This window comes from Zea mays, chromosome 2 (genome assembly GCF_902167145.1).
Source record: "Zea mays cultivar B73 chromosome 2, Zm-B73-REFERENCE-NAM-5.0, whole genome shotgun sequence".
NCBI lineage: Eukaryota > Viridiplantae > Streptophyta > Magnoliopsida > Poales > Poaceae > Zea > Zea mays.
The window spans coordinates 195,897,184-195,967,722 of record NC_050097.1 but is presented as its reverse complement, the minus strand read 5'-3'; the positions used below and the strand labels follow the sequence as shown (position 1 = coordinate 195,967,722).

The 70,539-nt window shown below is 45.1% G+C and overlaps 1 pseudogene; it reads right to left on the bottom strand.

The window, feature by feature from the left end:
- Window positions 1-45,143: 45,143 nt before the first annotated feature.
- Window positions 45,144-68,504, bottom strand: LOC103649190 (translation initiation factor IF-2-like; annotated as a pseudogene).
- Window positions 68,505-70,539: the final 2,035 nt, after the last annotated feature.

The following is a 70,539-nucleotide window of genomic DNA, read 5'->3' as shown; positions in this document are numbered from 1 at the left end:
TAGTAGTAGTAGTAGTAGTAGTAGTAGTAGTAGTAGTAGTAGTAGTAGTAGTAGTAGTAGTAGTAGTAGTAGTAGTAGTAGTAGTAGTAGTAGTAGTAGTAGTAGTAGTAGTAGTAGTAGTAGTAGTAGTAGTAGTAGTAGTAGTAGTAGTAGTAGTAGTAGTAGTAGTAGTAGTAGTAGTAGTAGTAGTAGTAGTAGTAGTAGTAGTAGTAGTAGTAGTAGTAGTAGTAGTAGTAGTAGTAGTAGTAGTAGTAGTAGTAGTAGTAGTAGTAGTAGTAGTAGTAGTAGTAGTAGTAGTAGTAGTAGTAGTAGTAGTAGTAGTAGTAGTAGTAGTAGTAGTAGTAGTAGTAGTAGTAGTAGTAGTAGTAGTAGTAGTAGTAGTAGTAGTAGTAGTAGTAGTAGTAGTAGTAGTAGTAGTAGTAGTAGTAGTAGTAGTAGTAGTAGTAGTAGTAGTAGTAGTAGTAGTAGTAGTAGTAGTAGTAGTAGTAGTAGTAGTAGTAGTAGTAGTAGTAGTAGTAGTAGTAGTAGTAGTAGTAGTAGTAGTAGTAGTAGTAGTAGTAGTAGTAGTAGTAGTAGTAGTAGTAGTAGTAGTAGTAGTAGTAGTAGTAGTAGTAGTAGTAGTAGTAGTAGTAGTAGTAGTAGTAGTAGTAGTAGTAGTAGTAGTAGTAGTAGTAGTAGTAGTAGTAGTAGTAGTAGTAGTAGTAGTAGTAGTAGTAGTAGTAGTAGTAGTAGTAGTAGTAGTAGTAGTAGTAGTAGTAGTAGTAGTAGTAGTAGTAGTAGTAGTAGTAGTAGTAGTAGTAGTAGTAGTAGTAGTAGTAGTAGTAGTAGTAGTAGTAGTAGTAGTAGTAGTAGTAGTAGTAGTAGTAGTAGTAGTAGTAGTAGTAGTAGTAGTAGTAGTAGTAGTAGTAGTAGTAGTAGTAGTAGTAGTAGTAGTAGTAGTAGTAGTAGTAGTAGTAGTAGTAGTAGTAGTAGTAGTAGTAGTAGTAGTAGTAGTAGTAGTAGTAGTAGTAGTAGTAGTAGTAGTAGTAGTAGTAGTAGTAGTAGTAGTAGTAGTAGTAGTAGTAGTAGTAGTAGTAGTAGTAGTAGTAGTAGTAGTAGTAGTAGTAGTAGTAGTAGTAGTAGTAGTAGTAGTAGTAGTAGTAGTAGTAGTAGTAGTAGTAGTAGTAGTAGTAGTAGTAGTAGTAGTAGTAGTAGTAGTAGTAGTAGTAGTAGTAGTAGTAGTAGTAGTAGTAGTAGTAGTAGTAGTAGTAGTAGTAGTAGTAGTAGTAGTAGTAGTAGTAGTAGTAGTAGTAGTAGTAGTAGTAGTAGTAGTAGTAGTAGTAGTAGTAGTAGTAGTAGTAGTAGTAGTAGTAGTAGTAGTAGTAGTAGTAGTAGTAGTAGTAGTAGTAGTAGTAGTAGTAGTAGTAGTAGTAGTAGTAGTAGTAGTAGTAGTAGTAGTAGTAGTAGTAGTAGTAGTAGTAGTAGTAGTAGTAGTAGTAGTAGTAGTAGTAGTAGTAGTAGTAGTAGTAGTAGTAGTAGTAGTAGTAGTAGTAGTAGTAGTAGTAGTAGTAGTAGTAGTAGTAGTAGTAGTAGTAGTAGTAGTAGTAGTAGTAGTAGTAGTAGTAGTAGTAGTAGTAGTAGTAGTAGTAGTAGTAGTAGTAGTAGTAGTAGTAGTAGTAGTAGTAGTAGTAGTAGTAGTAGTAGTAGTAGTAGTAGTAGTAGTAGTAGTAGTAGTAGTAGTAGTAGTAGTAGTAGTAGTAGTAGTAGTAGTAGTAGTAGTAGTAGTAGTAGTAGTAGTAGTAGTAGTAGTAGTAGTAGTAGTAGTAGTAGTAGTAGTAGTAGTAGTAGTAGTAGTAGTAGTAGTAGTAGTAGTAGTAGTAGTAGTAGTAGTAGTAGTAGTAGTAGTAGTAGTAGTAGTAGTAGTAGTAGTAGTAGTAGTAGTAGTAGTAGTAGTAGTAGTAGTAGTAGTAGTAGTAGTAGTAGTAGTAGTAGTAGTAGTAGTAGTAGTAGTAGTAGTAGTAGTAGTAGTAGTAGTAGTAGTAGTAGTAGTAGTAGTAGTAGTAGTAGTAGTAGTAGTAGTAGTAGTAGTAGTAGTAGTAGTAGTAGTAGTAGTAGTAGTAGTAGTAGTAGTAGTAGTAGTAGTAGTAGTAGTAGTAGTAGTAGTAGTAGTAGTAGTAGTAGTAGTAGTAGTAGTAGTAGTAGTAGTAGTAGTAGTAGTAGTAGTAGTAGTAGTAGTAGTAGTAGTAGTAGTAGTAGTAGTAGTAGTAGTAGTAGTAGTAGTAGTAGTAGTAGTAGTAGTAGTAGTAGTAGTAGTAGTAGTAGTAGTAGTAGTAGTAGTAGTAGTAGTAGTAGTAGTAGTAGTAGTAGTAGTAGTAGTAGTAGTAGTAGTAGTAGTAGTAGTAGTAGTAGTAGTAGTAGTAGTAGTAGTAGTAGTAGTAGTAGTAGTAGTAGTAGTAGTAGTAGTAGTAGTAGTAGTAGTAGTAGTAGTAGTAGTAGTAGTAGTAGTAGTAGTAGTAGTAGTAGTAGTAGTAGTAGTAGTAGTAGTAGTAGTAGTAGTAGTAGTAGTAGTAGTAGTAGTAGTAGTAGTAGTAGTAGTAGTAGTAGTAGTAGTAGTAGTAGTAGTAGTAGTAGTAGTAGTAGTAGTAGTAGTAGTAGTAGTAGTAGTAGTAGTAGTAGTAGTAGTAGTAGTAGTAGTAGTAGTAGTAGTAGTAGTAGTAGTAGTAGTAGTAGTAGTAGTAGTAGTAGTAGTAGTAGTAGTAGTAGTAGTAGTAGTAGTAGTAGTAGTAGTAGTAGTAGTAGTAGTAGTAGTAGTAGTAGTAGTAGTAGTAGTAGTAGTAGTAGTAGTAGTAGTAGTAGTAGTAGTAGTAGTAGTAGTAGTAGTAGTAGTAGTAGTAGTAGTAGTAGTAGTAGTAGTAGTAGTAGTAGTAGTAGTAGTAGTAGTAGTAGTAGTAGTAGTAGTAGTAGTAGTAGTAGTAGTAGTAGTAGTAGTAGTAGTAGTAGTAGTAGTAGTAGTAGTAGTAGTAGTAGTAGTAGTAGTAGTAGTAGTAGTAGTAGTAGTAGTAGTAGTAGTAGTAGTAGTAGTAGTAGTAGTAGTAGTAGTAGTAGTAGTAGTAGTAGTAGTAGTAGTAGTAGTAGTAGTAGTAGTAGTAGTAGTAGTAGTAGTAGTAGTAGTAGTAGTAGTAGTAGTAGTAGTAGTAGTAGTAGTAGTAGTAGTAGTAGTAGTAGTAGTAGTAGTAGTAGTAGTAGTAGTAGTAGTAGTAGTAGTAGTAGTAGTAGTAGTAGTAGTAGTAGTAGTAGTAGTAGTAGTAGTAGTAGTAGTAGTAGTAGTAGTAGTAGTAGTAGTAGTAGTAGTAGTAGTAGTAGTAGTAGTAGTAGTAGTAGTAGTAGTAGTAGTAGTAGTAGTAGTAGTAGTAGTAGTAGTAGTAGTAGTAGTAGTAGTAGTAGTAGTAGTAGTAGTAGTAGTAGTAGTAGTAGTAGTAGTAGTAGTAGTAGTAGTAGTAGTAGTAGTAGTAGTAGTAGTAGTAGTAGTAGTAGTAGTAGTAGTAGTAGTAGTAGTAGTAGTAGTAGTAGTAGTAGTAGTAGTAGTAGTAGTAGTAGTAGTAGTAGTAGTAGTAGTAGTAGTAGTAGTAGTAGTAGTAGTAGTAGTAGTAGTAGTAGTAGTAGTAGTAGTAGTAGTAGTAGTAGTAGTAGTAGTAGTAGTAGTAGTAGTAGTAGTAGTAGTAGTAGTAGTAGTAGTAGTAGTAGTAGTAGTAGTAGTAGTAGTAGTAGTAGTAGTAGTAGTAGTAGTAGTAGTAGTAGTAGTAGTAGTAGTAGTAGTAGTAGTAGTAGTAGTAGTAGTAGTAGTAGTAGTAGTAGTAGTAGTAGTAGTAGTAGTAGTAGTAGTAGTAGTAGTAGTAGTAGTAGTAGTAGTAGTAGTAGTAGTAGTAGTAGTAGTAGTAGTAGTAGTAGTAGTAGTAGTAGTAGTAGTAGTAGTAGTAGTAGTAGTAGTAGTAGTAGTAGTAGTAGTAGTAGTAGTAGTAGTAGTAGTAGTAGTAGTAGTAGTAGTAGTAGTAGTAGTAGTAGTAGTAGTAGTAGTAGTAGTAGTAGTAGTAGTAGTAGTAGTAGTAGTAGTAGTAGTAGTAGTAGTAGTAGTAGTAGTAGTAGTAGTAGTAGTAGTAGTAGTAGTAGTAGTAGTAGTAGTAGTAGTAGTAGTAGTAGTAGTAGTAGTAGTAGTAGTAGTAGTAGTAGTAGTAGTAGTAGTAGTAGTAGTAGTAGTAGTAGTAGTAGTAGTAGTAGTAGTAGTAGTAGTAGTAGTAGTAGTAGTAGTAGTAGTAGTAGTAGTAGTAGTAGTAGTAGTAGTAGTAGTAGTAGTAGTAGTAGTAGTAGTAGTAGTAGTAGTAGTAGTAGTAGTAGTAGTAGTAGTAGTAGTAGTAGTAGTAGTAGTAGTAGTAGTAGTAGTAGTAGTAGTAGTAGTAGTAGTAGTAGTAGTAGTAGTAGTAGTAGTAGTAGTAGTAGTAGTAGTAGTAGTAGTAGTAGTAGTAGTAGTAGTAGTAGTAGTAGTAGTAGTAGTAGTAGTAGTAGTAGTAGTAGTAGTAGTAGTAGTAGTAGTAGTAGTAGTAGTAGTAGTAGTAGTAGTAGTAGTAGTAGTAGTAGTAGTAGTAGTAGTAGTAGTAGTAGTAGTAGTAGTAGTAGTAGTAGTAGTAGTAGTAGTAGTAGTAGTAGTAGTAGTAGTAGTAGTAGTAGTAGTAGTAGTAGTAGTAGTAGTAGTAGTAGTAGTAGTAGTAGTAGTAGTAGTAGTAGTAGTAGTAGTAGTAGTAGTAGTAGTAGTAGTAGTAGTAGTAGTAGTAGTAGTAGTAGTAGTAGTAGTAGTAGTAGTAGTAGTAGTAGTAGTAGTAGTAGTAGTAGTAGTAGTAGTAGTAGTAGTAGTAGTAGTAGTAGTAGTAGTAGTAGTAGTAGTAGTAGTAGTAGTAGTAGTAGTAGTAGTAGTAGTAGTAGTAGTAGTAGTAGTAGTAGTAGTAGTAGTAGTAGTAGTAGTAGTAGTAGTAGTAGTAGTAGTAGTAGTAGTAGTAGTAGTAGTAGTAGTAGTAGTAGTAGTAGTAGTAGTAGTAGTAGTAGTAGTAGTAGTAGTAGTAGTAGTAGTAGTAGTAGTAGTAGTAGTAGTAGTAGTAGTAGTAGTAGTAGTAGTAGTAGTAGTAGTAGTAGTAGTAGTAGTAGTAGTAGTAGTAGTAGTAGTAGTAGTAGTAGTAGTAGTAGTAGTAGTAGTAGTAGTAGTAGTAGTAGTAGTAGTAGTAGTAGTAGTAGTAGTAGTAGTAGTAGTAGTAGTAGTAGTAGTAGTAGTAGTAGTAGTAGTAGTAGTAGTAGTAGTAGTAGTAGTAGTAGTAGTAGTAGTAGTAGTAGTAGTAGTAGTAGTAGTAGTAGTAGTAGTAGTAGTAGTAGTAGTAGTAGTAGTAGTAGTAGTAGTAGTAGTAGTAGTAGTAGTAGTAGTAGTAGTAGTAGTAGTAGTAGTAGTAGTAGTAGTAGTAGTAGTAGTAGTAGTAGTAGTAGTAGTAGTAGTAGTAGTAGTAGTAGTAGTAGTAGTAGTAGTAGTAGTAGTAGTAGTAGTAGTAGTAGTAGTAGTAGTAGTAGTAGTAGTAGTAGTAGTAGTAGTAGTAGTAGTAGTAGTAGTAGTAGTAGTAGTAGTAGTAGTAGTAGTAGTAGTAGTAGTAGTAGTAGTAGTAGTAGTAGTAGTAGTAGTAGTAGTAGTAGTAGTAGTAGTAGTAGTAGTAGTAGTAGTAGTAGTAGTAGTAGTAGTAGTAGTAGTAGTAGTAGTAGTAGTAGTAGTAGTAGTAGTAGTAGTAGTAGTAGTAGTAGTAGTAGTAGTAGTAGTAGTAGTAGTAGTAGTAGTAGTAGTAGTAGTAGTAGTAGTAGTAGTAGTAGTAGTAGTAGTAGTAGTAGTAGTAGTAGTAGTAGTAGTAGTAGTAGTAGTAGTAGTAGTAGTAGTAGTAGTAGTAGTAGTAGTAGTAGTAGTAGTAGTAGTAGTAGTAGTAGTAGTAGTAGTAGTAGTAGTAGTAGTAGTAGTAGTAGTAGTAGTAGTAGTAGTAGTAGTAGTAGTAGTAGTAGTAGTAGTAGTAGTAGTAGTAGTAGTAGTAGTAGTAGTAGTAGTAGTAGTAGTAGTAGTAGTAGTAGTAGTAGTAGTAGTAGTAGTAGTAGTAGTAGTAGTAGTAGTAGTAGTAGTAGTAGTAGTAGTAGTAGTAGTAGTAGTAGTAGTAGTAGTAGTAGTAGTAGTAGTAGTAGTAGTAGTAGTAGTAGTAGTAGTAGTAGTAGTAGTAGTAGTAGTAGTAGTAGTAGTAGTAGTAGTAGTAGTAGTAGTAGTAGTAGTAGTAGTAGTAGTAGTAGTAGTAGTAGTAGTAGTAGTAGTAGTAGTAGTAGTAGTAGTAGTAGTAGTAGTAGTAGTAGTAGTAGTAGTAGTAGTAGTAGTAGTAGTAGTAGTAGTAGTAGTAGTAGTAGTAGTAGTAGTAGTAGTAGTAGTAGTAGTAGTAGTAGTAGTAGTAGTAGTAGTAGTAGTAGTAGTAGTAGTAGTAGTAGTAGTAGTAGTAGTAGTAGTAGTAGTAGTAGTAGTAGTAGTAGTAGTAGTAGTAGTAGTAGTAGTAGTAGTAGTAGTAGTAGTAGTAGTAGTAGTAGTAGTAGTAGTAGTAGTAGTAGTAGTAGTAGTAGTAGTAGTAGTAGTAGTAGTAGTAGTAGTAGTAGTAGTAGTAGTAGTAGTAGTAGTAGTAGTAGTAGTAGTAGTAGTAGTAGTAGTAGTAGTAGTAGTAGTAGTAGTAGTAGTAGTAGTAGTAGTAGTAGTAGTAGTAGTAGTAGTAGTAGTAGTAGTAGTAGTAGTAGTAGTAGTAGTAGTAGTAGTAGTAGTAGTAGTAGTAGTAGTAGTAGTAGTAGTAGTAGTAGTAGTAGTAGTAGTAGTAGTAGTAGTAGTAGTAGTAGTAGTAGTAGTAGTAGTAGTAGTAGTAGTAGTAGTAGTAGTAGTAGTAGTAGTAGTAGTAGTAGTAGTAGTAGTAGTAGTAGTAGTAGTAGTAGTAGTAGTAGTAGTAGTAGTAGTAGTAGTAGTAGTAGTAGTAGTAGTAGTAGTAGTAGTAGTAGTAGTAGTAGTAGTAGTAGTAGTAGTAGTAGTAGTAGTAGTAGTAGTAGTAGTAGTAGTAGTAGTAGTAGTAGTAGTAGTAGTAGTAGTAGTAGTAGTAGTAGTAGTAGTAGTAGTAGTAGTAGTAGTAGTAGTAGTAGTAGTAGTAGTAGTAGTAGTAGTAGTAGTAGTAGTAGTAGTAGTAGTAGTAGTAGTAGTAGTAGTAGTAGTAGTAGTAGTAGTAGTAGTAGTAGTAGTAGTAGTAGTAGTAGTAGTAGTAGTAGTAGTAGTAGTAGTAGTAGTAGTAGTAGTAGTAGTAGTAGTAGTAGTAGTAGTAGTAGTAGTAGTAGTAGTAGTAGTAGTAGTAGTAGTAGTAGTAGTAGTAGTAGTAGTAGTAGTAGTAGTAGTAGTAGTAGTAGTAGTAGTAGTAGTAGTAGTAGTAGTAGTAGTAGTAGTAGTAGTAGTAGTAGTAGTAGTAGTAGTAGTAGTAGTAGTAGTAGTAGTAGTAGTAGTAGTAGTAGTAGTAGTAGTAGTAGTAGTAGTAGTAGTAGTAGTAGTAGTAGTAGTAGTAGTAGTAGTAGTAGTAGTAGTAGTAGTAGTAGTAGTAGTAGTAGTAGTAGTAGTAGTAGTAGTAGTAGTAGTAGTAGTAGTAGTAGTAGTAGTAGTAGTAGTAGTAGTAGTAGTAGTAGTAGTAGTAGTAGTAGTAGTAGTAGTAGTAGTAGTAGTAGTAGTAGTAGTAGTAGTAGTAGTAGTAGTAGTAGTAGTAGTAGTAGTAGTAGTAGTAGTAGTAGTAGTAGTAGTAGTAGTAGTAGTAGTAGTAGTAGTAGTAGTAGTAGTAGTAGTAGTAGTAGTAGTAGTAGTAGTAGTAGTAGTAGTAGTAGTAGTAGTAGTAGTAGTAGTAGTAGTAGTAGTAGTAGTAGTAGTAGTAGTAGTAGTAGTAGTAGTAGTAGTAGTAGTAGTAGTAGTAGTAGTAGTAGTAGTAGTAGTAGTAGTAGTAGTAGTAGTAGTAGTAGTAGTAGTAGTAGTAGTAGTAGTAGTAGTAGTAGTAGTAGTAGTAGTAGTAGTAGTAGTAGTAGTAGTAGTAGTAGTAGTAGTAGTAGTAGTAGTAGTAGTAGTAGTAGTAGTAGTAGTAGTAGTAGTAGTAGTAGTAGTAGTAGTAGTAGTAGTAGTAGTAGTAGTAGTAGTAGTAGTAGTAGTAGTAGTAGTAGTAGTAGTAGTAGTAGTAGTAGTAGTAGTAGTAGTAGTAGTAGTAGTAGTAGTAGTAGTAGTAGTAGTAGTAGTAGTAGTAGTAGTAGTAGTAGTAGTAGTAGTAGTAGTAGTAGTAGTAGTAGTAGTAGTAGTAGTAGTAGTAGTAGTAGTAGTAGTAGTAGTAGTAGTAGTAGTAGTAGTAGTAGTAGTAGTAGTAGTAGTAGTAGTAGTAGTAGTAGTAGTAGTAGTAGTAGTAGTAGTAGTAGTAGTAGTAGTAGTAGTAGTAGTAGTAGTAGTAGTAGTAGTAGTAGTAGTAGTAGTAGTAGTAGTAGTAGTAGTAGTAGTAGTAGTAGTAGTAGTAGTAGTAGTAGTAGTAGTAGTAGTAGTAGTAGTAGTAGTAGTAGTAGTAGTAGTAGTAGTAGTAGTAGTAGTAGTAGTAGTAGTAGTAGTAGTAGTAGTAGTAGTAGTAGTAGTAGTAGTAGTAGTAGTAGTAGTAGTAGTAGTAGTAGTAGTAGTAGTAGTAGTAGTAGTAGTAGTAGTAGTAGTAGTAGTAGTAGTAGTAGTAGTAGTAGTAGTAGTAGTAGTAGTAGTAGTAGTAGTAGTAGTAGTAGTAGTAGTAGTAGTAGTAGTAGTAGTAGTAGTAGTAGTAGTAGTAGTAGTAGTAGTAGTAGTAGTAGTAGTAGTAGTAGTAGTAGTAGTAGTAGTAGTAGTAGTAGTAGTAGTAGTAGTAGTAGTAGTAGTAGTAGTAGTAGTAGTAGTAGTAGTAGTAGTAGTAGTAGTAGTAGTAGTAGTAGTAGTAGTAGTAGTAGTAGTAGTAGTAGTAGTAGTAGTAGTAGTAGTAGTAGTAGTAGTAGTAGTAGTAGTAGTAGTAGTAGTAGTAGTAGTAGTAGTAGTAGTAGTAGTAGTAGTAGTAGTAGTAGTAGTAGTAGTAGTAGTAGTAGTAGTAGTAGTAGTAGTAGTAGTAGTAGTAGTAGTAGTAGTAGTAGTAGTAGTAGTAGTAGTAGTAGTAGTAGTAGTAGTAGTAGTAGTAGTAGTAGTAGTAGTAGTAGTAGTAGTAGTAGTAGTAGTAGTAGTAGTAGTAGTAGTAGTAGTAGTAGTAGTAGTAGTAGTAGTAGTAGTAGTAGTAGTAGTAGTAGTAGTAGTAGTAGTAGTAGTAGTAGTAGTAGTAGTAGTAGTAGTAGTAGTAGTAGTAGTAGTAGTAGTAGTAGTAGTAGTAGTAGTAGTAGTAGTAGTAGTAGTAGTAGTAGTAGTAGTAGTAGTAGTAGTAGTAGTAGTAGTAGTAGTAGTAGTAGTAGTAGTAGTAGTAGTAGTAGTAGTAGTAGTAGTAGTAGTAGTAGTAGTAGTAGTAGTAGTAGTAGTAGTAGTAGTAGTAGTAGTAGTAGTAGTAGTAGTAGTAGTAGTAGTAGTAGTAGTAGTAGTAGTAGTAGTAGTAGTAGTAGTAGTAGTAGTAGTAGTAGTAGTAGTAGTAGTAGTAGTAGTAGTAGTAGTAGTAGTAGTAGTAGTAGTAGTAGTAGTAGTAGTAGTAGTAGTAGTAGTAGTAGTAGTAGTAGTAGTAGTAGTAGTAGTAGTAGTAGTAGTAGTAGTAGTAGTAGTAGTAGTAGTAGTAGTAGTAGTAGTAGTAGTAGTAGTAGTAGTAGTAGTAGTAGTAGTAGTAGTAGTAGTAGTAGTAGTAGTAGTAGTAGTAGTAGTAGTAGTAGTAGTAGTAGTAGTAGTAGTAGTAGTAGTAGTAGTAGTAGTAGTAGTAGTAGTAGTAGTAGTAGTAGTAGTAGTAGTAGTAGTAGTAGTAGTAGTAGTAGTAGTAGTAGTAGTAGTAGTAGTAGTAGTAGTAGTAGTAGTAGTAGTAGTAGTAGTAGTAGTAGTAGTAGTAGTAGTAGTAGTAGTAGTAGTAGTAGTAGTAGTAGTAGTAGTAGTAGTAGTAGTAGTAGTAGTAGTAGTAGTAGTAGTAGTAGTAGTAGTAGTAGTAGTAGTAGTAGTAGTAGTAGTAGTAGTAGTAGTAGTAGTAGTAGTAGTAGTAGTAGTAGTAGTAGTAGTAGTAGTAGTAGTAGTAGTAGTAGTAGTAGTAGTAGTAGTAGTAGTAGTAGTAGTAGTAGTAGTAGTAGTAGTAGTAGTAGTAGTAGTAGTAGTAGTAGTAGTAGTAGTAGTAGTAGTAGTAGTAGTAGTAGTAGTAGTAGTAGTAGTAGTAGTAGTAGTAGTAGTAGTAGTAGTAGTAGTAGTAGTAGTAGTAGTAGTAGTAGTAGTAGTAGTAGTAGTAGTAGTAGTAGTAGTAGTAGTAGTAGTAGTAGTAGTAGTAGTAGTAGTAGTAGTAGTAGTAGTAGTAGTAGTAGTAGTAGTAGTAGTAGTAGTAGTAGTAGTAGTAGTAGTAGTAGTAGTAGTAGTAGTAGTAGTAGTAGTAGTAGTAGTAGTAGTAGTAGTAGTAGTAGTAGTAGTAGTAGTAGTAGTAGTAGTAGTAGTAGTAGTAGTAGTAGTAGTAGTAGTAGTAGTAGTAGTAGTAGTAGTAGTAGTAGTAGTAGTAGTAGTAGTAGTAGTAGTAGTAGTAGTAGTAGTAGTAGTAGTAGTAGTAGTAGTAGTAGTAGTAGTAGTAGTAGTAGTAGTAGTAGTAGTAGTAGTAGTAGTAGTAGTAGTAGTAGTAGTAGTAGTAGTAGTAGTAGTAGTAGTAGTAGTAGTAGTAGTAGTAGTAGTAGTAGTAGTAGTAGTAGTAGTAGTAGTAGTAGTAGTAGTAGTAGTAGTAGTAGTAGTAGTAGTAGTAGTAGTAGTAGTAGTAGTAGTAGTAGTAGTAGTAGTAGTAGTAGTAGTAGTAGTAGTAGTAGTAGTAGTAGTAGTAGTAGTAGTAGTAGTAGTAGTAGTAGTAGTAGTAGTAGTAGTAGTAGTAGTAGTAGTAGTAGTAGTAGTAGTAGTAGTAGTAGTAGTAGTAGTAGTAGTAGTAGTAGTAGTAGTAGTAGTAGTAGTAGTAGTAGTAGTAGTAGTAGTAGTAGTAGTAGTAGTAGTAGTAGTAGTAGTAGTAGTAGTAGTAGTAGTAGTAGTAGTAGTAGTAGTAGTAGTAGTAGTAGTAGTAGTAGTAGTAGTAGTAGTAGTAGTAGTAGTAGTAGTAGTAGTAGTAGTAGTAGTAGTAGTAGTAGTAGTAGTAGTAGTAGTAGTAGTAGTAGTAGTAGTAGTAGTAGTAGTAGTAGTAGTAGTAGTAGTAGTAGTAGTAGTAGTAGTAGTAGTAGTAGTAGTAGTAGTAGTAGTAGTAGTAGTAGTAGTAGTAGTAGTAGTAGTAGTAGTAGTAGTAGTAGTAGTAGTAGTAGTAGTAGTAGTAGTAGTAGTAGTAGTAGTAGTAGTAGTAGTAGTAGTAGTAGTAGTAGTAGTAGTAGTAGTAGTAGTAGTAGTAGTAGTAGTAGTAGTAGTAGTAGTAGTAGTAGTAGTAGTAGTAGTAGTAGTAGTAGTAGTAGTAGTAGTAGTAGTAGTAGTAGTAGTAGTAGTAGTAGTAGTAGTAGTAGTAGTAGTAGTAGTAGTAGTAGTAGTAGTAGTAGTAGTAGTAGTAGTAGTAGTAGTAGTAGTAGTAGTAGTAGTAGTAGTAGTAGTAGTAGTAGTAGTAGTAGTAGTAGTAGTAGTAGTAGTAGTAGTAGTAGTAGTAGTAGTAGTAGTAGTAGTAGTAGTAGTAGTAGTAGTAGTAGTAGTAGTAGTAGTAGTAGTAGTAGTAGTAGTAGTAGTAGTAGTAGTAGTAGTAGTAGTAGTAGTAGTAGTAGTAGTAGTAGTAGTAGTAGTAGTAGTAGTAGTAGTAGTAGTAGTAGTAGTAGTAGTAGTAGTAGTAGTAGTAGTAGTAGTAGTAGTAGTAGTAGTAGTAGTAGTAGTAGTAGTAGTAGTAGTAGTAGTAGTAGTAGTAGTAGTAGTAGTAGTAGTAGTAGTAGTAGTAGTAGTAGTAGTAGTAGTAGTAGTAGTAGTAGTAGTAGTAGTAGTAGTAGTAGTAGTAGTAGTAGTAGTAGTAGTAGTAGTAGTAGTAGTAGTAGTAGTAGTAGTAGTAGTAGTAGTAGTAGTAGTAGTAGTAGTAGTAGTAGTAGTAGTAGTAGTAGTAGTAGTAGTAGTAGTAGTAGTAGTAGTAGTAGTAGTAGTAGTAGTAGTAGTAGTAGTAGTAGTAGTAGTAGTAGTAGTAGTAGTAGTAGTAGTAGTAGTAGTAGTAGTAGTAGTAGTAGTAGTAGTAGTAGTAGTAGTAGTAGTAGTAGTAGTAGTAGTAGTAGTAGTAGTAGTAGTAGTAGTAGTAGTAGTAGTAGTAGTAGTAGTAGTAGTAGTAGTAGTAGTAGTAGTAGTAGTAGTAGTAGTAGTAGTAGTAGTAGTAGTAGTAGTAGTAGTAGTAGTAGTAGTAGTAGTAGTAGTAGTAGTAGTAGTAGTAGTAGTAGTAGTAGTAGTAGTAGTAGTAGTAGTAGTAGTAGTAGTAGTAGTAGTAGTAGTAGTAGTAGTAGTAGTAGTAGTAGTAGTAGTAGTAGTAGTAGTAGTAGTAGTAGTAGTAGTAGTAGTAGTAGTAGTAGTAGTAGTAGTAGTAGTAGTAGTAGTAGTAGTAGTAGTAGTAGTAGTAGTAGTAGTAGTAGTAGTAGTAGTAGTAGTAGTAGTAGTAGTAGTAGTAGTAGTAGTAGTAGTAGTAGTAGTAGTAGTAGTAGTAGTAGTAGTAGTAGTAGTAGTAGTAGTAGTAGTAGTAGTAGTAGTAGTAGTAGTAGTAGTAGTAGTAGTAGTAGTAGTAGTAGTAGTAGTAGTAGTAGTAGTAGTAGTAGTAGTAGTAGTAGTAGTATAGTAGTAGTAGTAGTAGTAGTAGTAGTAGTATAGTAGTAGTAGTAGTAGTAGTAGTAGTAGTATATGTTGGGGACTTGTTCTCAAATGCTATGAATTAAGAACAAGGCAACATAAAATGTTAAATGTTAACGTCCTTCGTCCATGAAACATTATTCTCTTGAGGATAATGAGCCTTGGACGAAGGTTGATGAGAACATAATTACGAAGCTCAAGTCTTCGTAATAAAATTTCAATAGACTGTATGAGATAACATAAAATGAAGGGTATAAAAAGGTAAATAAATCATAGACGAATTATATTATATTTACTTAATATATATTGAATTATTGAATACAATAATACCTATGCCTTGGCAAAGATTGGTTCCTCAAAGATGCGATTGCAACTACCAGAAATGCGTGAACAGTAAAGGAATACTGTTCACTATTTATAGGCACAGGACACAGCCTGTGAGGAATTACAATTATGCCCCTCATAAAAGTTTACAACATTGACTCAGACCTTTATGGACTAAAAGGTCATTCTATCTTTAAGTCGGTTTGTAATACCGAAGCTTCATGAAAAGGAACCTTCGGCCATCTCATACAAACAGCTTCAGCCGAAAGCCGCTTCTTCCTAGAAGACCTTCGGCGACGAAGCATAGACCCAACAGTAGCCCCTTTTGCGGTGCTAGATCGTTTTTCGTAATGAGCTTGATCCGTGAAAAAAGTCTCTTAAGCTTCGGGGAGCCGAAGGTCCAAAAAACACCTTCCCTGAGCTCGTTGTCGAGAAACGATTCAGTTTCCCAGCGCGTAGTGGTCCCACCTTGCAGAGTTACTGTTTGTCCCTGCGGTCCACCGCGCAGCGAGTGCGAGCGGGTGTTCGCCTGGTGTAAAAATCCTGGCGCTTCGCCTTCTTACCTGCAGTACTATATAAACAGACGAGTAGGTGTGAAGTTACCACAACATTCATTGCTATTTGCACTGTTTTGCTGCTAAAATTCTTAGCCATCGCCGAAGCTTAACTCTCGGTATCGAACGAAGCTCCAGCTTGAAGCCTGCTTCGTCAGAAGAAAAAACTTCAGAAGAAAAAAGTATTAAATTTCCACAAATTCATAATTAAATGGCCAGAATGCGTTCTACCGCCAGGGTTGAACGTGAGGGGGGCGAAACTGAAGCTTCGGAGACTGTTCCCATCTCCGAAGCTATGCAACGATCCGGGCTGGTGACTTCGGAAAAGATCCCTAGTGATGATGCAGAACAAGCAGAACAAGCAATTGCCGAAGCAGAAGAAGAAGATATTGAGGAAACTGATCCCGAAGATGATTATCGCATTGCCATGCCAAGCAAACCCAGCCACTTGGACTTCGGGAAATCTACTGTTTCGAAGGCTGATCTCTCCAAGATGGTAAAATCGGGCTTTTTTAATGAAAATTAGAAGAAGCTATTACGCTTCGGGGGAGAAGAGACTACCCCAAAGCCGGAGAAGGATGAAATTGTTATTTTCAAAAGCTTTCTAAAGGCTGGATTAAGATTCCCCCTACATGGGATTATTGCAGAGGTACTGAAGAGGTTCGGTATCTATTTTCACCAGCTGACCCCTAACGCTATCGTTAGGCTTAATGTTTATATCTGGGCACTCCGAAGCCAAGCAGTGGAGCCATTTGCGGACAGCTTTTGCCGGGTTCACGAGTTGCATTATGTGACGAAGGCTAGAAAGGATGGATTGCACGACAATTTTGGCTGCTATAATTTCGCCTATCGGAAAACCACAAAGTTTCCTGTAATCAATTACCGGAGCAAATGGGCAGCAGGCTGGAAGTCGGAGTGGTTCTATGTCAAGGTTGATGACGACAAGGAGAAGCTTGTGCAAAGTCCACTCGAACTAATCTTCGGAGAAACCCGACCTCGTTGCAACATGACACCCGAAGGTCCAACACAACAAGCAATGAATGAATTCAGAATTATTGCAGAGCATATCAGTACAAGGGACCTGGTTCAGGAGTTTTTGGCTTTCAAAGTTTTTCCCAGTTTGAAAGAATGGGAAATGCCGAAGCTGAAGGGGGAGAAGAAAGAAGGTGAACTTGTACGTTTACCTTACTATTTCAAATTTAAGAAATACTTTAAAACGCCTTGCCAAGAGTGGCTAGACATAATTGAAGTAATGTGCAATGAAATACTTGGCAATTATTCCAAAAAGGAAGATCAATTGATGACCGCAGCCTTCGGCACCCGTCCAAAGCGAAGACTAAATCGGGTGCTGGACGCCCTGGGTTTTGAATACCCTGACTATGAAAATCTGAACAAAGGTGCCGGAGGCCAGAAAAGGAAAAGGATAACTGAAGCCTTGAATGAAGATGAAAAAGAACCACCAAAGAAGAAAATTCCGAAGAGGAGGAAAGCATCTTCTCCGAAGCAAAAAATTTCTGACGAAGAAGAAACCCCCGCATCACCCTCTGCTACAGATGTGGATGAAATTTTGAAGGTAATGACTGAATCCCTGCCTGCGAAGCTAAGTCCATTGGGGCCTCAACTGACAAAGTTTTTTCAGAAAGAAAAGGAGGCCGAGAAAATGAAGAAAACGACTAAAGTAAAGAGGCAGAGAATCATCGGTGTGACAGAGGTCATTGACAAGACACCGCCAAGAGCTTCAGCTCAGAAGACACCAGCAGCTGAGGAAGGGACAGATATTGAAATCATACCTTCGGAGGTTGCGGCTGCCGAAGCTGCCTCAGCTGAAGATTTGAACCTGGAGAGCACAATCGGACACATTGACAAAATATTGCTAGACATGGCTGCAGAAGAAGCTACCACCGCCGCCGAAGAAGCCGCGACCGCAGCGTCGGGGAAAGGGAAGGAAATTGCTGATGAAGCTTCAGAAAACGAAGCCTTCATGTTCCAGAATTTAGTTGGAGAAAAACTATCAAAAGCTGAAATAGAAGAGCTTAGAGAGTATGCCAAATCCTGCGGATACAAACCTGGAGCTCTCCTCTTCGGAGGCATTGATGATGAAAAATTAGATTGTATTCGAGATCAAACTGGAGCCAAAGTTATCGGTACTCTGTCAAAGAGTATCGGTTTTCCGAAGCTAGAAACAGACATCAGCCGCTACCGACGACAACATATCGTTAGTAGTTTATTTTATTCCAATTTCAAGGTGAACTACTTTTCCCTTGACTTTTATTGTTTCTAATAATGAAAACATATCTGACGAAGGTTGTTTTCGTGTAGAGTATGCTGTTGAGCAAAGCCTTGAAAATGCAGCAAGATTTTGAAGACAAGAAGCACGAAGTTATAATTGAAAATTTGGAAAGCAAAATAAAGGACCAATCAGATGCTATCGAGAAAAAGAACTTTGAGCTCCAGGCAACCGAAGGTTTACTGGCGGAAGCCGAAGCAAAAATAATAGAACTGAACACGAAGCTTCTCCGTCAATCTGAGCAGTTCGAACGAGAAAAGCAAGATCTTAATGCAAAACTTGAAGCCGAAGCTCAACAAAATTCAGATTTGAGAAAACTATTGACAAGCCTTCAAGAAAAATGTTTGGAATTTAGCAACAAATGCATTCAACGATTAAGAAAAATTTTCCACTCAGTTGGAGCCAGCAGTGAGAAATTCACCCCCTCAGCTGAAGATCTACCGAAGACCTTCGAACATATTGAGGGTGAGATTGACGAGCTCGACGAAGTCATAGCTGGGCACGGTGACTTCTGCGCCTGGGTAGCTTCTCGGGGCACTGCTGCAGCTTTCCTAAAAGCTGGCTGCGATCATGGAAAGATTGTCAATAGGCCAAATTTCACTTTATCACCATCAATCCTAGATGACATTCCTGATCTCGCCCGAAGTATCTCTAATAGATTTGTAAAAATGATATGGACAAAAGGTGGGCGAGAAAAGGCTGGAGACGAAGCTCGGAGTCATCTTGAACCAGTAAGAAATCATACCTTGTGCTTACCTCTTCCTTCAAGCTCGATTTTGACTTACAACAACCTTATTCATGTAGGATGACGAAGCCGAAGCCGATGATTAAAAAATGACGCCGAAGCTGAAGCTCCTTGGAGATTAAATAGTAGACTTGTAATATATTCTTATCCTTCCATTGATGTATGAGAAGTGCTTTGATGTGGACGAAATTTTCTTTTTTGAGCCGAAGGCGAAAAAAAACACCTTCCCTTCTTTTCGTACGCAGCGAAGCATAGAAAACAACATTTCCCTTCTTTCCGAGGTTCTCCTTTTTGTACACGAAGCTCTTTCTTTCTTTTTTTTTCTTTTTTCCGAAGCAACCACTTATGCCATGATGATGATTATCCTACATATGCCTGGACGAATGTTTATGAATGCAAATGCTATGATGTAATGTGATGTGCAAATGAATGTCCAAACGCGTATCCGAAGCCATACTCATAGCCATTATTTCCTTAAAAACAATCACACCTCAGCTCTGCATTCCCTTAGGAACGACTTTGGAGCTTCTTCGCCTTTACTTTTGGCGGAATCAGCGTTGACTTTTCGCTGTAAGCTCTGCATTCCCTTAGGAACGACTTTGGAGCTTCTTCGCCTTTACTTTTGGCGGAATCAGCGTTGACTTTTCGCTGTAAGCTCTGCATTCCCTTAGGAACGACTTTGGAGCTTCTTCGCCTTTACTTTTGGCGGAATCAGCATTGACTTTTCGCTGTAAGCTCTGCATTCCCTTAGGAACGACTTTGGAGCTTCTTCGCCTTTACTTTTTGGCACTCGATGGTGCGTTCTCAGCTTTTACATTTACAACCTTGGGGGATTTTGCTCTTATAGAACTAAAAAGGAAATTACATGTGATGGCCCCATTAAAAACCTTTCTCCCCCTTCAGAAAGGAAAAGGGTGCCATGAAAGAAAAATAAAAAATATGAAAAATTACATCGAGTTATACATAATATCGCCGAAGCTCATCCGCATTCCAAGATCTAGGAATGTCGTTGCCGTCCATATCCTTCAATCTGTGTGAACCGGGTCTTGACGAAGATGCTACTAAGAAAGGTCCATCCCATTTCAACTGCAACTTGCCCACTGTTTCTGGGTTGGCCACTCTCCGAAGCACCAAGTGTCCTGGCTCAATATTCTTTAGCCGAACCTTTCTATCTCGCCATTTGATTGTTTCGGCTTGATATTTATTGATGTTCTCCACGGCTTGCAGCCTGATCTCTTCTAAAGCATCTTTTTCCACAGAATAAGCAGCTTCGGAACCTGATTCTGCCGAAGCTACTACTCTTATTGATCCGGTTTTAGCTTCCTCCGGAGTTATTGCTTCGTCACCGAATAATAACTTGAATGGAGTAAAGCCTGTAGACCTTGATGTTGTTGTATTGTGGCTCCACACCACTTTGCTTAACTGATCTGGCCACTTTCCCCTGGGTTGATTGAAGATTAACTTCATTATTCCTGTCATTATAATGCCATTGGCTCTTTCAACGAGTCCGTTTGACTCCGGATGCCTAACTGATGCAAAATGGATCTTCGTACCAATTTGATCACAGAAATCCCTGAAAGCTTCGGAGTCAAACTGTGTTCCATTATCCACAGTGATAGCCTTTGGTACCCCGAAACGACAAACAATATTCTGCCAGAAAAACTTTTGGACGGTGGCCGAAGTTATTGTGGCTAAAGGCTTTGCCTCAATCCATTTAGAAAAATATTCCACCGCCACTACAACATATCTTAGGTTCCCTTGGGCCGGTGGTAACGGACCTAACAAGTCAAGGCCCCACCTTTGCAATGGCCAGATGGGTTGTATGAGCTGTGTTAAGGACGAAGGTTGTTTTTGATCTCTTGCACATTTCTGACAACCTTCGCACTTTTGAACTAATTCCGCCGCATCCGAAGCTGCCTTCGGCCAATAAAACCCCTGACGGAAAACTTTTCTAAGTAACGGCCTAGATCCAATGTGAGATCCACACAGGCCTGCATGTATTTCTTTCATCAACTCTATGCCTTCGGTTCTAGATAAACACTTGAGTAGCGGAGCACAAACTCCATGCTTGTACAACTCCCCTTCTATCATGACATATGGACGAGCTCTTGCCTCTATCCTCCTGTTATAAGCTTCGTCATCTGAAAGGAATTTACCCTGTAGGTAAGAGATGATCTCAGTTCTCCAATCTTTGCTATAAACAGGAGATATACTGAGGACTGCTCTTTCAAGAAGTTCCACTGAAGGTGCTTTTATTGTTTCGAAGAACACATCCGAAGGTAAGGGCAGCCCCTGTGCTGCTGACTTAGCTAGCAAATCAGCATGCTCATTTTGTCCTCGAGGGATATTTTTGACAGAAAATCCTTCGAAGGAAGCTTCAACTCTTCGAACCATATCTAGATATTTTTCAAGCTTCGGATCTTTAGCCTTGCAACTCTTGTCAATATGACCCGAAACAACCTAGGAATCAGTTTTAAGTATGGCCCTTCTGATTCCCATTGCTTTTAGCTTCCGAAGACCCAGAAGCAGGGCTTCGTACTCGGCAATGTTATTTGTGCAACTGAAATCAAGTTTTGCCGCATAGCAAGTTTTAACTTTGGAAGGTGAAACCAACACAGCAGCCGCCCCCGCTCCGAAGGTTCCCCAAGACCCATCGCAAAACACTGTCCATGCTTCGGCGTCTTTATTTGTTTCTTCCTCCTGAGCCCCTGGCGTCCAGTCAGCAATGAAGTCTGCTAACGTCTGGGACTAAATCGAAGATCTATGAACATATTCAATACAAAATTCGTTGAGCTCTGCAGCCCATTTTCCAATCCTTCCAGTAGCTTCTCGGTTCCTCATAATATCCTTCAGAGGTTGTGAAGAAGGAACAATTATGTTGTAAGCTTGAAAATAGTGCCGAAGCTTCCTGGATGCCATCAAAACAGCATATAACACCTTCTCTAATTCTGTATAGTTTTTCTTTGATATACTAAGAACTTCAGATACAAAATATACTGGGACCTGCTTCTTGACTTGATCATCAAGCTTCTCCTGGACAAGTGCTGCACTTACCGCTGAGTGCGAAGCTGCCACATATAATAACAAAGGAGCCCATGGCGTTGGTGGAGTTAGTGTTGTTAAATCTATCAGATATTGCTTCAACTCCTCGAAGGCTTTTTGTTGGCTTGGTCCCCATTGAAAGACTTCGGCTGATTTCAGCACTTCGAAGAATGGTAGATTCCTTTCTGCTGATCTAGATATAAATCTATTAAGAGATGCCAATCTCCCTGTTAATCTTTGGGCCCCCTTTTTTGTAGTTGGTGGCTCCATCCGAAGTATAGCTTCTATTTTACTTGGATTAGCTTCAATTCCCTTTGTTGAAACCAAGCATCCAAGAAATTTCCCCTTCTTTACTCCGAAGACACATTTTTCTGGATTCAACTTTAAACCAGCTTGTCTGAAACTGGCGAAGGTCTCCTGCAAATCAGCAATATGATTTTCCTGTTTCGTACTTTTTACAATGATGTCATCAACATAAGTTAGCACATTTCTGCCTATCTGAGACTGGAGAACCCTCGCAGTCATTCTGCTGAAACTTCCTCCGGCGTTTTTGAGCCCCTCAGGCATCCGAAGATAGCAATATGTGCCACTTGGGGTTATGAAGCTAGTCTTCGACTCATCCTCCTTCTTCATCCAGATTTGGTGATAGCCTGAGTAACAGTCTAACAGACTCATAAGCTCTGAAGAAGCTGCCGCATCAACTAAAGAGTCTATTCTTGGCAATGGGAATTCATCCTTCGGACAAGCCTTGTTGAGATCTGTAAAATCAATACACATTCGCCACTTGCCATTGGCCTTTTTTACCATAACGGTGTTAGCTAACCATTCTGGGTACTTTACTTCTCTGATAACCCCTGCACTGAGGAGTCTTTTGACTTCATTACGAGCACCTTCGGCCTTATCATCAGACATTTTCCGAAGCCTCTGCTTTCTAGGTCTGAAGGATGGATCAACATTGAGCGAGTGTTCAATAACATCCCTATTAACTCCGCATAGATCATTGGCTGACCATGCAAAAACATCTTTATTGTTGAACAAAAACCTTATCAAGGTTTTCTCCTGCTCTTCGGATAGTTGAGAGCCCAACAGCACCTTCTGCTCTGCTATGTCTTCACATAAGAGCATGGGCTTCGGCTGATCTGCTGAAGCTGCTTTCTCCCTTCTGAATTTGTATTGTTCACAGGCTTCAGCTCCATCTATGTTATGGATTGCTTTTGAGTCAGTCCAGTTTCCTTCGGCCCTTCTAGCAGCTTCCTGACTTCCATGAATAGCAATGGGTCCTTGATCCGAAGGTATCTTCATGCAAAGATAAGCAGGATGAAGAATTGCTTCGAAAGCATTGAGAGTACCACGACCAATAATTGCATTGTAAGGGTATTCCATGTCAACAATGTCAAACACAACTTGCTCAGTTCTAGTGTTGTTGATGAACCCGAAGGTCACCGACATGGTGATCTTGCCCAGTGCTACAATCTGTCTTCCTCCGAAGCCACAGAGAGGATGTGTAGCATCATGAATCTTATCTTCTGGCTCTTGCATTTGTCTGAAGGCCTTAGCAAATATGATATCAGCTGCACTGTCTGTGTCAACCAAGACATTGTGGACCAGAAATCCTTTGATAACACAAGAGATAGCCATGGCATCGTTGTGTGGGTAATCCTTGAGCTGAAGGTCCTCTTGGGAGAAGGTAATAGGAATGTGAGACCATCTTGACTTGATGAAGGGTCCTTGCACCCCAACATGTTGTACCCTTCTCTGTGCTTCCTTTTTCTGTTTCTTGTTGGCTGGCTCTGAGGACGAACCACCTGTAATCGGGAGCACCAGCTTCGGGTCCGAAGCAGCTCCAGCTTGATCGTTGAACGAAGCCATCAGCTCAAAAAGTGGAAGTGAGTTCACCGGAGGTGGGCGCCAATGTTGGGGACTTGTTCTCAAATGCTATGAATTAAGAACAAGGCAACATAAAATGTTAAATGTTAACGTCCTTCGTCCATGAAACATTATTCTCTTGAGGATAATGAGCCTTGGACGAAGGTTGATGAGAACATAATTACGAAGCTCAAGTCTTCGTAATAAAAATTTCAATAGACTGTATGAGATAACATAAAATGAAGGGTATAAAAAGGTAAATAAATCATAGACGAATTATATTATATTTACTTAATATATATTGAATTATTGAATACAATAATACCTATGCCTTGGCAAAGATTGGTTCCTGAAAGATGCGATTGCAACTAACAGAAATGCGTGAACAGTAAAGGAATACTGTTCACTATTTATAGGCACAGGACACAGCCTGTGAGGAATTACAATTATGCCCCTCATAAAAGTTTACAACATTGACTCAGACCTTTATGGACTATTAGGTCATTCTATCTTTAAGTCGGTTTGTAATACCGAAGCTTCATGAAAAGGAACCTTCGGCCATCTCATACAAACAGCTTCAGCCGAAAGTCGCTTCTTCCTAGAAGACCTTCGGCGACGAAGCATAGACCCAACAGTATACAACAACCTTATCCATGTAGGATGACGAAGCCGAAGCTAATGATTAGAAAACGACGCCGAAGCTGAAGCTCCTTGGAGATTAAATAATAGACTGTAGACAGTACTTGAGAAACTTTTGAGATAACTTTTGTAAATGTAACTGAAACTTGTCATTCTGTTCATACCTTGTAATATATCCTTGTCCTTCCATTGATGTATGAGAAATGCTTTGATGTGGACGAAATTTTCTTTTTTGAGCTGAAGGCGAAAAAAAACACCTTCCCTTCTTTTCGTACGCAGCGAAGCATAGAAAACAACATTTCCCTTCTTTCCGAAGCTCTCCTTTTTGTACACGAAGCTCTTTCTTTCCCCCCTTTTTTTTCTTTTTTTTGCCGAAGCAACCACTTATGCCATGATGATGATTATCCTATATATGCTTGGATGAATGTTTATGAAAGCAAATGCTATGATGTAATGTGATGTGCAAATGAATGGCCAAACACGTATCCGAAGCCATACTCATAGCCATTATTTCCTTAAAAACAAACACACCTTAGCTCTGCATTCCCTTAGGAACGACTTTGGAGCTTCTTCGCCTTTACTTTTGGCGGAATCAGCGTTGACTTTTCGCTGTAAGCTCTGCATTCCCTTAGGAACGACTTTGGAGCTTCTTCTCCTTTACTTTTGGCGGTATCAGCGTTGACTTTTCGCTGTAAGCTCTGCATTCCCTTAGGAACGACTTTGGAGCTTCTTCGCCTTTACTTTTCGGCACTCGATGGTGCGTTCTCAGCTTTTACATTTACATTCCTTGGGGGATTTTGCTCTTATAGAACTAAAAAAGGAAATTACATGTGATGGCCCCATTAAAAACCTTTCTCCCCCTTCGGAAAGGAAAAGGGTGCCATGAAAGAAAAATAAAAAATGTGAAAAATTACATCGAGTTATACATAATATCGCCAAAGCTCATCCGCATTCCAAGATCTAGGAATGTCGTTGCCGTCCATATCCTTCAATCTGTATGAACCGGGTCTTGACGAAGATGCTACTAAGAAAGGTCCATCCCATTTCAACTGCAACTTGCCCACTGTTTCTGGGTTGGCAACTCTCCGAACCAAGTGTCCTGGCTCAATATTCTTTAGCCGAACCTTTCTATCTCGCCATTTGATTGTTTCGGCTTGATATTTATTGATGTTCTCCACGGCTTGCAGCCTGATCCCTTCTAGAGCATCTTTTTCCACAGAATAAGCAGCTTCGGAACCTGATTCTGCCGAAGCTACTACTCTTATTGATCCAGTTTTAGCTTCCTCCGGAGTTATTGCTTCGTCACTGAATAATAACTTGAATGGGGTAAAGCCTGTAGACCTTGATGTTGTTGTATTGTGGCTCCACACCACTTTAGTTAATTGATCTGGCCACTTTCCCCTAGGTTGATTGAAGATTAACTTCATCATTCCTGTCATTATAATGCCATTGGCTCTTTCAACGAGTCCATTTGACTCCGGATGTCTGACTGATGCAAAATGGATCTTCGTACCAATTTGATCACAGAAATCCCTGAAAGCTTCGGAATCAAACTGTGTTCCATTATCCACAGTAATAGCCTTTGGTACCCCGAAACGACAAACAATATTCTGCCAGAAAAACTTTTGGACGGTGGCCGAAGTTATTGTGGCTAAAGGCTTTGCCTCAATCCATTTAGAAAAATATTCCACCGCCACTACAACATATCTTAGGTTCCCTTGGGCCGGTGGTAACGGACCTAATAAGTCAAGGCCCCACCTTTGTAATGGCCAAATGGGTTGTATGAGTTGTGTTAAGGACGAAGGTTGTTTTTGATCTCTTGCACATTTCTGACAACCTTCGCACTTTTGGACTAATTCCGCTGCATCCGAAGCTGCCTTCGGCCAGTAAAATCCTTGGCGGAAAATTTTTCCAAGTAACGGCCTAGATCCAATGTGAGATCCACACAGGCCTGCATGTATTTCTTTCATCAACTCTATACCTTTGGTTCTGGATAAACACTTGAGTAGCGGAGCACAAACTCCATGCTTGTACAACTCCCCTTCTATCATGACATATGGACGAGCTCTTGCCTCTATCCTCCTGTTATAAGCTTCGTCGTCTGAAAGGAATTTTCCCTGAAGGTAAGGGATGATCTCAGTTCTCCAATCTTCACTATAAACAGGAGATATATTGAGGACTGCTCTCTCAAGAAGTTCCACCGAAGGTGCTTTTATTGTTTCGAAGAACACATCCGAAGGTAAAGGCAGCCCCTGTGCTGCTGACTTAGCTAGCAAATCAGCATGCTCATTTTGTCCTCGAGGGATATTTTTGACAGAAAATCCTTCGAAGGAAGCTTCAACTCTTCGAACCATATCCAGATACTTTTCAAGCTTCGGATCTTTAGCCTTGCAACTTTTGTCAATATGACCCGAAACAACTTGGGAATCAGTTTTTAGAATGGCCCTTCTGATCCCCATTGCTTTTAGCTTCCGAAGACCCAGAAGCAGGGCTTCGTACTCGGCAATGTTATTTGTGCAACTAAAATCAAGTTTCGCCGCATAGCAAGTTTTAACTTTGGAAGGTGAAACCAACACAGCAGCCGCTCCAGCTCCGAAGGTTCCCTAAGACCCATCGCAAAACACTGTCCATGCTTCGGCGTCTTTATTTGTTTCTTCCTCCTGAGCCCCTGGCGTCCAGTCAACAATGAAGTCTGCTAACGTCTGGGACTGAATCGAAGATCTATGAACATATTCAATACAAAATTCATTGAGCTCTGCAGCCCATTTTCCAATCCTTCCAGTAGCTTCTCGGTTCCTCATAATATCCTTCAGAGGTTGTGAAGAAGTAACAATTATGTTGTAAGCTTGAAAATAGTGTCGAAGCTTCCTGGAGGCCATCAAGACAGCATACAGTACCTTCTCCAACTCTGTATAATTTTTCTTTGATAAACTAAGAACCTCGGATACAAAATATACTGGGGCCTGCCTTTTGACTTGACCATCAAGCTTCTCCTGGACAAGCGCTGCACTTACCGCTGAGTGCGAAGCTGCCACATATAATAACAAAGGAGCCCCTGGCGTCGGTGGAGTTAATGTTGTTAGATCTATTAAATACTGTTTCAGCTCTTCAAAAGCCTTCTGCTGGATTGGTCCCCATTGAAAGACTTCGGCTGACTTCAGCACTTCGAAGAATGGTAAGTTTCTCTCTCCTGATCTGGATATGAATCTATTGAGAGATGCCAACCTTCCTGTCAATCTTTGAGCCCCCTTCTTTATAGTTGGTGGCTCCATCCGAAGTATAGCTTCAATTTTGCTTGGATTAGCTTCAATTCCCTTTGTTGAAACCAAGCATCCAAGAAATTTCCCCTTCTTTACTCCGAAGACGCATTTTTCTGGATTCAACTTTAGACCAGCTTGTCTGAAACTGGCGAAGGTCTCCTGCAAATCAGCAATATGATTCTCCTGTTTCGTGCTTTTTACAATGATGTCATCAACATAAGTTAGCACATTTCTGCCTAGTTGAGACTGGAGAACCTTCGCAGTCATTCTGCTGAAACTTCCTCCAGCGTTTTTGAGCCCCTCAGGCATCCGAAGGTAGCAGTATGTGCCACTTGGAGTTATGAAGCTAGTCTTCGGCTCATCTTCCTTCTTCATCCAGATTTGATTATAGCCTGAATAACAGTCTAACAGACTCATGAGCTCTGAAGAAGCTGCTGCATCAACTAAAGAGTCTATCCTTGGCAATGGGAATTCATCCTTCGGACAAGCCTTGTTAAGATCTGTAAAATCGATACACATTCACCACTTGCCATTGGCCTTTTTTACCATAACAGTGTTAGCTAACCATTCTGGGTATTTTACTTCTCTGATAACTCCTGCACTGAGGAGTCTTTTAACTTCGTTACGAGCACCTTCGGCCTTATCATCTGACATTTTCCGGAGCCTCTGCTTTCTGGGTCTGAAGGATGGATCGACATTGAGCCAGTGCTCAATAACATCCCTGTTAACTCCACAGAGATCATTGGCTGACCATGCAAAAACATCTTTGTTGTTGAACAAAAACCTTATCAAGGTTTTCTCTTGTTTTTTGGATAACTGAGAGCCCAACAGCACCTTCTGCTCTGCTATATTCTCACATAAGAGCATGGGCTTCGGCTGATCTGCTGAAGCTACTTTCTCCCTTCTGAATTTGTATTGTTCACAAGCTTCAGCTCCATCTATGTTATGGATTGCTTTTGAGTCAGTCCAATTTCCTTCGGCCCGTCTGGCAGCTTCCTGACTTCCATGAATAGCGATGGGTCCTTGATCCGAAGGTATCTTCATACAAAGATAAGCAGGGTGAAGAATTGCTTCAAAAGCATTGAGGGTGCCACGACCAATAATTGCATTGTAGGGGTATTCCATGTCAACAATGTCAAACACAACTTGCTCAGTTCTAGTGTTGTTGATGAACCCGAAGGTCACTGACATGGTGATCTTGCCCAGTGCTACAATTTGTCTTCCTCCGAAGCCACAGAGAGGATGTGTAGCATCATGAATCTTATCTTCTAGCTCTTGCATTTGTCTGAAGGCCTTAGCAAATATGATATCAGCTGCACTTCCTGTGTCAACCAAGACATTATGGACCAGAAATCCTTTAATAACACAAGAGATAACCATGGCATCGTTGTGTGGGTAATCCTTGAGCTGAAGGTCCTCTTGGGAGAAGGTAATAGGAATGTGAGACCATCTTGACTTGATGAAGGGTCCTTGCACCCCAACATGCTGTACCCTTCTCTGTGCTTCCTTCTTTTGTTTCTTGTTAGCTGGCTCTGAGGACGAACCACCTGTGATCGGGAGCACCAGCTTCGGGTCCGAAGCAGCTCTAGCTTGGTCGTTGAACGAAGCCATCAGCTCAAAAAGTGGTAGTGAGTTCACCGGAGGTGGGCGCCAATGTTGGGGACTTGTTCTCAAATGTTATGAATTAAGAACAAGGCAACATAAAGTATTAAATGTTAATGTCCTTCGTCCATGAAACATTATTCCCTTGAAGATAATGGGCCTTGAACGAAGGTTGATGAGAGTATAACTACGAAGCTTGAGTCTTCGTAATAAAATTTCAATAGATATCGTAAAACAACATAAAATAAAAGGTATAAAAGAGGTAAATAAATCATAGACGGATTATATTATATTTACTTAATATATTGAATTATTGGATACAATAATACCTCTGCCTTGGCAAAAGGTTGAATTCCAGAATATGCGATTGCAATTTCCAGAATGCGTGAACAGTAAAGGAATACTGTTCACTATTTATAGGCTCAGGACGCAGCCTGTGAGGAATTACAAGTATGCCCCTTATAAAAGCTTACAACATTGACTCAGACCTTTATGGACTAAATGGTCATTCTATCTTTAAGTCGGTTTGTTATACCGAAGCTTCACGAAGAGGAACCTTCGGCCATCTTATACAAACAGCTTCAGCCGAAAACCGTTTCTTCTTATAAGACCTTCGGCGACGAAGCATAGGCCCAACAGTAATGGTGAAATAGCTAGATTAAAATAACAAAATTTTTGTATGGGTAGGATCACAAATGGATTCCGAAACATTTTCTCATAACAATATAACACACATATGTAGATAAGTTATCGTGTTATTATACGGTTCCGTTGCAACGCACGCGCACACACCTAATGTCTTCTAGATATTTACAACTCTAACTCCACGATTTCATGAAGCATATAATGATCTGCTCTGCCAACTACACTAAATTTTTTAGAGCTGGAGGTGTCCCAAACAATATCTAAGTATATAAACACACAACACTTCCAAATCAATCTGTCTCCAACCACAATCCTTCATCCCGTCATCTACGCATTTTTCCTAAACGCTATAATTGTGTTGGTTTGCTATTTTAAAAAAACTATGGTCTATTAGGTTAGGAATCGGAACCGAATAAAAAAACGAGAATTTTTCTGTTTCGCATGTCCTGAATACATATTTCAATTCAAGTTTCATGGGAACCGAATTTCCTGAAAAACCCGAGGAACTGAACGTAACCGAAGAACCGAATGCCTAGGTCTACCCATCTCCATACTCTGATACTCATATTCAAACTCTACTCTACAAACATTATAGTATATAGTCCAAACAGTGTTTCGGGTGTCCATATGGGTAAATTGTTGGACATGGTCTAATATCGATGGGCCGAGGCTGAGGAGAGTAAGGATGAAAATGGTCAAAAATCCGTTAATTTTCTAATACGTCTACCAGTTATTTTTCACCCATTTTTAGATTTATCGAGAACGGTAGGGAAACATGATAATAGGTTCCGAAACAGTACGACAAACGGTGAGATTGTGGGAAACGGGTGACGCCTAAGAGGGGGTTGAATTAGGGCTTCTAAAACTTTTACTAAACTAGGCCATAATTAAATCCCTAGAGCAAAACCTATGCAAATAATCAAACTAGAATATGCAAACTAGGTTTTGTCTAAGTGTTGCTATCTCTACCGCAAAGGTTAAGTTTCAATCTACACTAGATAAGTATGAATACAAGATTGAAACTTAAATGCTTAATATAAATGCGGAAACTTAAAGAGCAAAGTAGAGAAGCAAACTCTCGTGGATGACGCCGGTATTTTTACCGAGGTATCCGGAACCGTGCAAGGTCCCGACTAATCCTCGTTGGTGCCCCTACGCAAAGGGAAGCCCACGCGAGGGCCAAGCACCTTGGTCGAGTAACTCCGTAGAGAGCCGCGGGCCTTCTCCACGCGCAAGTGGTGCTCCGCTTCCGGCTCCTCTCGGACGCTCCCCGCCGCCTCCACTATCGAGCTTCCGGCTGAAACGCCGCGGGTCTCGTTCCCTTCGGTACACGGTGGTGGCCGTGACACAAACGCGGTTGTCACGGTCTCGCAAGACTCTCGCCCCACTCGGTACAATTACAACGACTCACGCAAGAGCCGAGGGGTTGTGAGGTTTGTCTAAACTCACTCAACAATCTAGGGTTCACCTAGAGCAAGCGCTAAAGCGGTCTAACTAACCCAAGCACTTCGCAAAGCACCTACGCTAATCACCGAGTTATTCTATTAAGCACTTGGATGTTTGAGCTCTTGGAAATATGCACTATGTGTCTTGGTATGTTGCTTGGGCTCTCACACTAGAGAATGGCCGGTTGGGGTGGTATTTATAGCCTCCAATCCCCAAACTAGCCGTTGGACAGAAAGCAACAGCTTTCTATCGTCGGGTGCACCGGACAGTCTGGTGCACCACCTGACAGGCACTATGCAGTGTCCGGTGCACGCCACGTCAGCCGACCGTTGGCGTCTATAGCAGTCGATCGTTGGATCCGACCGTTACCGTCTGTCCAGTGCACACCAGACAGTTCGGTGCACCCCCGGACAGTCCGGTGCTACAGCCCGAGGGTGCCTGTCTGCGGCCCCTCTGCACAGACTATCCGGTTGTCCCACCGAACAGTCCGGTGCGCATCGGACATGTACTGTTCACTGTCCGGTGCGCCACCAGGCGCTGGCTGACAGCCCTCTTCTAGGATTTCTTCGTTGATTCCTTCGGGCTTCTTTTGTTCTTGAGTCTTGGACTTCTATGCATCTTTTTATGTCTTCTTTTGAGGTGTTGCATCCTCATTGCCTAGGTCCAATCCTCATCGCATTCTGTGAACACTAGCAAACACATTAGTCCACAGATTGTGTTAATCATCAAACACCAAAACTCAATTAGCCAAATGGCCTGGGGTCCATTTTCCTTACAATCTCCCCCTTTTTGGTGATTGATGACAACACAACAAAAGCAAGCAAAAAATACAATTATTTGAATGACAATATGCAATCTACTTGCTATGATGCATGTTTGTCCCCACAATGTGATATTATGGACTTAAGCCTCTCCCAAACTCCATAATTCACTTACTTCCTATTTTTGGACCAAATAACCAAAACCACTTGAAAAACCATTTGGGGAATTAAAATTTTAAATTGGTGGTGTTTGGTGTTTGATACATTTTTCATTGCTTTGGTCCCTAAACTTCTCCCCCTTTGGCATCAACCACCGAAAAGGAAGACATTAAAAGCATGTAGGAAGTAAAAAATTGCCCTCAGATGATTACTCCCCCTAAAAGAGTGTTCTCCTTTAGAAGGAATTTTCTCTCCTTTTAGAGACGAAGAAAAAACTCCCCCTGACAGAGATCTTCTACTTAGGAAAAAGCATGTGAGAAATAGATGTGCAAAACATAATTTGAAAAGACTAACTTCCCTTATGCATAGGTAACAGAATATGAGTTAACTACTTATGCATTTTTAGCAACATGGAAGTATATGATATGAAATATAGTCTAATCAAATTTTGGAGAAGACATGTAAATGATACTAGATGTAGTCTCAAAAGATACCGATTGAAATTCAATGGCGAGCTTGAGAGACATGAGAGTTCTTGGAGATTTTACAGTGGAAGATTGTTGTCTTTCTCCGGGGACTTCATTTTCCTTACAATGAGACTATCACATAAAAATAGACTTGAAAAGGTGTTAGTCTCAAAGTCTTAGATTATAGTGTAATCTCCCCCTGAAAGTGTGCATACAAGTTTTGAATACTTGTAGGAGACATGCACTTTGATTTGATATCAAGAGGGGCAAATCATCTATAATCTGATCTTTGGCACATATAAGTTAAATGATACACATTGTAGGATATGAGTGTTTTACCACTTGTAATATTAACAATATCAATTGATGCATCATTTATTATGGGGTGATTAAGGAGCTATGTGTCGTGCTCAAATGAACATTTTAAATCATGTAGGCTTGCTTAAGTGTATGAATTTAAAACAAGCAGACCTACCATGTGATTTTCCTAGTGTGCATGCATTTAAGCTAAAGTAAGCATAAAATGTAATACTAGGCATGAAAGGTACAACTAGATACATAAAAGATATATACTCATATCTAAAAATAAGAAATACAGTAAATCTAGTTACCTTAGTCATGGGTGGGAAATTTGGGTCCAAGATTTTCACTGACTCACTTGGCAATAAACTTGATCCAATATGATGTATCCCATGATATACATCCTAACTTTGCCAAGTCTCCAAATTTCCCGATGACCTTTGGTCCACTCACTTCCCTTTCGGGATCCAAACCTTCTTGGTGCTTTTTATGGTTGAAATTATTTCCTTTGGCACCCAGATGCATTTGGCCCCCTTTCCTTTGTTGGCTTGCTTGTTGGCCTTGATTACTATCACCTTTCCATTCTTTTTCTTCTTGATCAAATATGGTGTAGCAGCCTTTTTGTTCACCTTTTTTATGTAGGTGTTGGAGATTTTGCTTGATGGTTTTTGCTTGAGCTTTTGCCTTTGTTTGTCCCCGGTCATCGCCTTGCATTGAAAAGACTTATGGCCTTCCATGTGGCATAGCCTACAAATCACAGTTTCTCCCTCCATAGGCTTGTTCACTCCCACAGTGGTGTTATCCTGTGGAGGTCGGATTTGTTTGGCTTTGCCTTTCTTGTCATACAAAGTCTTGCCAAGGCGAGCCACTTCTTGCCTTAATTGTTCATTTTCCTTTGCAACCTCGTCCGAACATGTTTCTACACCAATATTCTCAACAAGAACTTGGTTGCAGGGGTTAGAATCATCAATTAAATCAAAGCAAGAAGTAGAAGCATCTTTCTTAATAATTTTAGGTATTTTAACTAAAGATGTTGCTGGGGTGCTACTAATGTTTTCTAGCTTAGTAGTTAGCTCATTATTGTGTATGCTAAGAATTTCCATTTTCTCTAGCAAATTTTCAATAGCTTCTTGGGAGCTAGCTAACTTAGCCTTAAGTTTTTCATTCTTTTTAATAACACCATCATCAGTAGCAGTGGATGGAGCACTAGACTCTAGTAGCTCAATTTTAGTTGACAGCTCACAATTTAAGTTTGCAAAACTTTCAAATTTTTCTAGCAAACCTTTATAATCATTTTGGGAGCTAATCAACTTATTTTTCAAAGTTTTAAGTTGAGCTTTTTGCTTAGTGCAAACATCCTAGAAAAATTTAATGGCTTCCGCAAGTTCATCTATGGAGGGTTTTCCCTCACCATCATCATCACTACTACTTTCATTACTAGAGGATGGAATGCTCATTTTACCTCTTGCCATAAGGCATTTGTGTGATGATCGTGATGAGCGTGATGAGGACCGGTGGCTGAGCGTCCTTGGAGGTTCATCTTCACTTGAAGAATCATCCCAAGTTCTAACACTTGTCAGCGCCTTGCCTTTGCTCCTCTCCTTTTTGGGTTCGGCCATAGTTGGACAGTTGTCCCTGAAGTGGCCCTTCTCCCCGCATGCAAAGCATCCTCTCTTTCTTTGCTTTTTCCTGTCAGTGTTAAAGAGAAGATCCTCTAACTGCAGGGGCACACCCATTAGATTAATCTTGCGGATCATCCCCATTACCTTTCCGACGCGTCGGATTGTTTCTTCGTCCTCGGAGGATGATGTGCATGGTTGATTATCTTCATCATCATCACTTTCTTCTTCTTCCTCTTCTTCACTTGAGGAACTTGGAGTGGGAGCCTTCTTTTTGCCCTTCCTTTCATCACATGCAAAGCATATGGCCTTGAGGAAGTTGGCTCCTCTCCCCGACACATTTTTCGCGACATCTCAAAAGCCGCGATTTTCCCAATCACAATGGTTGGGGTCATGTTGCTCAAATCCTCCATGTTGTGAAGGATGGTGATGATGCTCCCATATCTTTGTTGTGGTAGCAGGGAGATAATCTTCCTCACAATGTCCGCATCACCTAGCTTATTTATGCCAATAGAGTTGAGCTCATTTATGATTAGATTTAACCGAGAATACATGTCTCTAACAAGCTCATCATCTCTCATAGCAAAAGTATTATACTCATTTAAGACTAGGCAATGTTTTTGCTCACGGACATTTGTTGTGTCGTCATGGAGCTCATGCAATTTTAGCCAAATCTCATTAGCAGTTTTCAAGATAAATACTTGATTAAAAATATCCATGCTAAGAGATTCATACAAGCAATTTTTGGCTCTAGCATTTAAATGAATTTCTTTTTCCTCACTCATAATGGGTTTCTCGGGATTCTTGAGGGGTTTCATCCCGTCACGAGTGACTCTCCAAACACCTAGATCAACAGCTTCTAGGTAACAAGCCATTCTAGCACTATAATATGGGAAGTTAGTGCCGTCGAAGTGTGGTGGCCTATGGGTATCCATCCCTTCCTCTAAAAAGCGTCGGCTCTTTTAGCGGTGAAGCTAAAGCGTTTCAAATGAGCCAAAATCAGGCTCCGATACCACTTGTAGGAAACGGGTGACGCCTAAGAGGGGGTGAATTAGGACTTCTAAAAGTTTTACTAAACTAGGCCACAATTAAATCCCTAGAGCAAAACCTATGCAAATAATCAAACTAGAATATGCAAACTAGGTTTTGTCTAAGTGTTGCTATCTCTACCGCAAAGGCTAAGTTCCAATCTACACTAGATAAGTATGAATACAAGATTGAAACTTAAATGCTTAATATAAATGCGAAAACTTAAAGAGCAAAGTAGAGAAGCAAACTCTCGTGGATGACGTCGGTATTTTTACCGAGGTATCTGGAACCGCGCAAGGTCCCGACTAATCCTCGTTGGTGCCCCTACGCAAAGGGAAGCCCACGCGAGGGCCAAGCACCTTGGTCGAGTAACTCCGTAGAGAGTCGCGGGCCTTCTCCACGCGTAAGTGGTGCTCCGCTTCCGGCTCCTCTTGGACGCTCCCCGCCATCTCCACTATCGAGCTTCCGGCCGAAACGCCGTGGGTCTCGTTTCCTTCGGTACACGGTGGCGGTCGTGACACAAACGCGGTTGTCACGGTCTCGCAAGACTCTCGCCCCACTCGGTACAATTACAACGACTCACGCAAGAGCCGAGGGGTTGTGAGGTTTGTCTAAACTCACTCAACAATCTAGGGTTCACCTAGAGCAAGCGCTAAAGCGGTCTAACTAACCTAAGCACTTCGCAAAGCACCAATGATAATCACCGAGTGATTCTATTAAGCACTTGGGTGTTTGAGCTCTTGGAAATATGCACTATGTGCCTTGGTATGTTGCTTGGGCTCTCACACTAGAGAAGGGTCGGTTGGGGTGGTATTTGTTGGATTACGGGGAGGCTACGCTAGCGCAAAACAAAATTTTCAACCCCATAATACCAAGAACTACTGCGGTTATAGGTCATGGAATTACCACTAGACGCGTAGAGCAGCGGAAGACGTCTCGATGTAGACGAACGCGTCGAGTAGTGCCGTGCAGTCGTCGGCGTCGTTCACGTCCTCGCACGGTTCATCCTAGTGCTCGAGATGCAGCACCTCCGAGGTATCCACACGTACAGGGAGGAACCACCGTGTACCGAACTGCTAGGTTCGCGACGGCGGCTTGGCGAGGGTGAGAGGCGAGCGGCTACTCGTTTGCTGGTGGCGAATTAGGTTAAGCCTAACCGCGCCCCCGCCCCTCATTATATAGGCGTTATGGTGGACTTCTGACACTGAGGCCCATCAGTAACCCTAAAGCCCAGTCTAATCTCGGATCTAATCTGAGTTAGGCTTCCTTCCCCTTAAGTGTGTGACCCTATAGGTTCACGTACAAATAGACATAGCCCGAGTACTATTACTTGGTCCAATAATTGACAGCGGCCTCTAGCAAGACATGTCAACTCCTATGCGCACGTAAAGATCATATCAGACGAACCATTGCAACATTACGTACATGTTGTTCCCTTTGTCTCACGATATTTGGTCTGGCTCTAAGCTGACCTCTCTTTCTCGATACTGTGAATTGGAATCCTTTCAATGGTTAACTCTTAACCCTAGCACGGCCATGCATTTCTTGATCCAATCACTCGAGGGGCCCAGAGATATCTCTCTCACAAAGAGAGGGACAAATTCCATCTTGGCTGACCATGCCTCACAGCATGCTTCCTGACAAACCCAAAACTACCTTTATAACTACCCAGTTACGGAATAGCGTTTGATAATCCCTAAGTAAGTCAATTCACATCTTGAGAACATGCGACAATCTCAGGTCTAAGGATACAGTATTCATGTTGCAAAAATAGAACTATATTACAATATCTTACGTTGGGTCGGTCTAGCCTCATGTCATACATGCGCCCACATTATTAGTTTAACATCTCCATGTTCATGACTTGTGAAATGTAGTCATCAACTAATACATGTGCTAGTCATCGACTCTGACTAGGGACATCATTTAGAATAACCATATAAGTAAAGAATCTCACAAACAATTCACATAATTGCTAATCAATACAAGGTGCCTTCCATGGATATTCAATTAAGCAATATATATATATCATGGATACAAAGAAATATGCTCATCTCTATGATTATCTCTAGTGCATATTTCTAACAGTATTTATAGCCTCCAATCCCCAAACTAGCCGTTGGACAGAAAGCAGCAGCTTCCTGTCGTCGGGTGCACCGGATAGTCTGGTGCACCACCGGACAGGCACTGTGCAGTGTCCGGTGCACGCCATGTCAGCCGACCGTTAGCGTCTGTAGCAGTCGACAGTTGGATCCGACCGTTACCGTCTGTCCGGTGCACACCGGACAGTCCGGTGCCGACTGTCCGGTGCACCCCCGGACAGTCCGGTGCTACAGCCCGAGGGCGCCTGTCTGCGGCCCCTCTGCGCAGACTGTCCGGTTGTCCCACCGGACAGTCCGGTGCGCACCGGACAGGTACTGTTCACTGTCCGGTGCGCCACTAGGCGCTGGCTGACAGCCCTCTTCTAGGATTTCTTCGTTGATTCCTTTGGGCTTCTTTTGTTCTTGAGTCTTGGACTTCTATACATCTTTTTATGTCTTCTTTTGAGGTGTTGCATCCTCATTGCCTAGGTCCAATCCTCATCGCATTCTATGAACACTAGCAAACACATTAGTCCACAGATTGTGTTAATCATCAAACACCAAAACTCAATTAGCCAAATGGCCTGGGGTCCATTTTCCTTACAGAGATGTCTATACCGATCGTTTTCAGATTTTTCAGAAAACGGTAATTTATCATATTTTCCATGTTTGAATAAATCTAGAAATTTATTATATTTGGGGAAATTATCTAATTGTTCATAAGTAAATATTTAATGATAGTATAATCATCTAATTACTTATCGATAGTAGTCATTTCTTAAGCCAAACTGAAAGGCTTGTGTCATTTCTATAATGTTTTGGTGATTAATTGCCCAACACGATTGATTAAGTTCTTACGTGCTAAACAAAGAGAGAAATACAAATCATATTACAAGGTATGGTTCTAGACTTAATACATTGTTTTTTAATACTAATGTGGTTGTATAAGTGTTAGAAACAGTGACAAAAGAAGGAGAAAAGAAATGAGAATGTGCAGCCAACTCTAGCTCGACCTGGCACACCGGACTGTCCGGTGGCGCACCAGACAGTGTCTGGTGCCCCAGGCTGGCCGACGTTGAACCGACTGCTCTCGGGAATCGACGAAGTTGTACGGCTATAAATCTCCAGACTGTCCGGTGAGTCATCCGCGACGAACTCGTCGGTCTCGGGAAATGAAAAGGCGACGTGGCTAAAATTCATCGGACTGTCTGGTGGTGCACCGGACTGTCCGGTGAGCCATCTGCGCCAGCGGCCAACGATCGTCCGTGCGATCAACGTGCGACACGTGGCCAGCTCCAATGGTCGGCTGGGTGCACCGGACAGTGTCCGGTGCACCAACCAGCCCCGAGGAACAATAGTCGGATGCACCCAATATGGAAGGAGATCGCGCACCGGACATGAACACTAGTTGTCCGGTGGTGGACCGGACTGTCCGGTGCACCACTCGACAGAAGTCAGGAATTGCCTTCCAAGTTGGTCTCCAATGGCTCCTAGCTGCCTTGGGGCTATAAAAGAGACCCCTAGACGCATGGAGGAGAACACCAAGCATTCTCTAAGCATACTAAGGCATCCAGACTCCGCTCCCACGCATTTGATTTGTTGTGTTAGTGATTTGAGCTCCATTCGAGTTGTGAACTCCTCGTGTTGTCCTTTGAGCTCAAGTCCTCACTTGTGTGCGTGGTTGTGCTGCGTATTTGAGTATTGTGTGTGTTGCTCTCCTCCCTTACTTTTGTGTTTCTTTTGTGATCATCATTGTAAGGGCAAGAGGCTCCAAATTTTGGAGATTCCTCGCAAATGGGAGAAAGACTATAAGGAAGAAAGTTGTGGTATTCAAGTTGATCATTGGATCACTTGAAAGGGGTTGAGTGCAACCCTCGTCCATTGGGACGCCACAACATGGAAGTAGGCAAGTGTTACTTGGCCGAACCACGGGATAAAAATCGCGTGTCTCGTGTGTTGCTTCTTGTGATTATTTTGTTCGCACGAGCGTGTTTCATAGCCACTTGATTTAACTAACACTTTAATAATCAAGTCTGTGACTATCTAGTGTTTGATTTATCAAGATCACCTATTCACCCCCCCCCCCCTCTAGGTACTCTCAATTGGTATTAGAGTCGTACTCTTCACTAAGGGACTAACCGCCCGAAGAGATGGATCCTAAGGGAAAGGGGATGGTGGTCAACGACAAGGAGAGGGAGTCCCTCTTCAACGAGCCAAGAGATGACAAGCCCACTGACTCAGGCTCGAGTCACAAAAAGAGGGATGGGAAGAAGAAGAGACGCATCAAGAAGATCATCTATTACTACAGCGATGCATCTTCTTCTTCACCAAGGGACGACGATGATGACTCCTCGTCCAAGAAAAAGACGGTTAATTAAAACTATTCTTTTGATTACTCTCGCATTCCCTATAATTCAAATGCGCATCTACTTTCAATTCCCCTCGGAAAACCTCCACAGTTTGATGGAGAGGACTATTCATTTTGGAGTCATAAAATGCGTAGTCATTTATTTTCTCTCCATCCTAGCATATGGGAGATTGTAGAAAATTGGATGCATTTCGATAGCATTGATAATCCTGTGATCATTAATGAACAAATTCATAAGAATGCCCAAGCCACTACTATCTTGCTAGCTTCACTTTGCAGGGATGAATATAATAAAGTGAGTGGCTTGGACAACGCTAAGCAAATCTAGGATACCCTCAAGATATCTCATGAGGGAAACGACGCCACTATGATCACAAAGATGGAACTAGTGGAAGGCGAGCTGGGGAGGTTCGCAATGATCAGGGGAGAGGAGCCAACTCAGACCTACAACAGGCTCAAGACTCTGGTCAACAAGATCCGAAGCTATGGAAGCACAAGATGGACGGATCATGATGTCGTCCGACTCATGCTAAGGTCATTCACTGTAATTGACCCCCATCTTGTCAATCTTATTCGTGAAAACCACAGGTACACCAAGATGACGTCCGAGGAGATCCTTGGAAAATTTGTGAGCGGGCGCATGATGGTGAAGGAGGTGCGATACGTGGACGATGCGCTAAATGGTCCATTGCCCATCTACAAGTCGCAGCCCGTTGCTCTCAAAGCAACGAGCAGCAGGGAGACACTACCGAGCAAGGTAGCACAAGTGGAGGCTGCCGGGCTCAACGAGGACGAAATGGCGCTCATCATCAAGCGCTTCAAAACCGCCTTGAAAGGACGCAAGGAATACCCCAACAAGAATAAAAAAAAGGGGAAAGCGCTCCTGCTTCAAATGCGGCAAGACTGGTCATTTCATAGCACAGTGCCCCGATAATGATAATGACCAGGGACAAGAAAAGCACGGGAAGAGGGAGAAGAAGAAGAACTACAAGAAGGCGAAGGGCAAGGCGCACCTTGGAAAGGAATGGGGTTCTGACTGCTCTTCATCCGACTCCAACGATGAAGGATTGGTTGCCTCGGCCTTCGACAAGTCTTCGCTCTTCCCCAATGAACGCCATACTTGCCTCATGGCTAAGGAGAAGAAGGTACGTATTCGAGATTCCCCTAAGTACTCTTCTTCTAGTGATGAGGATTCTTCCGATGATGAAATAGATTACACTGACTTGTTTAAAGAACTAGATAGAGCAAAGGTAGACAAAATTAATAAATTAATTGATGCTCTAAATGAAAAGGATAGATTGCTAGAAAAGCAAGAGGATATATTATATGAGGAACATGACAAGTTTGTTAGTGTTAAAAAATCTCTTGCTTTAGAAATTAAGAGAAATGAAATACTATCTTCTGAGTTATCTGTTTACCATGAATCTGTATCTAGTTTAAATAAGTTAAATGATGAATTAAAAGTTAATCTAGAGGAAGTTAACAAAACTAGTTCATGTGTAGAGCATGTTGTTATTTGTAATAGATGTAAGGATTTTGATGTTGATGCATGTGATGAACATCTTGCTTCTATTACTAAATTAAATAATGAGGTGGCAAGTCTTAATGCTCAACTTAAGACTTGCAAGGGTGATTTTGATAAATTGAAATTTGCTAGGGATGCCTACACTATTGGTAGACACCCTTCAATTAAGGATGGACTTGGTTTTCGAAAGGAAACCAAGAACTTAACAAGCCAAAGGACTCCCATTCTCAACAAGGAGAAAGGGAAGGCCCCTATGGCTAGTAGCCCTCAAAGGAACTCGTGCGCATTATAATAGGAGTTATGATCATGCTGCTTATAATACACATGCTATGTTTGCCTTTAGTTCTACTTTTGCTCATGGTAGAAGTAGGCCTAGGAGAAATCATGTTGTGCCTCATGTGACTAGGAGAATGTGCAATGGACCCTCTACTGTTTATCATGCTTGCAATACTTCTTTTGTACTTCCATGTAAAAATGCAAAAGTAGTTGCTAAGAAGTTGGGATCCAAATGCAAGGGAGAAAAGACTTGTATTTGGGTTCCAAAAACTATTGTGACTAACCTTGTAGGACCCAACAAGAGTTGGGTACCTAAAACCCAAGCTTAAATTCCTTGGAGGTTTATGCATCTGGGGGCTCTAGCTAGATAATCGACAGCGGATGCACAAACCACATGACGGGGGAGAAGAAAATGTTCACCTCCTACGTCAAGAACAAGGATTCCTAGGATACGATCATCTTTGGAGATGGGAACCAAGGCAAGGTCAAAGGCTTTGGCAAGATAGCCATCACTAACGAGCACTCAATATCGAATGTATTTCTAGTAGAGTCACTTGGATACAACCTTCTGTCTGTAAGCCAATTGTGCCACATGGGTTACAATTGTCTGTTTACAAATGTTGATGTATATGTTTTTAGAAGGAGTGATGGTTCATTAGCATTTAAGGGTGTATTAGACAACAAGCTCTATTTAGTTGACTTTTTGAAAGAGAATGCCGGTCTGGATGAATGCTTAATTGCTAAGACTAATATGGGCTGGTTGTGGCATCGCCGTCTAGCACATGTTGGGATGAAGAACCTTCATAAGTTTCTAAAGGGAGATCATGTGTTAGGACTAACCGATGTCTGTTTTGAGAAAGACAGACCCTGTGTAGCATGTCAGGTAGAAAAACAGGTGGGAAGCACTCATCACAACAAGAATGTGATGACAACATCAAGACCACTGGAGCTCCTTCACATGGATCTCTTTGGACCCGTTGCCTATCTAAGCATCGGGGGAAGTAAGTATGGTCTTGTAATTGTTGATGATTTTTCCCGCTTCACTTGGGTGTTCTTTTTACAGGATAAGTTAGAAACCCAAGGGACCCTAAAGCGCTTCTTGAAGAGAGCTCAAAATGAGTTTGAGCTTAAGGTGAAGAAAATAAGGAGCGACAATGGGTCCAAGTTCAAGAATCTACAAGTTGAAGAATTTCTTGAGGATTAAGGCATCAAGCACGAGTTCTCCACCCTCTACACACCACAGCAAAACGGTGTGGTAGAGAGGAAGAACAGGACGCTTATCAACATGGCGAGAACGATGCTTGGAGAGTTCAAGACGTCCGAGCGGTTTTGGTCGGAAGCTGTGAACACAGCCTGCCACACCATAAACCGGCTCTATCTGCATCGCCTCCTCAAGAAGACCTCCTACGAACTTCTTACTGGTAACAAACCTAATGTCTCTTACTTTCGTGTATTTGGGAGCAAATGCTACATTCTGGTGAAGAAATGTAGACACTCTAAATTTGCTCCCAAGGTTGTAGAAGAGTTTTTACTAGGATATGACTCAAATACAAAGGCATATAGGGTCTTCAACAAATCATCAGGATTAGTTGAAGTCTCTAGCGACATTGTTTTTTATGAGACTAATGGCTCTCCAAGAGAGCAAGTTGATCTTGATGACATAGATGAGGATGAAGTTCCGACGGCCGCAATGCGCACGATGGCGATAGGTGATGTGCGACCACAGGAACAACAAGAGCAAGATCAACCATCTTCCTCTACAATGGTGCATCCCCCAAATCATGACGATGACCAGGTACTTCAAGAAGAAGGGAAGGATCAAGGGGGAGCACAGGAAGATCAAGTGATGGAGGAAGAAGCACCACGGGCCCCTCCAACCCAAGTCCGAGAAACGATCCAAAGAAATCACCCCGTCAATCAGATTCTGGGAGACATGAAAGTCGCCTAGAGGGGGGTGAATAGGCAAATCTAAAATTTATAAACTGTTGGGGACTTGTTCTCAAATGCTATGAATTAAGAACAAGGCAACATAGAATGTTAAATGTTAATGCCCTTCGTCCGTTGAAGCATTATTTCCTCAAGGATATAATGAGCTTCGGACGAAGGTTAAAAACGGTACAATTACGAAGGTTAAATCTCCGTAATTAAACTCTCAAAGATTATATAAAGTAATGTGAGATGTAAAGCATTAAAGACAAGTAAATTATAAGTAAACAACATCATTTTTATATATATATTAAATAAACTTGATGTATTCAAATATTAGATACATTTATACCTCTGCCTTGGCAAAGAATAATTTCCGAGTGATGCGATTGCAATTACAGGAATGCGTGAACAGTAAAGGAATACTGTTCACTATTTATAAGCACAGGACACAGCCTGTGAGGAATTACAATCATGCCCCTCATAAAAGTTTACAACATTGACTCAGACCTTTATGGACTAAAGGGTCATTCTATCTTTAAGTCGGTTCGACCCTTCATCTTCGGATATGTTGTAATGCCGAAGCTTCATGAATGGTACCTTCGACGTCACGTGCGAGCAGCTTCAGCCGAAGCTGTCTCTTTCTGCAGGACCTTCGGCGACGAAGCATGGTCCCAACAGTAGCCCCTTCGCGGTGCTAGATCGTTTTTCGTAACGAGCTTGATCCGTGAAAAAAGTCTCTTAGGCTTCAGGAAGCCGAAGGTCCGAAAAACACCTTCCCTGAGCTCGTTGTCGAGAAACGATACAGCTTCCGAGCTCGTAGCGGTCCCACCCTGCAGGTTTACTATTTGGTCTTCAGCGGCCCACCGTGCAGCGGGTGTGAGCAGCTGTTTGCCTGGTGTAAAATTCTTGACGATTCACCTTCTTACCTGCAGTACTATATAAACAGACGGGTAGGTGTGAAGTTACAACAGCATTCATTGCTATTGCACTGTTTTGCTGCCAAAAATTTTAACCATAGCCGAAGCTTGACTCTCGCAATCAGACGAAGCTCCAGCTTAGAGCCTACTTCGTCAGAAGAAAAAGCTTCGGGAGAAGAAGTTATTTAGTTCCCAAGAAATCTTTCAAAGAAATTCAGAATTAAATGGCCAGAGTGCGCTCTACCGCTAGAGTTGAGCGTGAGGGAGGCAAAGCCGAAGGAGCGGAGACTGTTCCTATCTCTGAAGCAATGCGACGATCCGGACTGGTGACCTCGGAAGGAATCCCCGCTGCCGAGACAGAACAGACTGTTGCCGATACAGAACAAGTTGCTGCCGAAGCGGAGGAAGGAGATATTGAGGAAGCTGCTTCCGATGATGATTACCATATCGCCGTACCGAGCAAGCCCAGCCATTTGGACTTCGGAAAGTCGACTGTTTCCAAGGCTGATTTCTCCAAAATGGTGAAGTCGGGCTATTTCAGTGAAAATGAGAAGAAGCTGCTTCGCTTCGGGGGGAGGAAACTACCCCGAAGCCAGAAAAGGATGAAATTGTTATTTTCAAGAGTTTTCTGAAAGCTGGGTTGAGATTTCCTTTGAATAGAATGATTTCTGATGTGCCGCAAAGGTTTGGGATCTATTTTCATCAGCTGACACCTAACACCATTGTCAGGCTTAGTGTTTATATCTGGGCTCTCCGAAGCCAGGCGGTGGAGCCGTTCGCCGACAGCTTCTGTCGAGTTCATGAGCTGCATTACCAGACTAAGGCCAGAAAAGATGGACTGCATGAAAATTTTGGTTGCTATAATTTTGCCTATCGGAAAACCACAAAATTTCCCGTGATCAGCTACCGAAGCAAATGGCCGACAGGCTGGAAGTCAGAATGGTTTTATGTCAAAGTTGATGAGGACAAAGAGAAGCTGGTACAGAGTCCTCTTGAACTAATCTTCGGAGAGACAAGGCCCCGATGCAAAATGGCAGTAGAAGGTCCAACTTGGGCTGCATTGGCTGAATTCAAAATTATTGCAGAACATATTGGCACTAGAGATTTAGTGCAGGAATTTCTGGCCTTCAGAGTATTTCCAACTATGAAGGAGTGGACTATGCCGAAGCTTAAAGGAGAAAAGAAAGAAGGGGAGCTTGTCAGACTGCCTTATTATTATAAGTTTAAAAAATATTTTAAAGCACACTGCCAAGAATGGCTCGATACAATTGAAACAATGAGTAATGAAATTCTTGGAAATTACTCCAAAAAAGAGGAGCAGCTGATGACAGCAGCCTTCGGCACTCGGCCGAAGCGAAGGCTGAACAAGGTGCTTGACGCTATAGGATTTGAATATGCTGACTATGGTCGAGTGGGCGGGGATGTTGGAGGCCCGAAGCGAAAAAGAATTGCCAGCGCTACTGACGAAGAGGTCGGCAAGGTAGCCAAAAAGAAAAAGAAAGATTCTGAAAAACTTAGCCCTGGAGAGTTAAATCCTGAGCCGAAGGTGGCCACTACAAGAAAGAGAAAAAGTGCCTCTCCAGAGCCGGAAACGCTGGTTCGAGAAGAAGATACTCCTGCTACTCCTTCTGCTGTTGAAGTAGAAGAGATTATGAAGGTAATGACTGAACCCTTGCCTATCAGGCTAAGTCCGCTGGCACTGGAACTGACGAAGTTTTTTCAGAAGGACAAGGCAGCTTCGGCAGCAGAAAGTCCTGCGAAGCCGAGAAAACGGAGAATTATTCAAGTGACAGATGTGATCCATCAGACGCCGCCAGCGGCGACGGTGTCAAAAATTGTCTTTGCCGAGACAGCCGAAGTCAAAGGCGCCGCAGCCGAAGCTACCGGAGTGGAAACCACTGAAGCTGAAACCGGCGAAGCCGAAACTACCGGGGCCGAAGCCGGGACCGCCGAAGAGTCGAACCTAGAAACCACACTTGAGGTTATTGACAATATACTCCTGAAAATGGCTGAAGAAGAAGCTGTTGTGGCTGCGGTGAACACGGCAACTGAAAAGGGGAAAGAGCAGATTGATGAAATTTCAGAAGAAGGAGATTTTAACTTTCAAGATTTGCTTGGACAAGAGTTAACAGACGCCGAAAAAGAAGAGTTGAAAAAATATGCCATATCTTGCGGATATAAATCAGGGGCTATGCTATTTGGTGGGGTCAACGAAGGGAAATTAAGATGCCTTCGGAACCGCACCGAGACCAAAATTGTTAGAATCCTCTCCAAAAGCATTGGCCTGTCGAAGCTAGAAGCGGACCTGTGCCGTTATCAACGACACCATATCGCCGGAAGCTTGCTTTATGCTAACTTCAAGGTAACAAATATTTTTGTTATTTTATTACTATTATTATTATCTTTTAGGTCGTGTTCTAACGAAGATCATTTCGACAGAGCATATTATTAAGCAAGGTTCTAAAAATGCAACAAGATCTGGAAGAAGAGAAAAACAAAGCCGTCATTCAAGATTTGGCTGAAAAAGTTGAGAATTACGAAGCTAATCTGAAAAAGAAGGACTTCACAATCCAGGACCTTGAAATCATGGTCAAAGAGCACGAAGGTGCATTAGAAAAGAAAGATTTTGTCATTCAGACCATGGAGGGTTCTTTGGCTGAGGTCAAACTGAGAATAACAAGTTAAAGAATGAATTGCTCCGACAGTCAGAAAAATTCGAGCAAGAAAAGAAATATCTTGAAGCAAGCCTGAAAACTGAAGTGGATAAAAATTCAAATTTGCAGAAATCCTTTAGAGAACTTCAGGAGAAATGCTTAAGCTTCGGCAGCCGATGCGTGCAGCGGCTGAAGGATGTGTTTCACTCTGTTGGAGCTAGCTCTGCGAAATTTACACCTTCAGCTGAAAATCTGCCCAGAACATTAGAATATATTGAAGGCGAAGTTGATGCCCTTGACGAAGTTATTGGTGGGCACGCCGACTTCTGCGCCCTGGTAGCTTCTCGGGGTACAGCTACTGCTTTTTTGAAGGCTGGCTGCACGCATGGAAACATTTTGAACAGACCAAACTTCAGCTTGTCAGCATCAGATCTGATAAATATCCCAAGCCTAGCCCGAAGCATTGGAAATAGATTCATGACCCAGATTTGGGTAAGTGGCCGGCGAAAAATGGCAGGTGACGAAGCTCGAAGCCATCTTAAGCCGGTAAGAAACTTATGTTTGTTACTTTTACCTTCTCCTTTGGAATTTGCACCTTTCTTACTCTGCTGTTTGGTATACACAGGATGACGAAGCTGAAGAATGACGAAGCTGAAGTTTGACGAAGCTGAAGACGAAACCTAGGCTGAAGCTTAAAATTGCTTACAATGTGCTTTCCTGCAAAAATTCTTGGAGAAACTCTTGTAATATAGCTATGGAACAACTCATGTAAATTTGTACATACCTTGTAATATATTCTGTCTCCCTTATCCGCATTCAGTCTGCTTTGCTGTGGACGAAACTTCTCTTTTGAGCCGAAGGCGAAAAACACCTTCCCTTCTTTTCGTTCACAACGAAGCATAAAAAATTATTCCTTCGAAGCTTTTCCTCATTTTCTGAAGCACCTGTCTTCTTTGTGTAGCATGATGATGATTCTATATATGTCTAAATGAATGTTTATGAATGCAAATGACATGATGACATGTACTGTGCAAATGAATATTAGGACACATGTTCAAAAATCATAAGCACAGCCCTTCACCCCCTCAAGAATGATACAAATGTTTTTGCCGTTTACTTTTCGGCTTCACCGTTTACTTTTCGGTGTATCAGCGTTGACTTTTCGCTGTAAGCCTCCCTTGGGAGCTTCTTTGCCTTTTACTTTCAGCGGAATCAGCGTTTATTTTTCGCTGTAAGCCTCCCTTAGGAGCTTCTTCGCCTTTTACTTTCAGCGGAATCAGCGTTTATTTTTCGTTGTAGGCTCTGCATTCCCTTAGGAACGACTTTTGAGCTTCTCCCTGTTTCCTTTTCTTTTTTCCTTTTCGTTTACATTTACATTTTTGGGGGATGTCATTCTCATAGAATTGAAATAAGGAAAATTACATGTTGTGGCCCCATTAAAAACCTTTCTCCCCCTTTGGAAAGGAAAAGGGTGCCACAAAAAAGAATATAAAAAATTACATCAAACTAAACATAATATCGCCGAAGCTCATCCGCATTCCACGATCTAGGAATGTCGTTGCCGTCCATATCCTTCAATCTGTAGGAACCGGGTCTTGACGAAGATACTACCAAAAAGGGGTCTTCCCACTTCAGCTGTAATTTGCCTACTGTTTTAGGGTTAGCTACTCTTCGAAGTACCAAGTGTCCTGGTTCAATGTTCTTCAGCTTGACCTTTCGGTCACGCCATTTTATTGTTTCAGCTTGATATTTATTGATGTTTTCCACAGCTTGAAGTCTGATCCCTTCAATAGCATCTTTTTCTACAGAGCAATCAGCTTCATTTTCGCCCTCTGCCAAAGCTACTGTCCTTATTGATCTTGTTTTGGCCTCTTCTGGGGTTATTGCTTCGTCACCAAACAATAGTTTAAAGGGTGTAAAGCCTGTTGATCTTGACATGGTTGTGTTATGACTCCACACCACTTTAATTAACTCGTCTGGCCACTTTCCCTGGGCTGATTGAAGATTGACTTCATTATTCCTATCATTATGATCCCATTGGCTCTTTCGACAAGTCCATTTAACTCTGGGTGTCAGACTGATGCAAAATGGATCTTCGTGCCGATTTGATCACAAAATTCTCTGAAAGCTTCAGAATCAAACTGTGTCCCATTATCCACAGTAATAGCCTTCGGCACTCCGAAGCGACAAACAATGTTTTGCCAGAAAAACTTTTGAATAGTAAATGAAGTTATTGTGGCTAAGGGTTTTGCCTCAATCCATTTGGAAAAATATTCCACTGCTACCACCACATATCTTAAGTTCCCCTGTGCTGGTGGTAAAGGACCTAGCAAATCCAGACCCCACCTTTGCAACGGCCAAGTGGGTTGTATTAATTGAGTTAATGACGAAGGTTGTTTTTGATCTCTTGCACATTTCTGACAACCTTTGCACTTTTGAACTAAATCCGCTGCATCCGAAGCTGTCTTTGGCCAATAAAATCCTTGGCGAAAAACTTTCCCAAGCAAGGGCCTAGATCCAATGTGAGATCCACACAGACCTGCATGTATGTCCTTCATTAATTCTATACCTTTAGATCTGGATAAACACTTGAGCAATGGGGAACAGACCCCACGCTTGTATAGCTCCCCTTCTATTATGACATATGGTCGAGCTCTTGCTTCTATTCTCCTGTTATAAGCTTCGTCATCTGAAAGAAAATTACCCTGAAGGAAAGAGATGATCTCAGTTCTCCAATCTTCACTATAAACAGGGGATATGTTAAGGATTGCTCTTTCAAGAAGCTCGACTGAAGGTGCTTTTATTGTTTCAAAAAATACTTCTGAAGGTATAGGCAGCCCCTGGGCTGCTGACTTAGCCAATAGATCAGCGTATTCATTTTCTCCACGAGGAATATTTTTGACAGAGAAACCTTCGAAGGAAGCCTCAATCCTTCGGACTGTATCTAGATACTTTTCAAGCTTCGGGTCTCTTGCTTTGTAGCTCTTGTCAATATGACCAGAGATAACTTGAGAATCAGTTATAAGAATGGCCCTTCTGATTCCCATTGCCTTTAATTTCTGAAGACCCAAGAGCAGAGCTTCATACTCAGCGATGTTATTTGTGCAACTAAAATCAAGTCTTGCCGCGTAACAAGTTTTAACTTTGGAAGGTGAAACCAACACAGCAGCCGCTCCTGCTCCGAAGGTTCCCCAAGACCCATCGCAAAACACTGTCCATGCTTCGGCATCTTTATTTGTTTCTTCCTCCTGAGCCCCTGGCGTCCAGTCAGCAATGAAGTCTGCTAACGCCTGGGACTGAATCGAAGATCTATGAACATAATCAATACAAAATTCATTGAGCTCTGCAGCCCATTTTCCAATCCTTCCAGTAGCTTCTCGATTTCTCATAATATCCTTCAGAGGTTGTGAAGAAGGAACAATTATGTTGTAAGCTTGAAAATAGTGCCGAAGCTTCCTGGAGGCCATCAAAACAGCATACAGTACCTTCTCCAATTCTGTATAATTTTTCTTTGATAAACTAAGAACCTCGGATACGAAATATATTAGGGTCTGCCTCTTAACTTGACCCTCAAGCTTCTCTTGGACAAGTGCTGCACTTACCGCTGAGTGCGAAGCTGCCACATATAATAACAAAGGAGCCCCTGGCGTAGGTGGAGTTAATGTTGTTAGATCTATCAAATACTGCTTCAGCTCTTTGAAGGCTTTCTGCTGGATTGGTCCCCATTGAAAGACTTCAGCTGACTTCAGCACTTCGAAGAATGGTAAGTTTCTCTCTGCTAATCTGGATATGAATCCCACTTATGCTCTCATTGCCTTTTTCTCTTAATTGACATTTTTTCATGATTAAAAGCTTCAATGGTAAAACTGCTAGCTGCTTGCGCCTACTCTGCTATAATCCATGGAGCAATGTAAATGTCCCTTTGATTTTTGTTCTTGCTTGCAAGTTAAATGGGGATGCAGCAATTTTCCTTAAAAATTGGTCTGTCAGATTTTCATGTAGGCAAAATGCGGTCTTTGTACTAATTGCTGATTTGGAGATTTAAATTTGAATTTGAGGACCTGAAGTTATGGTTAAGCTACCTCTCGAGGAGCTCGCCGGAGAAGCGCTCGCTCCGCGTCGAGCTCGCTTGCGGCTGGCTGCTCCCGGCCGTGCCCACCCCCGCGTCGAGCTCGCCCGCGTAGAAGCCGCTCGCCGGAGCACACTGTGGCGGCCGAGATCCGCCCGCCGAAGCGCCCGCGTAGAAGCCGCCTGCCGGAGCACACCGCGGAGGCCGAGATCCGCCTGCCGGAGCACACCGCGGCGGCCGAGATCCGCCCGCGTAGAAGCCACCCGCCGGAGCACACCGTGCAGGCCGAGATCCGCCCACCGGAGCGCCCGCGGAGGCCGAGATCCGCCTGTCGTGCGGTCCGGGCGAACGGCTCCTGCGGCTGCGGGGGGCGCCGTCGAGCGCCGGGGACCTGCCCGCGCACGGCAAGGATCTGCCCGCGCACGTCTGGGACACGCGCCGTGCCGTGCCGTGCCGCGCCTGGACACCCTTGCACGCCGGTGAAGGCCGCTGGGGACCCTTGCCGTGCCGCGCGCCGGAGAAGGGCACGTCCCCGCCGCACGCCGGTGAAGGCCGCTGGGGCTGCCGCAAGCCGGAGAAGGGAGTGGTTGAGAGCGATGGACGGGCCGCTGCCAGCGAACCTGGGAGCGTACTCGCGTGCGATTCAATTTGGGAAGAGAAGCAGGGGAAAGGGGAAAGGGGAGCGGGTCCCACTTGTAAGTTGTCAGGTCCACCTGTAAGAACCTTTGACGGGAGAATATACCGCCGTGAGGTGATTTCTGAGCAAAGTGTGGAGGTGGGAGGGGAAAACTGATTAGAGAATTTGGGCGGGGGTAGATTTGAGCGGCGCGTCCAGACTAGTGGGCGAAATGTAAATGTCCCATTGATTTAACTAACACTTTAATAATCAAGTTTGTGACTATTTAGTATTTGATTTATCAAGATGACCTATTCACCCCCTCTAGGTGCTCTCACAAACATCTTATAACATATTGTATTAAAAAATCATGTAATTTAAGCATTTTATATCGAAACACTTTTCGTTTGTAAACCTTATGTAATTTAACATATGTATCATGTGTTTGAGACTTATGTATTGTATAGTTAAAACTTTTGATAAACATGTATGATCAATTGTGTGTGGTGAGGACTATGTATTGTGTATTTGTGTGGTTGAGACTTGTATGTGGATGTGAATGAACAATCATGTGTTTAAGACTTATATATTGTATGGTTAAAACTTATGAACGAACATGTTGTGACACCCCAGTGTCACCTAGGGTTTCTCTTAAAAAGCCAAACCAAGAACCATTATTTTATGTGAACCAAAGTAAGCATGAGCATCAAGATAACTTAAGTGATAAAGAATTCACCAAGTATATGTTTAAAGGTGTCATGATCAAAACAATTGAGTCTTTGAAAAGATAAGAATGTGCAACCCTAATTAAGAACTCTAAGTGAACCCCATGGACAAAATTCAAGAAAATAAGCAAAAGGGAATGAAAAGTTTAAAATTTTGAGTTGAGCCAATTATATAAGTTAAAGTATATTTGATAAGCAACAAAATAGATTGAGAAAGCTTAGCCAAAATAATTCAAGAAAACCCCCAAATCAAGCTCCTTTTGTTGGGACTCATTGGGAATTCTGAATTTCAGAATTCTGAAATTCAGACCTTGAGCCAAAGATCAGGGATGTTCACCTTGATCCCTAACTCGAATCCTAATGGCCCCATTGACAAATTTGTGTCTAACTAACCCCTCTGTCGTGTGCCAGAAGATGGCATTGGGACGCGAGCCCTAGACACGACAAAACTTGGGATTTGCCTCGGGTTTGGGCAGGGAGACAGACCAGATTTCCTGGCTCCATATCTCTGCAACCAGTAGGCAAAATCCTATGACCTCCACACAAAAATGGTAGCTTGTAGGGAGGAGAAGAGGTTTCGTGCACTGGCCAAGGCGAGAGCAGGCTCGGATGAGCGACCACACGCGCCAGAGCTTGGGCAGAACGCACGGGCACACGTGTTCGACCCTGGTCGGCACGCCAGAGCTCGCCCAACCCGCGCGCGCGCTCGCCCCGGCGTCCAGTCAAGTCCGCCGCGCGCCCACGCCCTCGGCCGTGCCCGCCCGCGCCTATAAAGCCTCCCCGTGCGCACCTCTCTTCGCCCCGCACTCACCCTCACCGGCCAGCCACCGTTCCTTAGCTCCGGCGAGCGTATTTCCGCCCGCCATTGCCGCCAGAGCTACGGCCGCCGTGGCCAGCCCACTCCAGCCGCCCTCCAGCCCAACCTGTGCTTCGGCTAGCTCCGCCAGTAGCCCGTGAAGCTCGCCAAGCCCTCGGACCCGACCGGACTTCACCGGAGGCCCGAGATCAACCTCACCGGACTTCGGTCTTCCGCCGCCGCGCGTGGACCGAGCTATCCAGTGAGTCTCCGCCCAATTCCTTTCGCTCATGTCTTCTCTGGCATCCCGTGGACCTCTCTGACCTATTTGATTGAACTACCTCGCCGTGATCAGGCCGGTCTCCTCGCCGCCGACGAGCATCCCCGCCTGCGCGCGTGGACCGACCAACTCCGGCCATCTCCGTCGACGTTCCGCACACCGTTGTGATCCCCGCGACCTCCCCTTCACCCTCGACCACTTCACCGGAACAGTCTCGCCGCCGGTAAGCCCCTCCGCCCTTTTCTTCGCCGCGGCTACTGTTTGAGGTAGAAGAAGGACCTCGGGTTAGGTTTTGTAGAACCCGAGGGGTTTTCTGTAATGTCAGCGACCCATATGAATAGTAACCTAAGGACTGATTCGCGAGGAAAACCTAGAAAAACCGCCAGGGACCCCAGTGCAAAGTGGTTTTCCCTTTAATCAATTCTATTATTCTTTTAAAATAACCAGAGAACTTAGAAAATTCATAACTCGATGAAACCTTAATGAAAAGCTGTCAAACCAATTTTGCTAGCTCTGGAATATTATGATCTATCATTTAAAATTATTAAACCATATGCTTTTGTTCTAAATTTTAGAGCTTAAAATTAAAAACAGAAACCCCCTAAACCTTGCTTAATTAAGAAAAATTAGTTTTTCTTCTGTACTAAGCTTAAGAAAATTTGTAGATGCTTATACCCTAATTAGACACTATTTAAAAATAGTAGGATCCCCAGCATTAGAGATTATGATGTAGTTTCTCATTTAAAGCCATTTTGTCCACAATTTAGAGAAAATCAGAAAAGCATTAGAAAATGTTGAACAGTGATTAGTAATATTTTCCCTAGTTTACTTATGCAACCAAGAACCTAGGAAAAATGCAGAGACCATTAATTAGGACCAGTTTCTAATTAAGATGCTTTAATCAGCCTTATGTAGACTGAAAATCAATTATTAAAATTGCAACACCATAACCAAAGTGGTTAACAAAAATCCAGTGAACTTATAACCACCAGAGCCCCACTACAAAAATACAGAGTACCCCAGCCTAACTTTTTAAGTAAGGAGAATAAATACAAAGTGGTAATAAGGCATTTTCCCAATAAATCATAAACAACCTCAAATAATAAGATAATGGGCAACCAAAAATTAGCTAAGTCTATGATGAGATAAACCACCAAAGAAAAATACAAACCCATGAAAAAGAAGTGAACCCATGCCTTTTGCTAGCAATTTGTGAGAAAGACCATTTGACTTAAATAATGCAAACCACCCCTCCCCTTAAGCAAAAAGAAACCAAACTCCAGAATGATTGCTCTTGCACAAAATACTAGCTAAGAAAAATAAGAACTCTGTTGTTTGATGTTTTTCAAACATAGTGGTAGTAGAAAGCACCCCTTTGGCTAGAAACCTTAAGAAAATCATAGGGAAAGAATTAAAGGGTATTAATGACTAGAAACTTGTACCAAGTCATGTTATGACACCTAAAAGCCAGCAAAAATAATTTTTAAAGACTTACCCACTGTTAAATAATAGTTGTAGTTCAAAGTACCCCTTCTGCCCTAAAATTTGGTAATTTTGTCCAGAGAAAACCATTTACTTTCTGAACCCCAAATTTTGAGACAGAGAATCATACACCAGTAGCAAGCCACTGTAATTTTTTCAGAATTTTTGGAATTCTATAAAAGCAACTTGTAGTTCAAACCTACTCAAAGCATTAAAGAGAATAAAAGAAAAGAGAAGAAGGAATAAACCTCATCCCATTAAAACCAACCCAATTTACTAAGTATACCACTAAAAGGGTTTTACATAAGTAAGGTTAACTTGTTTAAATTCAAAAGACCCTACATCTTTAAAAGTTGTAAATTCTAAAGCACATATGGTATCATGCATATATCTTACGCATTGCATTCATTAGATTGTAATCTTGCTGACGGAGAGTACGTGCTCATCCCCGAGCAAGGACCTGTCCAAGAGGAGGACCAGGAGCAGGCTTCAGAGGCTGCTATTGAGGATCTCCCCGCAGCCCCAGCAGTTGAAGGCAAGCCCCGGTTTTATGCATAACCATGTTATTATATGCTACTTTACTACACTTAATGCTTGTAGGACTGTAATGTGCACTTAAGTGTAGGAGTTGCTTGAAACCTCTAGTTGCATGAACTTAGGACTCCTTTTGAGATGAATACTAGTATGCTAGGTCGAGTAGCTGCTTGCTAATCAGGATCTCGGTAGAAGTCGAGTGATTTTTCTAGCACTCGCGCGAGGTCAGGAATTGATTGTATTCATCTTGATAATGGGATATATGTTGGTCTATGGACTTGGATCCAGGGAGCATGCCTTGTCCATGAGACGGGAAAAATGAATTAAGGATTAATGTGTGGATACCTGAGTCAAGCTTTTGAACGTACTAAGCACATGCCGGGAAAAATGGTAACCGGTAAACCTAGTACCTGAGTGAAGCCGGGCGCGGACTTTATCCCTCATGCGACCTGAGACTGGGTCTCCCATGCTAGCTATGGTGGGTACAAGTGCGGTCACTGCACGGCGGCAGCCGGGGTCAGTGGAGCATTGTATGCCAAGGCGGTGAGGCCTGGACGCGAACGGGGAATCGATGGGGACGGTTGTCATGTGTGGGGTCGGAGTACCCTGACATGCCGTGTGTTTAGGTTTACCTTGCAAGGTTTAAAACTCGATTCGAATCGTCTGCTTCTCGCAGCTAATGAGACTGCTTGATTCCTTGTACTGCATCGAGTAAGAAGTGAAATGTGGATTATATGAGATAACTTGTTGGTTGAACTAATTGATTGTTACCATGTATGCTTAGAAGGAGCAAATCTAGCTAAGTTAGTGATGGTAGAAATTGAAAAGCTAAAAGTTGATTTTAGAAACAGCTAGTGCTTTTGGCAAACCAAACCCCTCAGCCAAACAGCTGCATAGTCTAGAGGTAGAGGAGTAGACTCCTCACACCGGTTAAGTCTAGCTGAGTATTAGTATACTCAGCCTTGCTTGTGGCACCATTTTTGCAGGTACCATGCAGGATGTAGTTGATGGTGTGACTTGGCCTACCACCCTGCCACCGGGTTGGACGGTCGAGTGGGATGTTGCTCCGGCAGGAGAGGAGCATGAGGAGTAGTGGGCTAGGCCTTGCCCATTTCCTCATTACCGACGACATCGATTATCCGCTGCACTTTATTTTGTGAACTTTATTTGCTACTCCAAAAACTCCGATTCATGTAATAATTCCGCACTTAATTTGAGGTTTCCTGTTTTATTGTATTTCTTCTGTGACTCACCTTCGAGTGAGATTGTGGAATTTGATCCTGGTTAAGTGGCTCTATCAGACTAGATCTGAGGGACTGACGGGGTATTCCGATTTAAGTGTGTTACGGCCCCTGAGGCGTGACTTAGGCACTTAAGCTGGAATAATTCGGGTGGTTCTGCCACACATGTCTCCTCAATTTTGTGTGGATCAGACTATATATAATGCATTTATGTGATGAGACTTGTTTGTGGAATAAATGAAAATTTGTGTGTGGTTAGGACTCATGTACTGTGAGTTTTTCCGATTTAAGTTATTGTTTTTCAATCTGAGTTTGTCGGCGTTTCGAGACCGGGGGGTCCCTAAGCCGACGAGTGAATGTCGCCTCGTGCCCCAGCCCAGATGGGTCGACGCGAGGCCGAGCGCGAAGGGGGGAAGTGAGGTGGCCGGAGACGGGCGTGAGAGAGGTGGAAATCCCACGGCCTTCGTGTTCGTCCCGCGCCCAGGTCGGGTGCGCTTGCAGTAGGGGGTTACAAGCGTCCACGCGGGAGAGGGAAGCGAGCGGCCCCAAGAGAGCGCCTGTCCCGTCCTCGTCCCCGCGCGGCCAACCCTCTCTAAGAGGGCCCTGGTCCTTCCTTTTATAGGCGTAAGGAGAGGATCCAGGTGTACAATGGGGGTGTAGCAGAGCGCTATGTGTCTAGCGGGGGAGAGCTAGCGCCCTAAGTACATGCCGATGTGGCAGCCGGAGAGATCTTGGCACCCAGCTGGTGTGATGTCGTGGCCGTCGGAGGAGCGACGGAGCCTGGCGGAGGGACAGCTGTCGGAGCGGTTGAGTCCTTGCTGACGTCCTCCTGCTTCCGTAAGAGAGCTGAGAGCCGCCGTTGTCACAGAGCTTGCGGGGCACCATCATTGCCTATCTGGCGGAGCTAGCCAGATGGGACACTGGTCTTGTTCTCTGCGGCCCGAGTCAGCTCGGGGTAGGGTGATGATGGCACTTCCTGTTGACGTGGCTGGCTTGCGCCCTAGGTTGGGCGACGTGGAGGCTCCTCCGAAGCCGAGGTCGAGTCTGTCTTCCATGGCCGAGGCCGAGTCCGAGCCCCTGGGTCGAGCGAGGCGGAGGTCGTTCGGCAGAGGCCAGGGCGGAGTCCGAGCCCTGGGGTCGGGCGAAGCGGAGTTCGTCGTCTTCTGGGGCTGAGCCCGAGTCCGAGCCCTGGGGTCGGGCGGAGCGGAGTTCGCCGTCTTCTGGGGCTGATCCCGAGTCCGAGCCCTGGGGTCGGGCGGAGCGGAGTTCGCCGTCTTCCGGGACCTAACCCGAGTCCGAGCCCTGGGGTCGGGCGGAGCGGAGTTCGCCGTCTTCCGGGACTTAGCCCGAGTCCGAGCCCTGGGTTCGGGCGGAGCGGAGTTCGCCGTCTTCCGGGACTTAGCCCGAGTCCGAGCCCTGGGTCGGGCGGAGCGGAGCTCCCTATGGTGCCTTTGGCAGGGCCTGGCTGCCTGTCAGTCTCACTCTGTCAAGTGGCACTGTAGTCGGAGTGGCGCAGGCGGCGCTGTCCTTTTGTCAGGCCGGTCAGTGGAGCGGCGAAGTGACGGCGGTCACTTCGGTTCTGCCGGGGGGCGTGTGTTAGGATAAAGGTGTCAGGCCACCTTTGCGTTAAATGCTCCTGCGATTCGGTCAGTCGGTGCGGCGATTTAGTCAGGGTTGCTTCTTAGCGAAGGCAGGGCCTCGGGCGAGCCGGAGGTGTGTCCGCCGTTGGAGGGGGGCCTCGGGCGAGACGGAAACCCACCGGGGTCGGCTACCCTTGTCCGAGGCTAGGCTCGGGCGAGGCGTGATCGAGTCGCTCGAATGGACTGATCCCTGACTTAATCGCACCCATCAGGCCTTTGCAGCTTTGTGCTGATGGGGGTTACCAGCTGAGAATTAGGAGCCTTGAGGGTACCCCTAATTATGGTCCCCGACAGTAGCCCCCGAGCCTCGAAGGGAGTGTTAGCACTCGCTTGGAGGCTTTCGTCGCACTTTTTTGCAAGGGGACCAGCCTTTCTCGGTTGCATTTTGTTCCGGTGGGTGCGCGCGAGCGCACCCGCCGGGTGTAGCCCCTGAGGCCTCGGAGGAGTGGTTTCACTCCTCCGAGGTCTTAATGCCTTGAGTATCGCTTCGGTCGGCCTGGTTGTTCCCTCATGCGAACTGGCCGTAGCCCGGGTGTACGGTCGGGGCCCAAGTTCTCGGGCTGGTATGTTGACGCTGTCAACGATTCGGCCGGAGCCGGGTTTGCGAGAGCAGCCCCCAAGCCTCTGCGCAGGGCGAGAGGGCGATCAGGGACAGACTCGGCTTTTTTACATACGCCCCTGCGTCGCCTTTCCGCAAGGAGGAGGGGGGGGAAAGCGCCATGTTACCCTCGATGGGCGCCGAACATGGTGTCTCCGGTGAGCTGCAAGCGGGTAATCCGAGTGGACGTCCGTGCCCCGTTCGTTAGGGGTCGGCTAGGGGCCCAGAGGCACGCCCAAAAGTACCTGCGGGTGATCTGCCGGACCCGGTCCCCTGGCGACGGGGTCCGAGGGCTCGATGCCTCCCTCTTATGGGATTCCGTTACAAGATCGCTCCCGCTGGTCTCGGAAATGTCCTAGGGTACCTCGGGAGCGTAGCCCGAGCCTTGGTTATGTATCGAACGTACCCCTGGTCATCCCTCGCTCGGCGTCTGAGGCGGCTGTGAACCCTTCGGGGGCCAGCCTTCGAACCCCTGATCAGTAATGGGCGCGGAGCCCGAGTAGCCTGAGGCGGCCGTGGAACCCTTCGGGGGGCCAGCCTTCGAACCTCTGACCAGTAGTGGATGTAGGGCCCACGCGATCTGAGGCGGCTGTTGAAACCCTTCGGGGGGCCAGCCTTCGAACCTCTGATCAGTAAGGAGGCTCGGAGCCTGGTTCCTTCACGGGGAAGGATCCTTTTCGGGGTATCCCCCTTTCCCGGTCCCTGTTGCAAGATATAGAGAAAGAGGGAAAACGGAAAAGGATACGAAATCGAACAATGCGGCGTACCTTTTTTGGCGCGGTTATTGCGGCGAAGGCGAAGCGTCGCCTGCTTCTCCTGCCATAGGTGCCGCCTGTCCCGCCGCGGAGTTAATGCGATGGGGCGAGTGGTTGGCGGGGCGGTCGTCGCCGTCCGAGGCTAGGTCGAACCTCGCCGAAGTTGTCGTTGATGCCGAGGGTGCTGCTACCCCCTTCCAGCGTCAAGACCCGAGCCTGCAGGATCAGAGTGTCTTGTAGCGTGTGCCTTCTGCGGCCGTCGAGGCCAGAACACACACCCTTGCTGCGTTGTAAAGCTGCGTCTCTTTTCCTCTTGTTTCGAGTATCTGGACTTTTTTGTCGGTAACAGGGATGTTTGTGCGAGCGAGAGTTGCTTCTCGCGGAAGGTGATGAGTGAGGTATCCGTATCCCGGGGGCGTGGGAGTCCCTCGGCTCGGTCGGCCTTGCCGCTTACGCGTACTTTCACCCGTCCATGAGGCCCTGTCACCGACTCAGTCGAGAAGGCTCGAAGGATCGCTTCGGCAGAAGAGCTTCCGAACGTGAAGACTTGTTCGATCCGCGGAATCACTTTATCTGAACGCGAGTTACTTATCGCAGAAGGTGATGAGTGAGGTATCCGTATCCCGGAGGCGTAGGAGTCCCTCGGCTCGGTCAGCCTTGGCTGCTTACGTGTACTCCGTCGTTTTCAGGATCCACTTTTCGAAGTAGTCAGAAAGCACGAAGGACATTCTGGCGGAAGAGATCTTTTTTCGAGGAAAATTTCAATGCAGAGGGGGTTCCCCCCTTTTAGCCCCCGAGGGAGGGTCGGGCTTTGCCGAGGCGAGGCCGACCCTTCCTTGATGACTAAACTTTGCGTGGGTGCGAGGTATATGAACAACTTAAAAACATCTTAAGGGTAGAAGCGACGTAGCTGTTGGATGTTCCAAGCGTTGTCGTAGACCTCGCCTTGACTGTTGGCCAGCTTGTACGTTTCGGGCTTCAGAACTTTGGCGATGACGAATGGCCCCTCCCAGGGGGGCGTGAGCTTGTGCCTCCCTCGGGCGTCTTGCCGCAGCCGAAGCACCAGGTCGCCCACCTGGAGGTCTCGGGGCCGGACCCCTCGGGCGCGGTAGCGTCGCAGGGTCTGCTGGTACCGCGCCGAGTGTAGTAAGGCCTTGTCCCGAGCTTCTTCCAGCTGGTCCAGCGAGTCTTCTCGGCTAACTTGGTTGCTTTGATCGCTGTAGGCCTTCGTCCTCGGGGAGCCGTATTCCAGGTCAGTGGGCAAGACGGCCTCGGCCCCGTAGACCAGGAAGAACGGCGTGAAACCCGTGGCTCGGCTCGGCGTTGTCCTCAGGCTCCAGACCACCGAGGGGAGTTCCTTCATCCATCGCTTGTCGAACTTGTTGAGGTCGTTGTAAATCCGAGGCTTGAGCCCTTGTAGAATCATGTCGTTGGCACGCTCTACTTGCCCATTCGACATGGGATGAGCCACGGCGGCCCAGTCCACCCGGATGTGGTGATCCTCGCAGAAGTCCAAGAATTTTCTGCCGGTGAACTGGGTACCGTTGTCGGTGATGATGGAGTTCGGGACCCCGAAGCGGTGGATGAGGTTGGTGAAGAACGTCACCACCTGCTCGGACCTGATGCTGTTCAGAGGTCGGACCTCGACCCACTTGGAGAATTTGTCGATGGCGACCAGCAGGTGCGTGTAGCCCCCGGGCGCCTTCTGCAAGGGGCCGACGAGGTCCAGACCCCACACAGCAAAGGGCCAGGTGATGGGTATCGTCTGCAGAGCCTGAGCGGGCAGGTGGGTCTGCTTCGCATAGAATTGACACCCTTCGCAGGTGCGGACAATTCTAGTGGCGTCAGCCACCGCCGTTGGCCAGTAGAAGCCTTGCCGGAAAGCATTCCCGACAAGGGCTCGAGGCGCTGCGTGATGGCCGCAAGCCCCCGAGTGTATCTCTTGCAGGAGTTCCTGACCTTCGGTGATGGAGATGCATCGCTGGAGGATGCCCGAGGGGCTGCGGTGGTAGAGCTCCTTCTCATCGCCCAGCAAGACGAACGACTTGGCGCGTCGCGCTACCCGCCGAGCCTCGGCTCGGTCGAGGGGTAGCTCTCCTTGGCGGAGATATTGCAGGTACGGGGTCTGCCAATTTCGATTAGGCGTGGCCCCGCTCCGCTCCTCCTCGATGCGCAGTGCCTCGCCTTCGGAGGCCGAGGTTACCTCGGGCTGAACCGAGGGCGCCTCGGGTTGAGCTGAGGGTGCCTCGGGCTGTGCCGAGGGTACCTCGGGCTGGACCGAGGGCGCCTCAGGCTCGGGCGAGTCGTCGATCTTGACGGTGGGTTGATGCAGATCCCGGGAGAAGACGTCCGGGGGAACCGTTGTTCGCCCCGAGGCTATTTTTGCCAGCTCGTCCGCAGTCTCGTTGTAGCGCCGAGCGATGTGGTTAAGCTCGAGCCCGTAGAACTTGTCTTCCAGGCGCCGAACCTCATCGCAGTAGGCCTCCATCTTCGGGTCGCGGCAGTGGGAGTTCTTCATGACTTGGTCGATGACGAGCTGCGAGTCACCGCGGGCGTCGAGGCGCCTGACCCCTAGCTCGATGGCGATCTGCAACCCGTTGACCAGAGCCTCGTACTCAGCCACATTGTTGGACGCCGGGAAATGGAGGCGTAGCACATAGCGTAGGTGTTTCCCGAGGGGCGAGATGAAGAGTAGGCCCGCGCCAGCTCCCGTCTTCATCAGCGACACGTCGAAAAACATGGTCCAGAGCTCCGGTTGGATCGGAACCGTCGGCAGCTGGGTGTCGACCCATTCGGCTACGAAGTCCGCCAATACCTGGGACTTGATGGCCTTCCGGGGGGCGAACGAGATTGTCTCGCCCATGATTTCCACCGCCCACTTTGCAATCCTGCCCGAGGCCTCTCGGCACTGGATGATCTCCCCCAGGGGGAAGGATGACACCACAGTTACCGGATGAGACTCGAAGTAGTGTCGCAACTTCCGCCTCGTCAGGATCACTGCATACAGCAGCTTCTGGACTTGTGGGTAGCGGATCTTGGTCTCGGACAGTACCTCGCTGACGAAGTAAACTGGCCTCTGAACGGGAAACGCATGCCCTTCTTCTTGCCTCTCGACCACAATCGCGGCGCTAACCACCTGAGTGGTCGCGGCAACGTAGACCAAGAGGGCTTCTCCATCAGCTGGAGGCACCAAGATAGGCGCCTTTGTGAGGAGCGCCTTCAGGTTCCCGAGAGCTTCCTCGGCCTCAGGGGTCCAAGCGAAACACTCGGCCTTCCTTAAGAGGCGGTACAGAGGCAGACCTCTTTCGCCGAGGCATGAGATGAAGCGGCTCAGGGCCGCGAGACATCCCATGACCCTCTGTACGCCTTTTAAGTCCTTGATGGGCCCCATGCTGGTGATGGTTGTGATCTTCTCCGGGTTGGCTTCGATGCCCCGCTCGGAGACGATGAACCCCAAGAGCATGCCCCGGGGCACCCCGAAGACACACTTCTCGGGATTGAGCTTGACGCCTTTCGCCTTGAGACATCGGAATGTCACTTCAAGGTCGGGGAGGAGGTCGGAAGCCTTCCTCGTCTTGACTACGATGCCGTCGACGTAGGCCTCGACCGTGCGACCGATGTGTTTGCCGAACACATGGTTCATGCACCGCTGATACGTCGCGCCCGCATTCCTCAAACCGAACAGCATGGTGACATAGCAGTACATGTCGAAGGGCGTGATGAAAGAAGTCGCGAGCTGGTCGGACTCTTTCATCCTGATTTGGTGATACCCTGAGTAGGCATCGAGGAAGGACAGGGTTTCGCACCCAGCAGTGGAATCCACGATTTGATCGATGCGAGGCAGAGGGTAGGGAACCTTCGGCCATGCTTTGTTGAGACCAGTGTAGTCTACACACATCCGCCATTTCCCCCCTTTCTTTCTCACAAGCACAGGGTTGGCAAGCCATTCGGGATGGAATACCTCTTTGATGAACCCGGCTGCCATCAGCTTGTGGATCTCCTCGCCTATCACTCTGCGCTTCTCCTCGTCGAATCGGCGCAGAGGCTGCTTGACGGGTCGGGCTCCGGCCCGAATATCCAGCGAGTGCTCGGCGACATCCCTCGGTATGCCGGGCATGTCCGAGGGACTCCACGCAAAGACGTCGGCGTTTGCGCGGAGAAAGTCGACGAGCACTGCTTCCTATTTGGGGTCGAGCCCGGAATCGATCCGGATCTGCTTGGAGGTGTCACCACTGGGGTCGAGAGGGACGGCCTTGACCGTCTCCACTGGCTCGAAGTTGCCAGCATGGCGCTTCACGTCGGGCACCTCTTTGGAGAGGCTTTCCAGGTCGGCGATGAGGGCCTCGGACTCGGCGAGGGCCTCGGCGTACTCCACGCACTCCACGTTGCATTCGAACGCGTGTTTGTACGTGGGGCCGACGGTGATGACCCCGTTGGGGCCCGGCATCTTGAGCTTCAGGTAGGTGTAGTTGGGGACGGCCATAAACTTCGCGTAGCACGGCCTCCCCAATACCGCGTGGTAGGTTCCTCGGAACCCGACCACCTCGAACGTCAGAGTCTCCCTTCGGAAGTTGGAGGGCGTTCCGAAGCAGACGGGAAGGTCGAGTCGTCCGAGGGGCTGGACGCGCTTCCCGGGAATGATCCCGTGGAAGGGCGCAGCGCCTGCTCGGATGGAGGACAGATCGACGCGCAGGAGCCTGAGGGTCTCGGTGTAGATGATGTTGAGGCAGCTTCCCCCGTCCATAAGGACCTTGGTGAGCCTGACGTCGCCGACGATGGGGTCGACGACGAGCGGGTATTTCCCCGGGCTCGACACGTGGTCGGGGTGGTCAGCTTGGTCGAAGGTGATGGGCCTGTCGGACCAGTCTAGGTAGACTGGCGCCGCCACCTTCACTGAGTAGACCTCCCGGCGCTCTTGCTTGCGATGCCGAGCCGAGGCATTCACCGCATGCCCACTGTAGATCATGAAGCAGTCGCGGACCTCGGGGAACTTTCCTGCTTGGTGATCTTCCTTCTTGTCGTCGTCGCGGGCCCTGTCACCCTCCGCGGGTGGCCCGGCCTTGTGGAAGTGGCGCCGAAGCATGACGCACTCCTCGAGGGTGTGCTTGACGGGCCCCTAATGATAGGGGCATGGCTCCTTGAGCATCTTGTCGAAGAGGTTGGCACCTCCGGGGGGCTTCCGAGGGTTCTTGTACTCGGTGGCGGCGACAAGGTCCGCGTCGGCGGCGTCGCGTTTCGCTTGCGACTTCTTCTTGCCTTTCTTCTTGGTGCCGCGCGGAGTAGACGCCTCAGGAGCATCTTCCGATGGGCGGCCCTGGGGCTGCTTATCCTTTCGGAAGATAGCTTCGACCGCCTCCTGGCCAGAGGCGAACTTGGTGGCGATGTCCATCAGCTCGCTCGCCCTGGTGGGGGTCTTGCGACCCAACTTACTCACCAGGTCGCGGCAGGTGGTGCCGGCAAGGAACGCGTCGATGACATCCGAGTCGGTGATGTTGGGCAGCTCGGTGTGCTGCTTCGAGAATCGCCGGATGTAGTCCCGGAGAGACTCTCCCGGCCGCTGCCGGCAGCTTCGGAGGTCCCAGAAATTCCTGGGGCGCACGTACGTGCCCTGGAAATTGCCGGCGAAGGTTTGGACCAGGTCATCCCAGTTGGAGATCTGCCCCGGAGGCAGGTGCTCCAACCAGGCGCGAGCGGTGTCGGAGAGGAACAGGGGGAGGTTGCGGATGATGAGGTTGTCGCCGTCCGTTCCACCCAGTTGGCAGGCCAGGCGGTAGTCCGCGAGCCACAGTTCCGGTCTCGTTTCCCCCGAGTACTTTGTGATAGTAGTCGGGGGTCGGAACCGGGTCGGGAACGACGCCCATCGGATGGCCCGGCTGAAGGCCTGCGGACCGGGTGGTTCGGGCGAGGGACTCCGATCCTCCCCGTTGTCGTAGCATCCCCCACGCCTGGGGTGGTAACCTCGGCGCACCCTCTCGTCGAGGTGGGCCCGATGGTCGCGATGATGGTGCTCGTTGCCGAGGTGGCCCGGGGCCGCAGGCGCGGTGTTGCGCGTGCGCCCGGTATAGACCGAGGCTTCCCGCATGAATCGGGAAGTCGCGGCATGAGGTTCCGAGGGGTATCCCTGCCTTCGGGAGGCAGAGCTCTCGGCCCGTCGGACCGCAGCGCCTTCCAGGAGATTCTTGAGCTCTCCCTGGATTCGCCGACCCTCGGTGGTTGATGGCTCCGGCATCGCCCGGAGAAGCATCGCTGCTGCAGCCAGGTTCTGACCGACCCCACTGGATGCGGGTGGTGGCCTGAGCCTGACGCCGTCGGCGACGCGGTGCTGGAAACCCTGGGGCAGGTGACGTGTTTCTCCGGCCAGGGGTTGGCCCGCCCATACCTGCCCGACGTCCCGGCGGATCGGCTCAAGCGCTCCTGCTCCCTCATCGAGCCTGGCCTGCGCCCCGCGGACTTGCTCGAGCTGTGGGTCGTGACCCCCCGCCAGAACGGGGACCACAGCTAGCTCCCGCGGGATGTCAGCGCGAGGCACCGGCCTAGGGTGATCACCGTCCTCCGGCATGCCGAGATGGTTGCCTTCGGAGGGATCCCCTAGCTCGACGTGGAAACATTCGTGGCTTGGGCCGCAGTCCTCGTCATCGAGGCTGCGGCTACCGTCGGAACAGTCGGAGAGGCAGTAGTCACATGCGGTCATGAAGTCCCGCATGGCACTGGGGTTGCCAAATCCAGAGAAATCCCAACAGATGTTGGGGTCGTCATCTTCCTCGGACCTAGAGGGCCCGTAGGTCGAGACGTCTGTCAGCCGGTCCCAAGGCGACCGCATGTGAAACCCCAGAGGGTTTGAACTCGCCTCTACGAGAGCGCCCGCCAAAGCAAGGTTGCTAGGTGGGTTGTGGCTGAGTCCAAATGACGTGGGATGGGAATCGGTCGGTACCTTTCGGTCGACGAGCAGCGACATAGTCACGTCGGGGACTGATTGCACCGTCGTCTCAGGTACGAGGGCGACGTCCTGCAAGCTCTCCGCGAGCGCACTGGCGTCGTCCCCTTGCTCGGGATTGGCGTGTCGCGGGGAGACGGCGCTCGCCTTCGTCTCAAACGCGAGGTCGACGCCCGACGCGCCTCCCGTTGGGGCGCTAGGGACGTCGACTCGCTCGACAGCCGACAAGGCGCGGCCTCCCGCTTGGCCTTGGTTGCCCCGCCTCCTCCTCCGTTGGCGGGGGAGAGGGCAGGGCGAGCTCGAGTGTTGTTCTTCCACCGCGCGGGGAAGACGTCGTCGATCCCGCCGCCGGCGGGCGGGCTGTCGGCCGCCATTGTCATTGTCGCGCGGCGGTGGAAGGAGTATCATGTCGTAGCTGCCGTCGAAAGACATGAACTCAAGACTCCCGAAACGGAGCACCGTCCCGGGTCGGAGAGGTTGCTAGAGACTACCCATCTGGAGCTTGACGGGAAGCTGTTCGTCAACACGCAGCAGGCCCCTACCTGGCGCGCCAACTGTCGGCGTTTCGAGATCGGGGGGTCCCTAAGCCGACGAGTGAATGTCGCCGCGTGCCCCAGCCCAGATGGGTCGACGCGAGGCCGAGCACGAAGGGGGGAAGTGAGGTGGCCGGAGACGGGCGTGAGAGAGGTGGAAATCCCGCGGCCTTCGTGTTCGTCCCGCGCCCAGGTCGGGTGCGCTTGCAGTAGGGGGTTACAAGCGTCCACGCGGGAGAGGGAAGCGAGCGGCCCCAAGAGAGCGCCTGTCCCGTCCTCGTCCCCGCGCGGCCAACCCTCTCTAAGAGGGCCCTGGTCCTTCCTTTTATAGGCGTAAGGAGAGGATCCAGGTGTACAATGGGGGTGTAGCAGAGTGCTACGTGTCTAGCGGGGGAGAGCTAGCGCCCTAAGTACATGCCGATGTGGCAGCCGGAGAGATCTTGGCACCCAGCTGGTGTGATGTCGTGGCTGTCGGAGGAGCGACGGAGCCTGGCGGAGGGACAGCTGTCGGAGCGGTTGAGTCCTTGCTGACGTCCTCCTGCTTCCGTAAGAGAGCTGAGAGCCGCCGTCGTCACAGAGCTTGTGGGGCGCCATCATTGCCTATCTGGCGGAGCTAGCCAGATGGGACACTGGTCTTGTTCTCTGCGGCCCGAGTCAGCTCGGGGTAGGGTGATGATGGCGCTTCCTGTTGACGTGGCTGGCTTGCGCCCTAGGTTGGGCGACGTGGAGGCTCCTCCGAAGCCGAGGTCGAGTCTGTCTTCCATGGCCGAGGTCGAGTCCGAGCCCCTGGGTCGAGCGAGGCGGAGGTCGTTCGGCAGAGGCCAGGGCGGAGTCCGAGCTCTGGGGTCGGGCGAAGCGGAGTTCGTCGTCTTCTGGGGCTGAGCCCGAGTCCGAGCCCTGGGGTCGGGCGGAGCGGAGTTCGCCGTCTTCTGGGGCTGAGCCCGAGTCCGAGCCCTGGGGTCGGGCGGAGCGGAGTTCGCCGTCTTCCGGGACCTAGCCCGAGTCCGAGCCCTGGGGTCGGGCAGAGCGGAGTTCGCCGTCTTCCGGGACTTAGCCCGAGTCCGAGCCCTGGGTTCGGGCGGAGCGGAGTTCGCCGTCTTCCGGGACTTAGCCCGAGTCCGAGCCCTGGGTCGGGCGGAGCGGAGCTCCCTATGGTGCCTTTGGCAGGGCCTGACTGCCTATCAGTCTCACTCTGTCAAGTGGCACTGCAGTCGGAGTGGCGCAGGCGGCGCTGTCCTTTTGTCAGGCCGGTCAGTGGAGCGGCGAAGTGACGGCGGTCACTTCGGCTCTGCCGGGGGGCGTGTGTCAGGATAAAGGTGTCAGGCCACCTTTGCGTTAAATTTTTCTGCGATTCGGTCAGTCGGTGCGGCGATTTAGTCAGGGTTGCTTCTTAGCGAAGGCAGGGCCTCGGGCGAGCCGGAGGTGCGTCCGTCGTTGGAGGGGGGCCTCGGGCGAGACGGAAACCCTCCGGGGTCGGCTGCCCTTGTCCGAGGCTAGGCTCGGGCGAGGCTAGGCTCGGGCGAGGCGTGATCGAGTCGCTCGAATGGACTGATCCCTGACTTAATCGCACCCATCAGGCCTTTGCAGCTTTGTGCTGATGGGGGTTACCAGCTGAGAATTAGGAGCCTTGAGGATACCCCTAATTATGGTCCCCGACAGAGTTATTTTGTCTAGATTTATTTGTTTTCACTATACCAAGATTTACTGACCGCAACATGTTTTCGACTTTCCCGTTTTTCAATTTGGTCTGAACAACAATTTATACGGATGAAAATGGTGGAAGGTTTCTCTGACCGTTACATATCGTTTTCACCCCTGGAGGTGGAGGAGAGAGACGACTAAAAAAGGAGAAGTCTTCGGCCTTCCCATGCGCTTAGAGCATCTCCAATAGATCCTAATAAATCATAATTCCAAATATTAATTTAGGTAAAATGAAAAAACAATCCTCTAACTGATCCTTATCAAACACCCTTATCCAGTCGCACGCCAAAAGGAATTCCTTCACTACGTAAATCTTCGCAACCACTTTCTCCTTCCAATCCGTGTCCCAAGCTCACTCCTGCCTCTCGCTAGCATTCGGTCGCCGCAGTAGCCTACGGTGCACAGCAATGGACATCCCTCCCTGCGTAGCAAGCTAACGACCTTCTAGCGCGCGCTTAAGCGAGTCCGTGCCCGGTTCCATGGATGCGTTCGCAACCACGTCCATGGCAACCAATCTGCTCGTCCTCGTCCACCAGCCCACCCGACCCGCACTGCAGGCGCTAGCCCAACGTAAACGAGCGCGACGACGACTCGTGTTATGGCAGAGGCAGCGACGATCGTTGCTTCCTCCATGTCTGCGCACACGACGACGCCGAGTGCGACCTCCACGGCCACGGCGCCGTTGCCATGCCTTGCGGCGGGACTAGGGGCCTGTTTGGTTCGTGACTAACTACGCCACACTTTGCCTAAGGTTAGTCGTTCAAATTGAAGAACTAACCTTAGGCAGAAAAGTTAGACAAAATGTGGCAAGTTAGGCAGGAAACCAAACATGCCCTAAGACTACAATACTACTATTGGCGCGGAGGAGGTGAGCGTGGGCCACCGCGACAGACACGTCGCCCCGAATGGCCTGGATGAGGAACACTGTGGCCTGCCTCCTCGCCTTCATCGCGACCATCGAGTTCCTGAGCTTGCACCGGGGCAGCGGGCGCATGGACATGGGCGCTGCCATGGCCACGACCACAGGTTCTTGTGACAGCGTCAGGCTCTTGCACAGGTGGACGTGAGCAACACCAAAGTCATGGAGGGGAGCCATCAACAGGTTTAACGGGTTTTTTTTTTGGAAAAATGAAGGGATTTGCTGGAGTACAACCTTTTTTTAAATCCCAAAGACATTTAAAGACGTCTAATTATGGATTATCGAGAGATGTATTTTTAGGAGCTCTTGGAGATGCTCTTAAGGGGTGATCGGTTGATTGCATGGATTCTCGGTCAGGCCCAACTCAGTACCCTATCCTATTGTTTGGTTGTCTACATCTTCCGTTTAGCCAGACTGGCATGATGCAAATAGTGCCCCAGTACTACACCAAAAACATACATTTTCTATGTTTTTTTAAACTTCATATAGCTTTTATAACAAACCGTACGAAATAAATAACTTTCGAGAGGCAACTGGTAGCTCTAGAAAATAAACATAACTTCCTACGATATTTTATAAAAGTTGTAGGAAGTTAACTTTCACATGCTGACCCGTGTGTGCGGTCAAGCGAGCCGCTAACTTCCTACGTCCGACTCTAGAAAGTTAGCATGTACAGCTAACTTACTAAGGCCTCCTCTAGGAAGTTAGCTTTCAGTTGCTGATCCACGGGCGCGGTCAAACGAGCCGCTAACTTCCTACGCCGCCTCTAGGAAGTTAGCTTTTTAGCTTTTGACCAGTCAAACGAAAAGCTAACTTCCTACGACGACCTCTAAGAAGCTAGCATGGAGCCATGGACAGCTAACTTCTTACGGCCTTCTCTACGAAGTTAGCTTTCAGCTTTTGACCAGCCAAACGAAAAGCTAACTTCTACGACTGCCTCTAAGAAGTTAGCTGCCCATGCTAACTTCCTACGGCCTCATCTAGGAAGTTAGCTTTCAGCTTTTGATCAGTCAAACGAAAAACTAACTTCCTAGAGTACATGTACAACCTCTAGGAAGATATATTTTTTTATCTTAACCCGCGAATCAACCTTATCTTCTCTCACTTTCCTTTCTCTCCTGTTTCTTCCACCTACCGTAGAGCGTGCCCGAGATCTTCTCTCACTTTCCTTTCTCACCCGTTTCTTCCACCTACCGTAGAGCGTGCCCGAGGCCCGTCCGTCGGCCCCGCTCGACCCCGCCCCCGCCCCCGGCCGTCGCGCCCGCCGAAGCGCTCGCCCTCGGCCCCGCCTGTCGTGTCCGCACCGTCGGCGCCCCCACGCCCGGCGACCCGCTGCGACCGCCACGACCGCCCCACCACCCCCAAGCTATTCTACTTCTAAAGGACAAAGGTATCTGATCTGAACTGTGCAATCACTTGAAATAGTATGATTAGCAGTTAAGCTCGTACAAGTAGTCTTCATATGGTAAATCTTAATTGGTCACCAGCTTCATTGGTCACCAAGCATTTATCACCTAATGCTAGCAGCCACAATGAGACACACTAAAGCAAAACCATGCATTAGTATATACCGAGACATAACAAATAAATGCAAATTGCAGCATTGGGATATAAGTGAACAAGACAGCTATATCCACTAGCCAATATTACCATACATTTGCCTGCTCGTGTTAATGATCATGACAACAATGTGGATCGCACATGCATGGTATTAAGCACTTAACACAGACATCATAGCACTTGACGGCATATGCTTTTCTGTAGTCAGGTTTTGTAGCAATCAATATAAGCTATTTTTCCCCTTATCGTGCAACAGTGGCAGGCTTGTGAGAGTAATTATTTTAGTGAACGAAGGTCCCCAGTACTAAAAAATGAAGCACAGGAGTCCACAAATCCACATGGGGTCAAATCAGAGAAGCTTCCAAGTGGTCGGTCCCCTTGCGTGAGATGTTGGGTATAACAAGTGTGAATTGTAAACAGCTACCAAGTGCTTGTAATCTACTTTTCTTTTCCTTCCTTCCACCAACAAATGAATATGGGACTTCATGGTCCATGGCCCTTCCATCCATCGGACCCATGCGTGCCTCCCAACAACCACAAGAACCTCCGATTTTTAGTTATCGAACGAAAAAAAATCGAAACCATGATCAAAAAGTTATGTTGGAAAATTTCAATTTTGTCACGAAAGCTGCGTCAGATCCACCAAACGAAT